At 40.0% G+C, this 72,089-nt stretch overlaps 3 protein-coding genes and 1 pseudogene across 3 annotated transcripts; 2 read left to right on the top strand and 2 right to left on the bottom strand.

The window, feature by feature from the left end:
- The first annotated feature begins 6,037 nt into the window (after positions 1–6,037).
- LOC121437268 (melanoma antigen preferentially expressed in tumors-like) lies at positions 6,038–9,444 on the top strand. Its single transcript, XM_041637129.1, has 3 exons — positions 6,038–6,333; positions 7,555–8,139; positions 8,931–9,444. The coding sequence occupies exons 1-3, from the start codon at positions 6,038–6,040 to the stop codon at positions 9,442–9,444; spliced, it is 1,395 nt and encodes a 464-aa protein (XP_041493063.1).
- Positions 9,445–43,748: 34,304 nt separating this feature from the next.
- LOC121437228 (60S ribosomal protein L6-like) lies at positions 43,749–44,496 on the bottom strand. Its single transcript, XM_041637093.1, has one exon. It carries the CDS (start codon positions 44,481–44,483, stop codon positions 43,749–43,751), a length of 735 nt encoding a protein of 244 aa, XP_041493027.1. The 5' UTR covers positions 44,484–44,496.
- Positions 44,497–57,817: 13,321 nt separating this feature from the next.
- Positions 57,818–60,485, top strand: LOC121437056 (melanoma antigen preferentially expressed in tumors-like). The gene is given in 4 exon segments (XM_041636916.1): positions 57,818–58,107; positions 58,537–58,713; positions 58,715–59,107; positions 59,972–60,485. Coding segments are annotated over 4 exon segments (1,374 nt in total).
- A 4,575-nt stretch (positions 60,486–65,060) lies between these two features.
- Positions 65,061–65,818, bottom strand: LOC121437033 (annotated as a pseudogene).
- Between the last annotated feature and the right edge of the window lie 6,271 nt (positions 65,819–72,089).

The following is a 72,089-nucleotide window of genomic DNA, read 5'->3' as shown; positions in this document are numbered from 1 at the left end:
CATACGTACTTTGCTCTCTGTGTGATGGACAGGGTTTACCTGTGTTCAGAAACTGTGGGGTGGCTAACGTCTATGCCAAAGTGTGTCTCCCAAGAGCATTTTAGAATGAAGGAAGAAATAGCACTGAGATTTGGGTTGGATGATCAGTCTCTACACATTCATATCCTACCCTACAGGGCTGCTGTATGATGGGGAGGGGACTGCAGAATCCTGGGGCTGTGCTGGGCCTAACGTTCAGAGTTCTTCTTCTCACCAGTCATGAATTGTATGTCAGACAGATGCCGCTAGGTCTCAAAGTGATTGCTGATCCCAAGTAGGATATATCAGCATCCTCAACCATCCTTAGGTTATGAGGGGTGCTTCCTGTCATGGATGCTGGAATCTGCCCCCACTGTGTTGTTCACTGCAGTACCTGGCAATTGAACTCAAAATGTCTATGTCTGATCTTCAGTGTCCATCTAGAGAGACTCACTAGCAGCGTGTCCCTAGTCATGATTTTGTGATGTCTCTTTTTTCCTTCTTTTGGAAGATCAGAGTAAGCCTGTCTCAAACAGCAAGCCCGTCTCAAGATGTCACCCATCTACAACACTTCGATACAAAGAGGGCTGAAACGGATGTCTCCTCTCATGCGAGTGGAGTCAACCAAGTCTCCCCAACGTGACTTAAGTTGGGTGAGAACTGTGGGCGTGCCCTTTGGGTAGTGCTGCTTTCAGGGTCTTATCCAGGCTCACTTAGCTTACCTTTATAACGAGGCTTTGCCTTCCTCTTCCCAGTCATGGGGCAGCTGCTGGAACCTTGGCTACTTGCTCCTTTTGGCGGCATAGTCCTGTCTCTGTGCTTTTCACCTTCCCGTGACTTATTTTCTTATTTTTATACCATCCTAATCTCTCTTTGTGTTCCAGAGTCTGTCCCTTCTCTCCCGGACGTTTCCTCATTCGCTCTGTGCCACCATAGGCAGATTCTAATTTGGCATCTTCCTCTTGAATTTAATGTTTTCTTCTGACTAGATTGAAAGTGTGCATCTGTGAAATAATACGTTTTACTCTTTCCCCGCTCATTTTACTGGTATGCAGGGCATACCCACCAGAATGCTTTGGGAGCGGCTAAGTGTAACTGACATTAGACAGAGTAAATGAATACACAAAAGCTAATGAGCAACACACTGTGTTGTGGGTAGAACTATACAATGTCACACTCTGGGAGAAAGTGTACAAAAAAGGGCTGTGGGACATTCTTGGTAGTATCGAGAAGGGAACGACCTTCACTTCATGGGGGAATGATTGTTCTGCACAATACTGTGGATGACAGTCTGCTGGTCAGGAAATAAACAGGTCGTGTGCTTTGAGCCACTACCTACAAAGGAGAGCACCAGGGTACTTAGACTAGGGGATTTCTTCTCATGGGAACGTAATAGGAAGGGTCACTTACTATTAGGCTAAAACCTGCTTAGCTTTCCCCGGATGTCAAAGCACACATATTTTTTTTTTTTAATTTTCTGGTTCAGATCACATTACCAGAAGAGATCGTGGGTTAGTGATAATGCCTACCATAATTACTTGGATCAGTCATGGTGAGGGTGGTGCTCCAATGTGACGCTTGCTACCTTTTGTCCTTTGTTAATAGCAAATATGGTGAAAGAAACAATTGAAGTTTGAAAAAAATACTATTATTCCCAGAACTTGAATCTCTTTTAGGAACTAGCCTGCTACAAATGTACCTAATCATGGCCTTCTGGTTTATTTGGGAATATTGCCTGTTGGAATTTCTCTTTAGGAAAGGGTACTATCTGTATTTGATTAATTTATTTGTACCAGTGTGGTTTTAGGAATAAATGCGATACTGTATGTTATAATCATCTTACAAGATATTTTGTTCCTTGAATTATTCTGGGACCTCCTTTTTGTTAGTCAGTTGCTTTCTCAGTATAATGATGCACTGCTTTGCACACTACAAGTGTCTGACACTAGGAATTTCAGATTCATCTTGTGAATGTTTTTCCATCCTGGCTTTGATTTAGATCCCCTTGTCCAAGGATTTCTGAATCCTCTTCTTAGTGCGTTACATTTAGATAGTCTTTATTAATGGGCTTTTTCTGTTGGTGAGTCCTTTCCAAGTGCAGAAGTAAGATATAGTATGCATGTAGCCATATTTATAGACACACACAAGCACACACACACACACAAGCACACACACACATACATAAATGACAGAATCCTACGATGCTGCTTCTGATTCCAAATCTTGCTAACTTTTTCTCTAATTTTTTTTCCTTCACCTGCCTTTTATATCAAGGATATCTTTACTTATTCTTTCCTGGTCAGTATACATATACATTAGTTTCAGAATTACTAACTGTACTTGATACAAACATTTGTTTACTTGTATGTGTGCTTTTATTTCTGTCTTTACCTTGTTCAATAAAATTAAAGCTTTCTAGGCACAAATATTTTGTTATTTCTCCAGCATGGTTACAATATTTATGTGAATATTTACAAAATCTATGTAAATTGTAATTAGTTTAATTTATTGGCTTTAGGGCATCCTCCTGTCCACATGTTGAGTAATTTCAATTGCTTACCCTGTACTCTTGCTATCCATGATGTATTGACTTCAAGACATGCATAGTTAATTTTCATTCATGCTCTGTGAATACTCAAGTTTCTTATATGTTGTGTTGTATTTTCATAAGGGACACATACATTCTACCATATGCTTAAAATTGATTCTAGATTGGTCATACCTAATGCAATGTAAATTCAAGTAAGTTTTCCTATATTGTATAGGGAATAATGGCACAGGGAAATCCTATACATGTTCAGTACAGGCACATTTTAATGGCTATTTTATAGCAGTGCTGTTCGAATCTGTACACGCAGACCAAATGTTTCATATTCAAAAATAAGATTTTTGAGAGTATAAAAAAACTTTACCAAAGTGTATTGTTATATAAATGTCACTCCTATTCTCATCTCTTCTACCGTGCTTTTATTTCCCATCCTTTTCCTGTAAGTTTCAGGCCTAGTTCATCCTGTAGTGTATTTTGCACAAAGAGAAGTCATGTTTTTTATATTGCTTTCATACATGAAAGATAGCATGATCTATATTTTACTTTGTACTTTGTATGATTTTATAACTTTTAATCAGTTTGTTCTCTGACAATTGTGTGCATGCATGTAGCTCATCCTTGCTACTGTCACACCCCATTATACTTTGTACTTTGTATGATTTTATAACTTTTAATCAGTTTGTTCTCTGAGACTTTGTACATGCATGTAGCTTATCCTTGCTACTGTCACACCCCAACTTATCTGAATGCTTCTAGCATCCTTTAACCCTCCTCCTACAAATCCTTCCCACCATTCATAGCTTTACTGCAAATTATCAATGGGCATTATTGTTCCATTCTATACCAAAGTTTTGATCCTTGGTCCCTAAATTTTGGAGTTAGATATATAGTTTATTAACCAAATGTCTCAAATATGTGGAACCAACACATCATCCCATTTTGTTAATTACTTTCTGATTTAATTACGATTCATCGTCTGAGATTATTTTATTTTTATGTGGTCAGATTGATCATCATTTGTTTTCAACTGCCCTAAAGTTTAAGTTATCCAGTTACAAAGCCTGTTACTTATGATCCTGTTAAAATTTTGTATGCTTTCTTCACGCCATTATATGGCTTCATAGTTATGATTCTATCTTTAACTATTCGGTATGTAGCATGTCTCATGAATTATTTTTTTCCTAAAGGTATCATTTGCTCTCGCACCATACACTACATGTGCATTCCTGTTCCAGTGGTTCTCCATACTACATTCCTGTTCTCCATACTACATTCCTGTCCCAGTGGTTCTCCATACTACATTTAAAATGCACTATTTCCCCTTGGCATTGGATTCTGCTTCCCAGCTTTCTAAGCTATTCCCACGGGCTCTTTGTCTATTTTTGCATCACTACCGTGATGCTGTAATTAGAGTTTTGTAGTATGCTCTCTGGTCTGGTACCGTAACTCCCTCTCGGTTGTCTTTTCATTTTCTTAACTGCCGTGCATAGTCCTTATTATGTGAGCTTCATCATTAACTTTCAAAATGTGTGCAGATATTTTTAAAATTACAATAAGTAGATACATTAGCTTAGGAGAAGTGATATCTTCTGAACGTTAAATTTGCCTGGAAGAAAATCAAATTATAGTACTATTGCTTTGGAATCCTTACAGTGGAACCTGTGGGCCATTCTTAAACCAGACATTAAGCTCACCCAAAACCTACCTTTGAGCAAAATTCTTTGAATATTCACATATGCACCCAGGAACGTGCAGATCTGGTAAACTCTGCAAATTCTGGAACAAATTTCACTAGTATTTATAACAGTTGGAAAGCACCCTTTGCTTCAGGAGTCTGGGAAATCTCTCCTTTTTGTAAGGTCATTTTGACTTTTGCTGGACATAAAAGAATCACAGTTCTTTTGACTGATGGGATGGAATCAGCAGCCCCTCTTGTTCTTTTAAGCTATAAAAGGAATCTATTTTTTTTTAACTTGGGATATATTCTCAGGACTTCTTAGATATATCCTGGAATTACAGTTCTGAGAGGGTTCAAGTAAATGCGATTCTTTGCATTTGACTAGGATGATTTTTGTGTCAGTCAGCAAGTTATTCTAGTTTGTACAGGTTTGTATCTAGCATCATAGACTAGGTAGGTGACAAAGAGAAATGTTATTTACTGGTAATTTTAATGTTTGTTCTTGTTGTTTTACTTAAGTTTGCTTGTTTGACGTCACATTGTTTTATAATATGCCTATTTTAATTGTGCTGTTTGCTGTCCCTCCAACTTTTCTGTCTTTATAACTATTTCTGTTTGTTTGTATGTTCCAATTTCATTGTTTCTTCTATTTTTCCATATTTTTAATTTCCTTCCTTTCATTGTCCATATTTTCCAAAGTACCTGGAAATAATTCCCTGAACCTCATTTAAATTACTCTTTCCCAGAAGCCTTGTGGTTCAAAGGCTGCAGTGTTAAATTATAATAGTCCTTATTTGATGTCATGTATTTCTTTATTTAACACACATACATTTTAATAGAACCAGCTATCATCTTTTTACACCTACATATATCCTATGTTGATCATATCCAGCTATTCTTTTTTCACTTTCAATACTCAAATTGCCAACCTTCCCTGACCCTCAGAATCACTATTCTGTTTCCACCTTAACAGTTTTTTTTAATTTCTATGTGTGAGAGACAGTAAGAGGACTTAAATCAGAGATTTTTTTTTTCTTTTTTTAGTCTGCTTCCTAAAATGCGTGCGTTCCTTGATCTTAAAGACATAGTGTTCTTAATTTGGGCTTGTTTCAGGTATAATCTTTCTGCCTGTTGTTTCAGAATGACTTGAAGCCCCAAATCATTACCTTTTATGTGTATCTTTTGAAATTTTGATCTCTCTTCACCTGCCAGAAAGTCTGGTTCTGGTGATGTCCTGGGGTTTCATTCTTTAACTTACAATTATTATTTTTTTTTTTTTATTTTTCGAGACAGGGTTTCTCCGTAGCTTTTGGTTCCTGTCCTGGAACTAGCTCTTGTAGACCAGGCTGGCCTCGAACTCACAGAGATCCACCTGCCTCTGCCTCCCCAGTGCTGGGATTAAAGGCGTGCGCCACCACCGCCCGGCTAACTTACAATTATTTTTGATGACTTAGTACTTTCCATTTCCAGGAAAATGAAGCCACTACCTTTGTGTATATTTACATTTCTCCTTCTTGTTAATTTTGTATTCTTTGCAGAGGAAATATTAGCAGGTAGGTAGCTACCTAATGTTGACTTCTAACATACTCCTAATTTCTAATGTCATTTTTATCATATGTATATTGTATATTCATATACATGATGATATAACCAGATCACTATCTAACCTGCGCCTATAATAGAGATCTCTAGAAATCATTATCTGATTCACCATATATTTAGTCTATAAATGTTTTTCTGCATTGCTAACAGTGGGTCAGCACGCCAATTGTTTCTCACCTCTATGCAGGTTCATGAAGATGGACCGCAAGGACCCAGCCACACTGTTAGACCTTGCTATGCAGAGTCTGCTCAATACTGAGACTGTAATAATCCAATCACTTGAGGAGATTCCAAGAGAACTCTTTATTCCGTTGTTCACTGCTGCTTTCTTGGGTGGGCATAAGAAGACACTGACAGCAATGGTGAAGGTCTGGCCATTTTTCTGTCTCCACATCGGACCACTAAGAGGACATGAAATACACGGTGAACTATTAAAAGACATTGTGGATGGTCTTCAGGTCCTCCCTGCTGTAAACTCTGCTTCCCGGTAAGACTCTGTATGATAGTGACATGGAGAGACAGCAAGAGGTTATTCCTCAACCTGTGACAGGGGAGGAAAAAGATATAGCAAAGATAGTTAGTGGTAAATTCTGACAATGGAAGGGAGGTGTTTGGTCCAACTGTTGAGATCTTGTTGTTTTTAATTTTTTTCTTTTATTAAAAATATATTTTTCTCATATATTCCGATTATGGTTTCCCCTCCCTCTATTCCTCCTGGTTCCTCTCCTCTTCCTTTCCCATATAAATCCACTCCCTTTTGTTTCTCATTCGAAAACAAATGGGCTTCTAAGGGATAAAAGTAAAATAAAATGCGATAGAGCAAAAACTAACACATTAGAATAGGACAAAACTAATAAAGAGAAGGAAAAGTGCCCGAGAAAAGGCACAGGAACAAATATAGAAGTAGAAAACCACTGAATTGCAGCCAGGAATCCCATAAAGCCACGACACTAGAACCCATAATATATATACACAAAAGACCCATAGGGTAAGAAGAAAGAAAAAATTAAAACATAAGATAATTTTTTCAACAGCTCTGACGCAACATTTGACATAATGAACCTCCAAAGATGCCACTGAGTTGGTTTTCTGTTGGGCATCTGCTGCTGGTTGTACAGTCTTCCATTAAGAGTAGGTTCCCCCACACCCCGGTGAGAGTTCATTAGAAGAAACTAAATTTTCATTTGCAGGTGGTTGTCAGTTGGAGATAGGTTCTGGGTTAGGGATGAGGGCATATATCCACTTCTTTCAGCTCTAGGACCCCATCCGGTGCAGGCCCATACAGGCCTGTTCATGCTGCCTCAGCCTCTGTGACTTCATTTGCGTGTGTATCATCTTGATTTAGAGGGCCTTGTTTCCTTGGCGTCCTTCACCCCCTCCGGATGTTACACTCTTTCCACCTTCTCAGCTGCGGTCATTTAAAAGAATCTAATGTCTTATAGAGGGTTTTAATTTTGTAAGAGATGTGGCTGAGGATGCTGTCGATTGGTTAACATGATGAGCATATTGCATAGAAGACAGAAGCACTGAAATGGGTGAGCATTGATGGAGAATCTGGGACAGAGGTAATGCTGGAAAGTGCTGTGTTTAGTTGCTGTATGGAGTTGAGCACCCGACGAGTTTTATCTTCACTTGTTATCATTAGTTCTGTTAGATTGTATTAAAATATGCCGCCTCTCTTATGTGCTATCTCCTCTTTTCCCCACAGAAGCTCCAAACTGAAGATCCTAGATTTGAGGCATGATGCTGACTGCAGGACCACATGTTTTCAAACCAGGACAACATTTCCTTTCTGTTTTCAGTCTTGTTCTTACTCTCAGATCTCTGCCCCAAAGAGAGAAGGCCAGCACAGCACTGTAAATGTAGTGCCTGAGGTTGAGTTGTCCAGCTACCCCACTGAGTTACTAGTGGACCTTTCCCTGGATGGCACCTTGAGAGCAAAGGAGTTTTTGTCTTTGCTTCTGAGTAAAGTTGAAGAGAGTTCCGGGTCCTTGCACCTCTGCTGTCGAGATTTGCAGATTGATAAACTGTCTGAGTATAAAAATACCCTCAAACTTGTGGATCTGTTGTGCATTGAATGCCTGGCAGTTGATCAGGCTTCTCTTGGTGATATTACAACCCTTTTGTCTCACATGGTCCGCCTGGACAGTCTTAGTCTGTCTAAAATCACCCTTAAATCACTGAATGGGAAAACATTCAAAAGTTTCCTTACCCAACTTGAGCGGATGAAGAACCTTCAGGAGCTCAGCTTGTCTTTCTTCTGCCTCACAAATTGTCTACACAAATTGCTCAGGTGAGAGTCTGAGGGGAGGTACCTGGTTTTCTTCTTCACATTCTGTTGTTAAGACAGGAAAGAACCTAGACTATGGCATTCCTAAGGCTCGATGGAATCTGTTTTTCCCTTCTCCTCAGCAGTAGCACTACCGGAACTTTGAAACTGTCCACTAGAGCACTTCATTTATAGTGAAGAAAAAGTCAGGATTACAAAAATAAGCTGTACCTATTCATTTATTCAGATAACTATACTCATACAATGTAGGACCTCAACTATCTTAATGAAAAGAAAAACTGTTTCTTCAGGTATCTAGAGATGAACTGGAAGCATTGAGGTAGAAGGAGGTAAAGATTTCATGCTGTAGTGTTGACATACATACTCATGAAAAGATCCCCGTAGTTCATATTGTCAGATCATTTCTGCTCGTGTGCTGTGCTCAAGGATCAGGCCCAGAATCTAGAGATTGTCATTTAGGAACCTTCAGTTGGCTGTTATCCCTGACTCCATTCCATCAAATAGTAGAATTAGATCCACGTGGATTGTAATTGCCAACTAGGTTAAATTTTTTCACTCCTTATTTCTCAGACCCAAGCATAATAATATCTTGTCCATGTTCTGAAGATTGAAAATCTGTGTCTAAGCATGGAAAAGTCTTTCCTAGAGCCAAAAATGTATTAAGTTATTTTAAAGCCCACATTGCTAGCTGCTGAAGCACTGTATGTACAAAGAAGTTTGTTCTAGGTTCTTAGATAATTTCCCACCACCAGTTACTCATTCTTCAGCATCAATTTTCTGTTTTCTTCCTACAGAGTCCTACCACCTGGTTTGGATTTCTTGAATCTGCCTTTCTGTGAGCTTTCTTACAGAGACTTCGGATTTCTTTCCCAGTGTCCTCAGGCAACCCAACTCAAGCTGCTGAATCTCAGTAACAATCCAATATCTTGGGAAGATTGTGAGCCTTTCCAGACCCTTATGGAAAATGTCTCTGGTACCTTGCAGTATCTAGAGATAAATCATTGTCTTATAACAGATTCTACCATAACTTCTCTTATCCCTGCTCTAAGCCACTGTTCCCACCTCCGTGTGCTTAGTTTTGCTTCTAACCCTATTACAATGTCTATGCTCGTGAGGATCCTGCAAAACTTAATACCGCTTATGGAGCTGAAATACGTGGTATACCCCATCCCTGTGCATTGCTATGAGCGGTGGTATTTTCGGGGTAGTTTAGATCGACAGAAGCTTGCTGATGTGCATGCACAATTGGAGATGATGCTACAGGCAGCACAGCGGACTGACATGTCCTTGATCACTATTTTAGAGTGAATTTCACAGTTCAACAAATTTTCAATAATGATACTTGCCATTCAAGCACCCAGTGTTCTTTCCTGAGGGCCATAGGCTCCATATGTAAGATTTATATATTGTAGGAAATATAGTCATGAAATAGAGATAGGAACTGCCCTTATGAAGAATAACTCTGACAAGAAAATGGAAGAGTGAAAAGCTCCTGAGGCTGAGTTGTCCATTGTCACCATTATTCTTCTTACCAGTATGACATAGATCAGGAAGTCATGATAAATCATACCTCTGCCCTCAATGAAATTTACTTCTGGCTACTGGACACCAGTCATGACACTCCAACCTTTCCTGGATATTTTTCTGGAGGCCAGGTAGTTATTGAAACCAACACTTTTATCCTCTAAGTTGTATTGCGCCTCTCAATTTAAGACTGTCTTCTGTCTCTTATAGGAAACCATCTGGATTTAACAGTGAGAAAAAGAATGTGTACGCATTACGCATTGAGAGACTCAGTTTCATACTCCTTTTCCAAGGATTGGTTTGAGATAGTATTGTAGTCAGCAAAAATGAACAAACAGACAAGACAAGGTTCCTGAATGAAGCCACTCAGAGGCTCAATGTTTCTGTGGCTTATCTATTTCTCCACAGATTGTTAGTGCATAAAAGAAAGGTGTTTTACCTACTTGGGCCCCGTTTTATTTCCCTTGTTCTTGTTACATGTTCTGTTCAGTCTCTTCTCCGCAGAATTCATGGGTTCACTGTTACCATCTTGGAGGCTTTCTCTCACATCTGTTTGATGTTTGCCTTCTGTAGTTGTGTAAAATGCCTGACATAGTAGACTAGTAAGGAAGGGAAGCTTGCTTTCCTCCTTTAGAATTTTCACCACGCTTGTTTAATTGCATTGCTTTATAACTTCAGCAAGCAGAACATGTTAAAGAGCTTGTGACAGCCGGGCTGTGGTGGCACAGGCCTTTAATCCCAGCACTCGGGAGGCAGAGGCAGGCGGATCTCTGTGAGTTCGAGGCCAGCCTGGTCTACAAGAGCTTGTTCCAGGACAGGCACCAAAAACTACAGAGAAACCCTGTCTCGAAAAAAAAAAAGAGCTTATGACAGAGGGAGATTCTTCCAATTCGTGAGGCCAGGCCAGGAAGTAGAGAGAGCAAGAGCCTGAGTCCCTATACAGCCTGCAGGAGTGGGACTATGTTGCAGGGTGGGGCTGCTTGTTTGTCCCAGTCGCCTAGCTAGCTTAGCCCTGAAATAACCACACAGAAACTGAATTCATTAAAACACTCCTTGGCTCATTAGCTCTAGTTTCTTATTGGCTCACTCTTACAACTTTATTTAACTCATTTCTATTAATCTGTGTATTGCCACGTGGCAGTGGTTTACCAGGTAAAATTCTAACTGGCATCGTCTCACGTGAGGGATCCCTGGCTTCTCCCCTACTCTGCCTTTCTTCCTCCCAGAATTCTGTTTTCTTCTCTGCCTACCTAGGTTCTGCCCTATCACCTAGGCCAAGGCAGTTTCTTTATTCACTAACCAATGAAAGCAACACACAAACAGAAGGAACTCTTACACAAGGAGTACACTGATCTGCCTCCTTGAACTAGCCTGCTCTAAGTTTCTACCACTTTCCTGGAGCCATTCTTGGACTAGCTAGCCAATTCAAAATTTCAACCAGCCATGAGCTTGAGACCCCCTTTTATCATGTCAGCTCAGGAAGACATTTAGGACACATGGCATAACTCTTACTGTTATTCTTTTAGTTACTTTACTTATACCTAGTCATTTTTGTCTTATTGCACCATGTGCATTTCCTTCATTGTTTACATGATTCTGTTTGAATTTCTTGTTGCTGCTTTTTCACTACAGTTGCTCCATTTGTTGTACTTTCTTTTAGCCAAATCCATATATTAATTCCAAATATTTGATAAATCAACAATGTGATGTAGTATAAATAAAAATACCACATTGCATATCCAAAAAATGGTAAGAAACAAAGGGCATAATGTCAATAATTAATAATTGTAATGTTGATATATTGAAATGGCAACTAACACACTGAATTTCTTTGAAAGTAGCTCAGTTGCAATCACATGTTAAAATGGTAATGTTACTGTCACTCAAGAACATAGTAACTAAAGAATTCAAATTAAATAATTATATGTGCTTAGTGTTTTCTTGTTGCAATAAAATAGACTGCATTTTAAAGGTGTAATAAGAAAGAAAAGTGAACATAGTGTGCTTTCATACTGTTTCTATTTTTAAAAGTTAACATACTTGATTTCAGGGCAACTCAGTAAAAGCATTGTTAAAATTAATTGGATTTTAAGTCATTGGGTTGGTACAGTAAGTACAGTCATTGAATTTGACCACTTGATTGCCACGGTGGAAAAAGAGAATGGATTTCTAAGGGTTGTCCTCTGTCTTTCACATGCATTCCATGGAATTGATACCTCTATACTCACACACATCACACATACACACACACACACACACACACACACGATACACACACACTGCACGCAGATACAGGTAATAGTAATAAATCAAATTTAAATAGAATTTGTTTCATTATATCTGTTGAAATAACAAACAAGGACCACCAGTAAAAAAATAACTTAGAAAGTATTTAAAGCCATTTCTATTAATTCTGATTTGCATGATAAAGAATTACATTTGCTTCTCAGGAAGAAAAATTATAATAACATAATTCATATATAGAGTTTCTCTTGAACACATTATTTCATGCTTTGAAGAAAAATGAAAATTTAGTGACTTAGTTAGACCTTTCATGTTACTTATATAGACTGTAAAAATTATTAAAATGTCAATGTAATAAGCAATTGCTTTGTATTTCTTTCTTGTTAATGTTACATTATTTTGGCACATATATAAATGAAATGTTATTAAACCTAAAGTTTACCTTTTTCTTCTATGTCCTTTGGGTTTTCTCCTCATCCTAATGTTGCATTTAGTACATTCTCTGCATATGAAAAGACTTGTCACAAACACTCACCAATGTTTGTTGAAGTAGTGGCAGAGGCGTGGTGTATTAGTGACAGACAACCTCAAGCCTAAAGTGAGAAATAGAAAGGGACAGAAAGAGACAAATATTACAAGCATCTACCAATCTTGAGTCTAACCAGACAGAGCCAGTTAAATTTGAACGTCTGTGATGATTACTCGCACTGAAGGTTTTCTTCTATTTTTAAGGTGCTACTCTTTAGGTCCAAGGCTGTCTTCAGAGCTGTTCTTCCATTTTCTTAAAGAATAGTAGACATCAAAAGTGGAATTTTTTCTATCAAATCATCTTGTATCAGCTGATTTTTGTAGTTGTGAAATTAGAATCCTGATAAAAATTATATGCTTATAAGAAGTGGAGATGATTATTGAAAAAAATAACTGATGAATTTGAAAGAGTAAGAAGGGATATTTGAGAGGGTTAGAGGGAGGAAAGGGCAGGGAGAAATGTAATTATAATTTTTTTGGGGGGGGTCCACCAGAGGGCACTGCTCAAATACAAATTTAAGCCAATAGAAAGTATTTATTAGCTGGCCTATGACTATACTGGGTGTTTGGGATCCCAGTGTAGCCCCCACCCTTTCTCAGGGTGAACTTTTAAGCAGAAAATCCAGTCTTGGGTTGGCATACTTCACTTAACAAGAACAGTTAGCCAAAAGCAGAGCTATAGAGGCCAAAAGACAAGATTAGTACATTTAGAGATGTTCTCAGAACTGTGGACCTTGCTGGAGTAGGTCTTTGTTATAGTGTTGGCAGATGGTGCTGTAACCTGCTGAGTTTCACAGCCTGAATATACTTCCACCATGGAGTCAGCTGTGCTAAGGTCTGGGGGCATGCTACGTTCTGGGGCCCTGTTATGTCCCCCACTGGTCTTCGTGAATGAGTCAAGTCGTGGACTCACCCTACTATAAAGAGGTAGTTAGACCCAAGGACCATTAATTTTGCTGAACTGATACATAACTGGCCTTATAGTTTAAGATGCAGGGCCCACAGTTCATCTAATCAGAGTGAGAATTAAAGGCCCAGCCGGTGCTGATAGCAGAGTAGTTAGCCAGGGGTACCAATAGAGCAGAGACTTGTACCAATTATTTATGTCTTTGTCTCTTTCTTTTGGAGGTTTTCCCCGACCATGGCAAGAATTTCTCCAACTACTCCTGATCAAATAACAAAGAAACAACAAGTTTCTCCCAAAGTCATGCATAGTCTCCTTTGCAAGAGCATTTCTGTAAAGGGATCTAACTGTTGTTTTAATTCAGAAATGGAAATTTAGTATCTGTAGGTCCTAATCAACCTGTCTACTTTGTTTGGAATGTATCGGAAGAGGCACGTTTTGTCAAACAGTTAGTACATGCCCACCAAGTAGTCTCAGGGGCTCACTATTATCATTGTTATCCAGATGAATTAACCCATAAGGCAGAAGAGCAGGCATCAGGATAAGGGGAAGTGCCCAGGTTAAGTCCTCTAACATTAATTTGGGGTGCCCCAGTCCCAGTGAGCTTTGTCTGTCAATGGCTGACAGTCTGGTTAGTTCCTATCAGTGAGTTTTGTCTGTCAATGGCTGACAGTCTGGTTAGTTCCTATCTCTTTGTAGTCCAGAGGCCAAGTATCTAAGCATAATCAGCAATCCTGAATGATTTCTGGCTGGGAATAATTAACCCTCCAGGGTCCCTTCCTGTGGCATAGAGTCTGATTACCTGGGGCTTTCACGTTTCCCAAAGGCCAGAATCTTTTTAAAGGAATTTTTTTTTTTCGAGGAAGCCTCAGTTTTATGAACCCATTTTTTTTTGTAATGGAAACTCACTTGTTTCTGTCAAGTAGGGGAGCCCAGCTGGAGGTCATGCATAGAACTGTAACACAACAAGACACTGGAAGTGGGTATCAACATGTAAAGGTGGAGGTGGATATTATTGTTTATTATTTGGATCTAAAAGTCAGGCCATTATCAGACCCCATTGTTAGAGGGAGGGCAAATCAGGGGGCCAGTTCCCAGAGGAGCTTTTTTAAAACTACTATTTGAATAGTTTTATTCTGGGTGGGAAATGCTTCTGTCTACCTGGACAAGATAGCTGTAAAAATCAACAAGTAATTTCACCCTCCCCCAGCAGGCCAAATCTTGATAAATTCAGTTTTCTCAGAATTCTTGGGGTTGTTCATCTCTCATTCGGACCCCTTCCTGGGTATGAGCTCTCTGTTTTGGATTTACTTGAACACAAACCTGGCATCTGGCTGCAACATCCTACACTATGTTGTCCAGTCAATGTATAACACACCTTGATCGGAGGAGCTCAGAAAGTTTGTGGACCCCAGCTGAGTAGCCTGGTGAAGGTCAGTTTCCAGAGTCCTGAAACAATTTTTTATATCTTGACCTGTATTTATGTCTTAAGTTATTTTTTAGACCTTCAAAGCTTATGAACTTTTATGTTCTTAGACCTTAATACATTTTTTAATGTACTAACAAACTGGCTGTAGCTTTGTGGAAGAATCTGGATAGCTTTTGTTATTAAACTGACATTATAACTGCCCTAGCCATTAATACTATCAGATATCTCAAAAGGATATATAAAGTATATCTGAGTACAGACCAAATAGTTTCTGAATCTATTAAAAATGACAAGGACCAGAGTCCATATACAGTTAGTCATACCCAGGTCTCTATAGCATTGGGGGCAGAAATATCCAGAACAACAGTCTTACTGTCTCAGCCAGGCCCAAAAGGTTAATTTTTTCCTGTGGAAGAGGGTCATGGAAAAGACTCACCTTATTTTGTCCAGGCAAAAGAGGTGCAATCAATTCTCCAAGGTCCTGTTGTTTGTCCACAGTCTGGACCGGGTCCTGGCAACTGGTGTTGCACTAGGGATCATCTCACCCCGTGGTCAGCATCATCGTTATCCAGGTGGAGACATCACGGTGTCTCATAATCTTCTCTGGAGACCTTGGGTTACTGCTAGAATCTTGGAGTCTAATATAATAAGCTTTTTAGTCATTATTTTAAATGACATATTCTGCAGATCTCTGAAGTATGAGGGCTGACTAGGTATGTCTGATTAGACAAACTTTGTTTTTTTACCATTTGCTTTAAGTTTGACTTTGAAAACACATACAGGGAACTAAATAAGGCTTTTTTTTAGCTAATTATATCAGCACTTTAAAGATGACTGACTAACTTGTATTTCCTAACAGTCTATAGTAAGCTAGCAGCTTTCACAAGACTAGAACTCCACACTCAGTAATGATTTTGAATTAAAGTTAATAAAGAAACTGAATTAATCATTCCAAGGGTAAACACAGAACGAGTTTATATCTAGCTGTTAATGCTGTCTCCTGCAAAGGCAAGGAACAGGTCCCAAGGTGAAATGGGAACCCGAGGGAGTCTAAGAGCTAGCATTGCCCTATGGCAAACTGAGACTCAGGTCTATCTTTCTGATGATCTATAGAACTCATTTTAGCAGTTGTGTACTAAGTTGACCTGGGAAAGCTGCCCTGGGCTGTAGAAGGAGCTGTGAGCAATACAGTTTCTGGGCCCTCTCACAAGGCTGTACAGGTAGTAGTCCTAGTGGGCTTTGGGAGATCTGGGACAAGCCTCCAAATGTTATGCCCAAATCCGTGAAGTCCTTGCAAAAATCAACAAGAAAACCGAGTCCCGTATGTAAAAAAGCAAAGAGCCTTTATTTTAATCAAATTTGCAAACTCGGTTTCTCCGCATGGCCAACGTATTGGAATAACCGGAGAGCCCCGGGCTCAGTTAGAATTGGATTTTTATAGTAGTAAAGGTGGGGGTGAGGGGTTTCTGAGGTTTTAAAACTTCTGATTGGCTGACATTTGTCTCGGGGTGTCCTGTTGAGTGTGTGCTGGCAGGTGGTCCTATCTACTGTGGTTGGAATGCCAGGTATTTCCTTTGAGTGTGTTCTTGGGTGGAAGTCAGGTAATCTCAGTTTGTGGTTTCTCCTGCAACCAGGCATTGCCTCAGGGTAAACTACTGAGACTCAGGCCTCCATTTAAATTTATTTATGGCCCAGTTCTACTCTGACAGGTGATAATGGTTGGAAGTAAAGAAATTCCTTTGGGTGACCTGCCCATACTTAGATTATCTTGGCTGGTCATGGCTGGCCCCCACAGGAACTACTGAGGTCTCCATGGATAGGCGAGTTAGAAGGTGGAGTGGGATTTGAAGATTACAAGTCTGACTAAAGCTGGGTGTTAAGTAGCTGCCTGTTGGCTAGCTAATGACACTTAGGCAGGTCTTAGAGGTCCCGGGGGTTTTGCATCAGTTTCAAAGGCCTAGAGAATGGGCTGTCCAGCATGGGAGCTGGTCACTCACATCTTGGTCCCCTCTGGGTATCAGAGATACTCTGAGATCACAGAGGATGAGTTTGAGAGAGGAGTACAAGTTGTAGCTTACAGGGTCTGATCAATTGGGTGGGGGTGTTGGAGCAGCCTCTCTGCAGGAGCCTTGCCTGCTGGCTGGCTAGTGAAGCTGAAGCAGGTGGGAGAGGGGCTCGGTATTTTCTCCCAGTACCTAAGAGCTAGAGACTGGGCTGTCCACCTGGGGAGCTGGCCACTTACCTCTTGGTCTACTCTGTGTAGTCACAGTCTGTGCCTCAGAGATCCTCTGGGGTCATGGGGGATGGTGGGTTGGGTCAGAGTGACAGTTGTAGTTTACGGCGTCCAATCAATGGGTGGGGAGTGTTGGAGCAGCCTACCTGCAGGAGGCTTACCTGCTGGTTGTCTGCTGAAGCTGAGGGAGGTGGGGGAGGGGCCCGGGGTTTTACACTGGTACCTGATGCCCAGAAACTGGCCTGTCCAGTTGGGTGATTGATCACCCACCTCTTGGTCCACTTGGTGCAGTACCAACCTGTGCCACAGGGATCCTCTGAGTTCATGGGGCATGGGTGGATTTGGAAGTGAAGTGGGATTTGTAGTTTAAAGGGCCTCATCGACTAGGGGACATTGGAATAACCAACCTGAAGGAGGCTTGACTGCTGGCTGGCTAGTGAAAAGGAGGCAGGTGGGGGAGGGGCCCAGGGTTTTGCCCAGGTACCTAGGGCCTAGAGACTAGGCTGTCCACCCTGGTGGCTGGTCACTAACCTCTTGATTCCTCTGTGCATTCCCAGCCTGTGTCTCAGAGTTCTTCTTGGTATATTGTTTCTTTTAAAAAAGCAAGAACGGAGAATTAATGTCATTCATATTTCTCATATTGCTTATATTATGACATATTAAGGTACAACATTTAAAAAAAACTGATTAAAATGTCAATGATGTAACCAGCAAATGATTTATATTGCTTCCGTCTTTATCAGGTACCAGGCTTGACAAAATTACCACTTCCCAGGTAGGGTAGGGCCTTTGGGATCAGGAAAATAAATAAATAGTACGATGATGCAAATAAAATAATAAAACAGAAACCATCGAAGAGTACTGGGAAGGAGTTCCAGTGAATACTGAAATCGCCCACATTTAATTTTCCATACAGTTTATACCCCAGTACAAAAGGGAGAAGAAGGCAAAAGATTGCTTTAACGTTATACAAAGGACAACCCAAACAGTTATTTACTTCAACACTTTCAGACATCAAGCCATTAGCATTCTGATATTTGGGCAGTGAACCCACCCTAGACCAAGTATCCTAAAGGCAGCCATTCCCAACATCAAACCTTCCATTTCAAAAGAAGGAGCAGATATGTGCTTGCATATCCTGATCATCTGTCAGGGTGGAGTGGATCTACCTGGACGGGCCATCTTAATGTCAAAATAAGTAACCACATCCTGGGTCAGGATGTGTAGCCCTGGCTGTTGTCAACAATTTTGAGCAAGCCCAACCTCTCTGACCTTCAGACAAGGTAGAATTTGGCTCACATTTTTGGGCCTCCATACATTTTAATTTACAGTATTTTGACATTTTATATTAAATAAAATATTATTACAATTTAATTTCATGAATTTCATTTAACTTTTTCTTTTAGCTTTCCTGTTTCCAGTGTGACTCTGTGTATTCTCTGGGCATACGTCTGTGGGTTTCTCTCAATTGTTTGCTTTTATCTGACTTAAAAAATAATTTATGTTCAGGTGTTGTAGGAGGACACTTGTTCATTTCTCATCTGCCCAGACTCCCAAGATAACCACACAGAAACTGTATTGTTACGGGAGGTCCTCCCACTCCTCCAGCCTATCACTGCTGAGATACCGGCCCATTGGGGCGTGGTCTCTCTCCCTTTAAAAAATCGGCCACTTCCCTCTCCTCTCTCTCTTCACTTCCTGCTCCGCCGGCTACTAGACTCCCTTCCTGGTTGCGCAGAGGGCTGACAGTGATCTGTAAGTTTTTTCCCCTTTAAATAAATACCACCCTATTAATCATAATTCCAAACTGGTGTGGCATTGTTTATGACTTACACCTTCATTTGGCACCCAACGTTTGGTTTTAGAACCTCTCCTTTCCCCGCTCAGCTGCCGGCCGCGAGTTCGGCTTGGCGTGAGCCCTCCCTTCCTCAGCCGCAGCCGGTGGCCTTGGCCTCCCCATGTGGATTTAAACTCCACAGGCCCGCATAGTCTCTGCGGCGTGGTTTGCTCTTTTCTGAGTCATTTTTAAATCTCCCTTGCAAGCACAGCTCTTAAGTGGCAGGAACCAGAGCACGAGGTTGCTGAAAGCTGCAACCCCTTAGGGTGACTCTGTCACGTGTAGGCATAAGCAGCTTCCAGGTTGCTTTTCTCTACCCCTGGATTCTGGGTTTCTGATTCCTTCTCTGGAATTGATTTAATTACATTTACTTTGTTGAGCAACTTACATTTTCCAGTTTTTAACAAATACTAGGCGGACTCTGAAACAGGACTCTGTTTTCATCGCGACTTGGCAACAGCGCCACCTGCTGAATAATAGGTAATATGGCAGTTTTCGTTTCCAACGCGAATTTTACTGTTCTGGTTACCAATACAATGGGTTATATCATGCAAGGTTTATATGATTATGGGGATAACTTAATTTACTGGTTACTAGGTTTCAGTATTCTTTTGAATATTCTATCATTTAGGAAGATCATGGCACTCCTAAGAACCATACAATCTTTACTAGAAACTCATGCAGGTCAGGAGATTCAGGATTCAAAAGAGACATTAATAAAGACAATAATAAAAAGACTTGAAATGATTGAAGAAATGATTGGAACTGGTGAACAGAGTAATAAGGCACAAGGACAGGATACAATGCCAACACCAGCTATTAGAACTGGCTTACCCAAGGTTTTAGCGGCATACCCTATACTTAATTCTGACAAAGCGTCAACATCTAAAGGCTCAAAGGGAGTCAGAGAAGCTAGATGGACGCCAATAGCAATGAATGATCTAAAAGAAATTAAGCAAGCTATTTTTAATTTTGGCTTGCACTCTGCATATGTAAAGGAAATGATAAGGACTTGGGCTTCTAATGCTAGAGCTACCCCCCATGATTTCCATCAGTTAGCGTCTGCAGTTTTAAATAATGGACCTTCCTTGATGTTTGGAATTTATTTCAGAGAAGAATCCAAACATATGGAACAGCAAGGAAGAGCAAAAGGTGTCAAGGTTTCCCAAGATCAAATTCTTGGTGCAGGAGAATATGCTGATCCACAGGTCCAAGCTCTTTATGATGATGAAGTACTGTGTCTATGTCACCAAGCAGCTTTAAATGCTTGGAATAGGATACAAGATCCAGCAAAAAGGGTTGAATCATATACTAGAATTAGGCAGGGACCGAGAGAACCCTTTATTGACTTTTTGCAAAGATTAATTAAGGCTCTGGACATAGGGGTAACAGACACAGAAGCTAGACGAATACTTCTTGAATCTCTAGCTTTTGAGAATGCAAACATAGAATGCAAAAAGATAATTGGGCCTTTAAAGTCTAGATCAGCACCTATGGATGAATGGATTCAGCATACGATGAATGTTGAGATGTTTAGCTATAACGATGAACCTTGGGTAGGAGAAGAGATTTCCACAGCAATGAGGAGACATCAAACTGCCAGGTGTTTTAATTGTGGTAAATTAGGATATCTGAAAAGGGATTGCAGGCACAGAATTTCTAGGAATATTATCTCCTCTGGGAATGACAAAAATACGAGACCTAGGCTTTCAGGTATATGTAGGAGATGCGGTAAAGGCCAACATTGGTCCAACGAATGCAGGTCAACAACAGACAAACAAGGCAACCCGATACCATTGGGAAACTCCTTGAGGGGCCTCTCTCAGGCCCCCAAGCCAACAGTGGCCCAGTCATTCCCAGTCACAGTGGAGAACGCGCCTCACCAAGAAAATTAAAAGCTCCAATTTCTGTTGTAAAAAGTAATACTGGTCTAAATGATGAAATACGTGTGGAGGATGAATCAAAAAACCCAGTAGGACAGAGTAAACGTATATTTTGGCAGACTTCTATTAATGATCAAAGACCAATGCTAAGAGTCTGTATAAATGGCACTTTTATTGAAGGCTTATTAGACACAGGTGCGGATGTAAGTATCATTACCCCAGAATCTTGGCATCCGAATTGGCCTCTTCAAGAGGTAGATGTTCAGTTCCTGGGAAATGGAACCCTATCTTGTGTAAAACAAAGCACAAGATGGGTTGAATGCATAGGGCCCGAAGGGCAAATAGGAAGACTAAGGCCATATATAGCCAATATTGCCATAAATTTATGGGGCCGTGACCTGCTACAGCAATGGAATACCCAGATTAACATTCCTGTAGTTCCAGGAACTCATAATTCTGGGAAGGATATGATGAGGTATTATGGAAAAAGGTCACCAGCCATTCAGGCTGTACAAGAACATACAGCAAATACCAAACCTTTAGAGGTACCAACAGCCCTACCTTTAAAATGGCTAACTGAGAAGCCAATATGGGTCAAACAGTGGCCTCTAGCTGAAGATAAACTACAGGCATTGGAACAGCTGGTGCAAGAGCAACTAGATGTTCACCATAATGAAGAATCAACCAGCCCTTGGAATTCTCCTGTGTTTGTTGTAAAAAAGAAATCTGGTAAATGGAGAATGGTGACAGATCTAAGAGCTGTCAACAAAGTAATTCAACCTATGGGCCCACTACAATCTGGAATTCCTTTGCCTTCTCTGTTACCAAAAGGATGGCCTCTTATAGTTATTGATTTGAAAGATTGTTTTTTCACTATACCATTACAAGAAAAGGATAGAGAAAAATTTGCCTTCACAGTGCCTACTTATAATAATTCTCAGCCTAATAGGAGATATCAATGGACTGTCCTCCCACAGGATATGCTCAATAGTCCTACATTGTGCCAATATTTTGTAAGTAAGCCATTGGAAATAATTCGTAAACAATTCCCCAACTCCATAATTTATCATTACATGGATGACATCTTGTTATCTGATCCAAATAAAGATACTTTAGAAAGGATGTTTGAAGAAGTAAAGAAAGTCTTCCTAGGTGGGGATTACAAATTGCCCCTGAAAAGATTCAAAGAGGAAATTCTATTAATTACCTAGGTTACAGAATAGGGTTAGGGAAAATTAAAACGCAAAAGGCACAAATTAGAAGAGACCGGTTAAAGACTCTTAATGACTTCCAAAGATTGTTAGGAGACATTTCCAGTCTACGACCAGCTGTTGGGATAACACCTGATCTAATAGTTCATTTAAACAAAACCTTAGATGGTGATAAAGATTTGAATAGTCCAAGAAAACTGACAGCTGAAGCAGAAAAGGAACTGACAATGATTGAGGAAAAATTACAGGAGGCACATGTGGATAGGGTAAACCCAAATCTTAGCTGCATCCTAGTATATTGCCTTCCAGAATTTCTCCTACAGGGATTCTAATGCAGAGGGAAGATATTATTTTAGAGTGGATATTTATACCTAATAAACCAAGTAAAAAATTAAAGATTTATGTGGAAAAAGTCTCTGAATTAATTATCAAAGGTAAGCTGAGATTTCGTCAACTAGCAGGTATAGACCCAGCAGAAATTATAGTGCCTTTTACTACTGAAGAAATAAAAAAGTTATGGGAAGACAATGAACCGTGGCAAAGAGCTTGTGCTAATTTTTTGGGAGAAATTAATAGCAACTATCCCAAAAGTGGTAGACTTAACCTCATAAAAAGAACTTCTTGGATTTTTCCTAGAATTGTACATGATGCTCCAATAACTGGAGCCCGTACGTTCTATACTGATGCAAATAAATCAGGGAAAGCAGGTTACAAGTCAGATGAATTGAGTAAGGTGGAACAAAACCCTTATAATTCTGTCCAGAAGGCAGAATTATATGCCATTCTTATGGTGCTAAGGGATTTTAAAGAACCTCTTAATATAGTTACAGATTCACAATATGCAGAAAGAGTTATCTTGCATATTGAAACCACTGAATTTATACCAGATGACACAGAGTTGACTTCATTGTTTATCCAGGTACAAGACATAATCAGGAACAGGCTTTGTCCGATGTACATAACACACATCCGGTCCCATACAGGTCTGCCTGGTCCTCTAGCCCAAGGCAACACTGAGATTGATCAATTATTGATTGGAAGTGTGTTGCAGGCCTCAGAATTTCATAAGAAGCATCATGTCAATAGTAAAGGCCTAAAGAAAGAATTTTCCATTACTTGGCAACAAGCTAAGGACATTATAAAGAGATATCCTACTTGTTCTTTCTATAATCAAACACTGTTGCCTGCAGGGAGTAACCCAAAGGGTACTAAGAGAAATGAAATCTGGCAGATGGATGTGTTCCACTTTATGGAATTTGGTAAATTAAAATATGTACACCACACCATAGACACGTATTCAGGTTTTCAATGGGCTACTGCCCTGAGCTCAGAAAAGGCTGATTCAGTAATCACACATTTATTGGAAGTTATGGCCATCATGGGTATACCTGCGCAAATAAAGACAGAAAATGGTCCAGCATATGTATCTAAGAAAATGAAACTCTTTTTTGATTATTATAATATAAAACACATTACAGGTATACCAAATAATCCTACAGGTCAGGCAGTTATAGAAAGATCAAATCGTACTATAAAGGATATGCTGAACAAACAGAAATGGACTGAAAATACCCCCAGAAATAGATTACATAATGCTTTATTAACCTTGAATTTTCTTAACGCTAATGAGAAAGGAACGAGAGCAGCAGAAAGACATTGGATAATGGAAAAGTCTGCTGAACTAAATCAACCGATTTATTTCAAAGATGTGCTGACCTCTCAGTGGAAGCCAGGAGATATGCTACGTTGGGGAAGGGGTTTTGCTCTTGTTTCCACAGGAGAAGAAAAATTGTGGATACCATCAAAATTAATAAAGTTTCGATTTGAAGAGGAGAAACCTCTTGGAAAGGAGAAATGACAACTCATCCACAATGATGATATTCATACAGGTGGTAAGAAAAACATATAGAATGGGGGCAGGGTTCTGTTCTTATCTCCACAGGAAAACACTCATCTTTGAGAAATTTAAGGGACCCTGGATGTTTGGATACTGACAGATGGAAAAATACCTGCCCAATAGGAAATATCAAGAAAACTGAATGGGTTGTGTAAGTAAAATTAAACCATATTTCTAAATTTATAAAGTTGGTTTTGAAGTTGGACTCTGGCTCAGTCCCTCTCCAATTCCAAGCCTGTTAGTAAGAGAAAAACCCAGAGTTTCTGGAGTTTCTGTCTCATGTCAAGAGCCATGATGTGGGACAGCAAGAAATATGAGTTTAGAAAACATCTTTGCTTTTCTTCATATCTATCATACTTTTCATTGAATATATCTATCATGTCTTTCATTGAATATATATATATATATATATATATATGTCTATATGATTAATGTTTAAGTTTTTCATAATGAACAATGAGTTTTTCCTGAAGTGACATTTGAAGTTTCCAGGAAGAAGATGGGGCCCCATAACAACAACTCCACCTGGTTGATATGACGTCATGATACTGATAGCGCTACTACAAGACATGCTTTGGATACCAGCTGCACAAGACAGTTCCAACTTGGTTAGCTGAAATGGTGCACATCTTATACAACATTTTGGCCAGACCTGCACAAAATACTCAGAGACTATTGGAAATTTTAAAAGACATTGATCTTGAAATTTAACCATCATTTTACTTTCACAGGATCCCCCAGAAAGAACGTCACCCTCATGACAGCTGGAAGTAATTCTAGAGGACGACGTCCCCTCTCCCAGTAAAGTTTGCCCTTGGGTTTAGGGACATCATTTAGGGGTTGATTATAATTAGTATACGATTGAGGGTTGGGGGAGGAATTTTATAAGCTCAGGGATCATTTTGGAAAAAAAAGAGGGATGATGGGATAATAGATTTGTAATTGTGAGTTACTGTTTTTAGACAAATATATTGGTATAGATTCTTGTATATTGATACAAAGTTAAATTATATTGACTATTGTATGCATGCATATTTCTACCTCTGTTTAAAACATTTTTATGTATTGACATATATTGTATTGATATATATATTGTATATATTTACCATATTGCAGTGTACATTTCTACCTCTGATTAAGATACTTATATAATGTTTGTGTATTGATATATATTTACCTACTGCAATGTATATTTGTACATTGTTTATATTTGGAGGTCATTGTCCTCATTTGTTTCACAGTTGTTTATTGTCTTAGTCTTTAAGTTAGATAGATATTGAGAATTATATAGACTAATAGTCATCTAAGTTTGTCATTTGTAATTAGACTAATCAGGTTCTTTAGATATATAGAGATTATACTCAGTATAGATAGACAATCTTCAACTTCTTCAAAGAGCTGTAGAAAATGGCCTTTAATCTAACTCAGAGTTTTGTGGTAGTGAGACACAATTGCTCCTGGCAACACCACTCTATTCCCGAGAGAATGTTGAGCACCAAAGACACTCCAACTGGAGCCTTTCTTTTGTCAGAACTGGCCTTGGGGCAAAGAAATGCCCATACCTCAACCACTGACAAAGATACAGAGTATACATCAATGGATAAAACAGGACTGTCATATCCTGCCAAGACAGAGTAAGATAGTTTTGAAAAGTTGCTTGCCTTTGAAAATGGTATGTCAGTTATGTTAGGCCTTAGCCAAAGTTGGTTGCTTCAATGCTGCTAACGTGACTTTGGGTGATTGCCTAGGTAGCCAATTGTCTCTGTGATTTGTTGCATGTTTTGGAAGTTGTTTTACTGAATCTCCTAATTACCCAGGTAACATTATTTCCCTTCTCAGATCTTCGATGGGGTTGAAGACTATATAAATGTAGTTACTTTCTCTCATGACTTGGCCAAGTTATTTATTATACAAGACCTAAGCTAGTTAGAATAGGAGATTTGTACTAATTGTATATAATTTCATAGTAGGTTTAGAACTCTCTTATTTAAACAAAAGTGGGAGGTGTTATGGGAGGTCCTCCCACTCCTCCAGCCTATCGCTGCTGAGATACCAGCCCATTGGGGCGTGGTCTCTCTCCCTTTTAAAAAGCGGCCACTTCCCTCTCCTCTCTCTCTTCACTTCCTGCTCCACTGGCGACTAGACTCCCTTCCTGGTTGTACAGAGGGCTGACGGTGATCTGTAAGTTTTTTCCCCTTTAAATGAATACCACCCTATTAATCATAATTCCAAACTGGTGTGGCATTGTTTATGACTTACGCCTTCACTGTATTAATTAAATCACTGCTTGGCCAATTATTTAAGCATATTGCCAGCTAGTTCTTACATCTAGAATTAACCTATCTCCATTATTTTATATTTTACTTTGAGCTCGTGGCCTATTGGCAAGCTTTTAACATATCTGTCTCTGGCACCAGCTCATGGCTTCTCTTTGACTCTGCCTCCTTTTTCCCAGTATTCAGTTTAGGTTTCCCTGCCTCACTGTCAGGTTGTTGAGAGCAATGTCTAGCCTTGGCAATAGCCTTGATTGTTTGAGGATTCCCATGGAACCCTTTTGGCCTATGACTCAATTAAAAGTAACCCAGTGCCAGTCCTGGAACTTTCATTTGGTGACAAGAGATGGGACATTGTCTCCCCCATTGTTTGGTGATCTCATTTGCATCGCCTTCATAGTATGTATATATTTTAGGAAGCTGCTACTGTATTAGGTTTCAAATGGCCCCTAATTTTAGCTGTCTCTCCCCATTTTACCTCTTTCTTTCATTTCCCTCTCCCCTCCCCATTTTATTCTTCCATTCTACCCCTATCCATCCATTACTGTTTTCCTTTTCTAATGAAATCTATCTGTCCCCGACCGACTTAATTCCTTAGTCTGTACCTACCTGGAGCATGAATAATAAAATCCCAGAGACAGATATTGGAGTTCAAGCTGAAGATCAGAAAGGCAAAGTGGCTGATCACTAGCTCTTACCTTTACCTCTTACCAAAATGGGTAATCCTGCCTCCAGGAAACCTCAGACTGAGACTAAGAGTGAGACCTGTTGCCTCCTGTCTTATAGTCCTCTCTAGTGCTAGGATTAAAGGCATTCATCACCACCACCTGGCCTGTATGACTGACTAGTGTGGCTGCTTTGCATTCTGATCTTCAGGCAAGCTTTATTTATTAAAGCACAATTATTATATCTCTTAACCTACCCTCTATGGTTATGTGGATTGAAGCTTAGTTATCATTCACTCAACAGATAATATCCTCATACAAGTGAATGCATGCCATATTTGTCTTTCTGGGTCTTAGATACACCATTCGGGATGATTTTTTTCTAGTTCTATCCATTTACCTAGATGATAACATCACCAAGTCTAATAAACCAGAAGCAAACTTTATTCCAGAAACCAGATCCCAGTAAAATCAGAGGCAAACTTAAAAATAAAAATAAAATAAAAAATAAAAACCACTGCAGGGCACAGAAGCTTCTCAGGTAGCTGAGACCTCAGCCGGAAATGGCGTTTGTTAGGCTGTGGCAAAAGGTCGGTTTCTGAACCCACTTTTTATAGCAGGGTTACCAAGCACTAGCTCTGAAAAAAGGAATTTCTATGATCTTGTCCATGGGTCAGTCAACGTAGACCCTAAGGTGGAGAGTGAGTTCTAACGTCAATGGGTAACTAGACAGCTATCGTGAAATATGTTTCAGAGGAGATTACAGCGAAAGTCACTAATTGCAAGAAAACAGGTGTCTTTAACAATTAGTCAGAAAGTTACTGCTAGTAATACCAGTAGGATAATACACTAGAATTAGTTGATTCTTGGGCTGGGAACTTAGAAGATAGCAGAAAGCTTTTCACACTATCTCAAGGTAAACTCAGATACAGAGTGCCATATATTATAACCTCCATTATCAGAACTCATTAGTTAAAACTGGTTTTTGCACCGTGTTTACTGTTTCTCCTGGTACCTCCAGGCAGTGTATACTGGAGCCCCATGCCTCCCCTTTGGATTTCCCTTAACAGAGACAATTCCTAAACCAGAGGTCACGCATCTCTGTCTCCTAGAGGTTAACTCAGTTTATATCTGTCGTTCATCAAGGATGACCAGGACACTACTCTCAGTTTGCAGAGAGAAGCTCTGGCCTTGTAAATAAAACAAGCAGTTATAAAATGAAATGACCTAGGCTGATGGAGGCTTCTTAAGCATCTGAGAAAATAGCTCGCTGTGAATGACTGATCCTTGATCTGCTGAGAAAGTTGCTGACAGTCTGTTCTCATCCTCCTCAACTTATAAGTTTATATTTCTTTATTTCTACATTCTCATTCCTGGAATCTACATTTTTATTTTCTTATTCCTGGGCTCTTCACGAGGTCCTAATTACGTGTTGACTCGGTTGTCAGGAGTCTCCATACTTCACTTCTAACTACCCCCTGATACCATGTGCATGTCAATTCTCCTGCAGAGACCTTCTCAGGCCACCTGAAGTTTTTAGATTATTTTCCCTTTTATTAACTCTCTCTTTTATGTCTTACCCACCTCCCACTCTCCCCGCCCCATTTATCACTAATTAAGGAAACGCCCTACAGACTTGCCTGCAGCCCAATCTTGTAGAAGCAGTTCCTCAACTGAGGTTCCCTCCTTTCAGATGACTTTAGCTTGTGTCAAGTTGACATAAAACTTGACATTACCACAGATGCAGAGAATAAGTGAAGACTGTGTACCAAGCCCAAAACAAGTCATTTGTCTCCCTCATTCCCTGCCTAAAACTCTTCCAGTTGGGTGAGAAGGGATGGAGAGAGGGCCACCTTCGCCAAGAGGAGGCTGTGAGGAACAGTGAAACAGCCTGGCAGGTACCATGACTGGGATCATCAAGAAACAGATCCTGGACACAGGAAATGCTAAGACAGCACCTCTGTCAGCCTGGCCCGAGCTGGGCTCTCCATGAAGCACAAAGACAACACCACTGTCCTGCACCTGGCTGAGCATGGTGGGAAGTGAGCAGGTAGATAATAGAGTGAAGGAAGAGGAAGAAGTGAGTGGATGGAGGAGTGGAAGATGAGGGGTCTGTACGCTATGCAGTGAAGCAGAACAGGAGACGTGAAGGTGGTTTCTGTTCTTGGTGAGCCACTCTGAGGGCGACAGAATGGGAGAGCTGGCCTCACCCCTCCCCTTCACCTGCTGTGAAGTGATGTAGGCTAGGGAAAGATTGGCCTCACCCCTCGACACTGCAACAGGTGGGAGAGCTGGTGGGCTGACCAGCTCAGCTACCACCCAGGTCCAGATCCAGGGCTATGAGTTGGCCGACCTCAATATCCACCCCATCTATGAAGTGCTGGAGCACATGAAGGGGCAAGACTTGCAGATCCAAAGATATAGGATTTTCATGACACAGAGCACCAACAGGATACCCAAGAAGAGTCCCAGGGAGGATCCAGTATTGGTAGTGTAGAAGAAAACAGAGGCCTCAAATCTGACAAATGACTCATTGCATGAACATTTGCAAGTAAAGATGTATGGACTAAAGGGTATACTGTGTGACTCACAGGGCCACACTACAGATTCCACAATGATATTTCTTTTTAAAATTTTTATTTTGTTATGGAAATTGCAAAGGCAGAAGGCAGATGGGACAGGGAGATGACTGGGATTTGGGTGCATAATGTGAAATCCACAAAGAATCAATAAAACTTTTAAAAATGAAAGAAAGCTGAGCAAGCCAGTAAGAAGCACCCTTTCATCCCCATGGCCCCTACATTGACTCCTGTCTTCAGGTTTTTGCCCTCTGAGAATTACTGTCCTGACTTCTTTCAGTGATGGACTGTGTTGTGGAACAGGAAGCTGAAATGAACCATTTACTCTCTAGGATGCTTTGGTTCATAGTGGTTTTGTCATAACAACAGAAACCCTAACTAAATGAGGTGCCCCTGGGTCTCCATTCATTGTCCTTCATTATAAGGGTGGGAGCAGACTTAGTCTACAGGTATAATCATGCATATTTAAAAGGAATATTCCTGGTATCAATTAAGCAAAATATCAGTGATATTGTCCCTGCTGGAGCCTATGACCTCTCTCGACCTGGATATCTGAACTTAAAGTACCAGGCATGGATCACTAACCTTGTGTAGCAAGCCTTAAGTTCAACCAGAGGGCGATGGGTCACCTCACAAAATCAAGCTGCTGTGGTACAAGGGGGCATGTCTCGCCTGGAAGCTTGCAACTCTGGTTCACAGGGTTCACATATGGGAAAAGATAATGTTGCTGCTTCTTCTCTCTCAGCAGCATTTTGAAAGCAATTAGTACGTAATTAGTAGCCTGAAGTTGGCAGATGGCTCAGTAGATAAAAGCACTTACAGTCTGACAGGTTAGATGACATGAGATCAACCTCTGTAACCATCATGGTAAGAGAGAGAACTTCCTCCAATTTCCCTTCCATCTCTGCATATGCAGTAGGACACACACACCTACCATATATGCATAAATAACTAATGCACTAGCAGTCCGGTGCTGCTATACGTCTCCTAAAAGAGAGTCTCGAGGATAAGGAAGTTCTAGAATAAAGACATGTGTCTATGTTACTGTGACATGCAAAAACAGGTTTCTACCATATTGAGGCAACCAGGAGAAATAAACTACACAGTCCTGGTATTACTCAAATCCAACAGACAGTTGTAAGAGACAGAATACCACAGAAGTACAAGATGGCCCTTCAAGGTCCTGTGCATAACACAGAAATGAAAAAGCAGTAGACAAGTGGGTTAGGATAATTTCACTGAATTTCTAAAGAAGAACTATGGCCTACCATGGCAGTATTAAAAAAGGGAAAACCATGATCTCCAGAAACAGAGGGAGCCTTATTTATTTTCTGGATGTTTACCAATGAACCTCTACTAGATGCTCAAAACAGACAAGGAAGCGAGGGGAACTGACTAACACAAGCCTGCCAAAAGAAACAACATCACTAGTGAAGAAAATTCAGTGTGTCCTCATCTCCTTTTCTCAATATTCCCCTTTTATAATCAAATATATTTGTGAATTCTATCACTCCACAGTCACAAATTTCCATACATTACATGGGAAAGTTATTAAAAATATTATGAACATAGAAATATGAAAAAGCCATGGGTACATATCTTTTAGCAGTAGCATTATGTATTGCTTACCCTACTGAAAGGTAGAGGCAGGCAATTCTCTCACACATAATCACGAATTCATGACAATATTTGGATGCCTCGTGGAAGTGAGGTAGGAAAGCTGATAGCATCCACCACTCTCCAGAATCGCCCCCCGACACACACACACCATGGAACCCTTAAAATGGAGATAATTAAGAAATTAGAGATAGGTCCTGCCCACCATCATCATATATATGCATATCAAACACCATATTATGAAGGTTGGAAAATGTATTTGACAATTCACTTTCCAGAAAACCATGAAGACCCAAGATAGATCTCTGGCACCAAAAAAACATAAACAAAAACAAAAACAAAAAAAAAAAAAACAACGCCCACTGGCACGGCTGTCCAACTGTAATTCAGGGCTGGGGAGACAAAAATAGGGAACTTCCATTGTTAACTGGGTTAAAGTGAGGGATCGTGTTTTGATGAATTGATGAGGAGAGAATCGAGGAAGACTCTTGGCATGAAACTCTAGCACACACACACAAACACACACACACAAATATATTTGAACATGATACACAGCATACACACATACATACAAACCAAAATGAATCTTATAGTATGACAAACACTTAAAACTTTTTAAAAATGAAAGTAAGGTTTTATTACAGAACTAATAAACAATATTATAATAAGAAAATACTGAAAATAACATAATTTGAAAATGAAGTAAGATTTAGCAATTCTTTGAATGTACATACAATACCCAGGAAAGAACAGAAATTTTGAATTAGAATATTCTGCAATTAGAATATTAAAATAATAGTTGCAAAACTTTTCAAATGCAATAATGAGAATCTCCAGGTCCATAGTAATGATCTCATAAACTTAAACAAAATTTATCGATGAGGTAAATCTCATCTGCATAACATTTTCAAGGATGTAAATATGACAAGCTTCCTATTTTATTTTATGACACTAAATTCTGTGACAACCTAAGCAAAACTGTCAGAAGAAAAAAATGTATCAGTAATCTTCTTGCATATAGTTGTAAAAACTCATAGTAAAACATTAGTAAATCGAATCTATCAACACAAAGTGCTTGTTATGCAGAAACTCAGCTTCTCAAAATGAGATCAGTTTGGTTTCACCATATTAACAAACTTAAGAAGAAAAATAAAATGACTGTGTCACTATCCAGAAAAAAAGCAACTGGTAAAAATAAGAACTAGTACTATATACATCAAAGAAGTGTGGACATTAATATATGAGAGTGTAATATATGTGTGTTTTCTAACAAATGTATTTTGGCGGTACAGAATGGTATTGTGCATATCTGCATATCTGTGTACCCTGTGCATATAGTGCCCACAAAAGCCAGAAGACTGCATCTATTCTTGATGGAAACCTAAAGAGTGTGGTGGATTCAGGGAAACTAAAGGTGTCAAACGCTAGGAGGCGTTTTGTGTATCCTTCCGACCGGGGACTTAGGCCGAGCAGAACAGCCATTGCTTTTAACCACTGAAACATCTGTCCAGAAAAGGCCTGATTTTTAAGTGAAAATCTTGTGTTCTTCTGTTCATTCTATTTGACTTTTTTTCTCCAAGCTTGAGACCGGGCTTAGTGGAATTCTCTGGTCATTCAGTGTTTAAGTCACACTCATATAGTCCATCTAAAAGTTTTAATTCAAAAAGATGTAGGCAATTGCATAGACACCTAAATTGGACGTGCCGCCGGGGCCTCGTGAGCCGCAGCACGCGGAAGGAGTTGGAGAGCAGTCAGCTGACCCCAGCCAGCCAATTGGAGTCCTCCATTGGGCGCACTAACTCTGAAGAGGACCGGCTGGGGTCCTCAAGCGGCTTTTGAAGTTCTTGTGCTCTCGTCTCAGTTGCAGAGTCTGAGGTGCTGAAGAAGTCGGGAAATTCTCCCCGTTTCCCTAGTCAGGTAAGTGACGACGGAAGTTTCTTTTCATAAACTGAACCTATCTGGGGATTAATCATCGATTTCATCGGATTTCTTAACAGTTCGGCCCTGTTCGCGCGAGGCAGCCCAGTTCTCGCGAGGAAGCGTTTCTTCACCTGTTCGCTCAAGGCATAGGTCCCGGCTTGTTTTCTCGAGGCCACAGTCTGGCCCTGTTCACTTGAGCTGTGAGTTCCTGAGGTCACATCAATTATGTGATCAATTGCTCTATATTCTCTATTTAAAATGCTTCACATTCTTTCACCTATTAGTCTATATTTCTGAGCTGGGTGTGGTGCCATATTGGAGGCTGAAGTAAGCCGACTCCAAGTTCTGCCTCAGCCTGGATACATGGTGAGGTCTTCTCTCAGGGGAAAAAACAAAAAATAACAACAAAATAAAAACAAACAGCAATAACAAAATCATCATTATTTGCATCAACCTGGGTACCTGATGTATCCTTGTATAAAAAATACACAGCCAACAATAACAGGAAAATATTGCCTTTCTTTCTGTTTGCTTCACCCTGAGTAGATATAAGGGCTTGTCTTAAAAAGTAAAACAAAACAAGCAAACAACAAACAACCCCCACAAAGAAAAGAACTCATCATTTTTTTCTTTGCATATTTCTCTTGTTAGTTTTCATATACCAGACTTTTAAAATGGTAGATGCTGATTTCCCTTCCAGTTTATTTAATATGCATTTTAAAATACTTTTGCATCTGAAATAGAGATACCTGTTGGTGATGAGTGTGATTCATTTCCAAGGCATTTAGAAATTTTTTCAGTTCCCTGCTGTGTCTGGTTGGAAACTATTTACATGTCTCTGCATACTGAATGTGAGAGTTATAAGTGTTTGCCTCCATGCCTGACTTTTATCTATAAAACATTTAAAATAATTTTACAAGTCTAAAATGTATTTTCCCAGGTATCTCTGCTGAGAGACATTTTATAAAGCTAGTTTTTCCCATAAGGAAAGCAAACTCCATACAGATGTTCTTTGATGCCCATCACCTTTTCTGAAATAGATTGGTGCTGCCAGGAGCAGACATGTCTCACTGTTATTAAAAGTCTTAAGTTATTAAATGTATTAAATGTCATATTCTGTAGGTTTTTGTTGTGTTTGAAGACCATCTATCTGCCTCAATGTAGCTGTTGATGACCTTGAAAACATACCTAACATGCCTATAAGTTTGACTATTATATATGATTATTAATCTGTATTTCTTAATTATACATTGCATTTTTAAATGGGCTGCATAAACGCAATACTCCAAATAAGAGTAGAAATATACATACAGTATAACTAAGTTAAATTTTCATTAATTGGGTATATACCCAAAGGATGCTCAATCATATCATAAGGACATGTGCTCAGGTATGTTCTTGGCAGCATTATTTGTAATGGTCAGAACTACGAAACAGCCTAAATGCTCCTCAACCAAAGAATGGATAAGGAAAATGTGGTATAGCTGAGCATGGTGGTACACACCTTCAATCCCAGCACTGGAGAGGCAGAAGCAGGCAGATCTCTGTGAGTTCAAAGCCAGCCTGGTCTACAAAGTGACTTCCAGGACAGGCTCCAAAGCTACAAAGAGAAACTCTCTCTTAAAAAACAAAGCCGAGAGAGAGAGAGAGAGAGAGAGAGAGAGAGAGAGAGAGAATATGAATGCATGAATTGTGGTGCATTTGCACAATATACCCAGTGGTAAAAATAATGACATCTCGAAACTTGCAGGCAAATAGGTGGATATTTACTCATAAGTGACTTTTAAACATAAAGCAAAGAAAACCCAGTCTACAGGCCATAACTCCAGAGAACCTAAGTAACAAAGAGGACCCTAAGAGAGATATACATGAATCTACATATGAAGGAGAAAATTATAAGCTCTCCTGAATAAATTAGGACTGTGGAAGTCACCAGAGAGGGTAGAAGAGGAAAGGAGAGGAAGAAAGGGGAGCAGAAAAAAAAAACCTTTATAGCTCAGTAAAAGCAATACAAAAAAGAAAAGAGGAAAAAATGTATCAAAAAATCAAAATTCTTATCAATGTAAAATATTTCAGAGTAATAGTTGTTTTTGCTTTTTGGATTAGAGTAAATTCAATAATCTACCTTTTTATCCTATCATTTCTATATCCCCATTTTCTTTCTTTCTTTTTTCTTTTCTTTTCCCTTCCTTCCTTCCTTCCTTCTTTCTTACTTTTTTTGTTTTTTCTACACAGAGTTTCTCTGTAGCTTTTTGTTCCTGTCCTGGAACTAGCTCTTGTAGACCAGGCTGTCCTTGAACTCACAGAGATCGGCCTGCCTTTGCTTCCTGAGTGCTGGGATTAAAGGTGTGCACCACCACTGCCTGTCCCCCTTTCCTTTTTAGAACAAGATCCCTGAATATAAACTTTTTGTTTTTTTTTCCTGACCATTACCAATAACAACTTGCAACCAATCTACCTAAATAATAATAAGTAAATATAATCCATCATTTTGGGATGTGGACGTTGTTCTCTAGACTACTTCCTGTTGATGTGGGCACTGTTTTCTTTTGGGGATCCTGGGAAAATTTACAATTATGGTCAAGTCCTGACTGGAGTATGATCTGAGACAGCAGCCTTGAAGCAATTCTGGATGCAGAATTTTGAGGAGACTGTCACAGAGGCATTTTGAAATGCTGGATCACCCAGGCCATCTGTTTTTTTTTTCTTTTGGTGTTTGATCTCCTTCTTCTGAAGATATGCTTTTAAAGGTAACATACATCTCTGCATTAATACAAGTATAGACTGTTAATTGTATGTAAGTCAACCAAAGATGATTTATTTTTGTTTTATGTTTGAGCAGGTAAAATATAATTTGCATATCTTGTAGTTCTTCTAGGTTATTTTCTTTATGTTTGTAGTTAGATTTTTCATGGGGTCTTCCTTGATCAAACCTGATTTTCTTTAACCTGGAATGAATGCATAGTCTGTAATTTTCTGTTGAAATATAAGCATAGCCTTTCTCCAAAGTAATATATCTTTTGACTTAAATTTTGAAATCAAGATATTTTTTAAAAATAGAGATTGGTGTCTTAGCGACAGTGTCCTTTGCTTTACAGAAGCTTCTCAGTCTCAGGAGGTCCCATTTATTCAATGAGGTCCTTAATGTCTGTGCTGCTGGGGTTGTACGTAAGAAGTGGTTTCCTGTGCCCATGTGTTGTAGAGTACTTCCCACTTTCTCTTCTATCAGGTTCAGTGTGTTCGGACTGATATTGAGGTCTTTAATCCATTTGGACTTGAGTTTTGTGCATGGTGATAGATATGGATCTATTTTCATTCTTCTACAGATTGACATCCAGTTTTGCCAGCACAATTTGTTGAAGATGCTCTCTTTTTTTCCACTGCATACTTTTAGCTCCTTTATCGAAAATGAGGTGTTCATAGGTTTGTGGGTTAATGTCAGAGTCTTCTATTCGATTCCATTGGTCGACTTCTCTGTTTTTATGCCAATACCAAGCTGTTTTCAATACTGTAGCTCTGTAATAGAGTTTGAAGTCAGGGATGGTAATGCCTCCAGACGCTCCTTTGTTGTATAAGATTGTTTTGGCTATCCTGGGGTTTTTGTTTTTCCATATAAAGTTGATTATTGTCTTCTCCAGATCTGTGAAGAATTTTGATGGGATTTTGATGGGGATTGCATTAAATCTATAGATTGCTTTTGGTAGAATTGCCATTTTTACTGTGTTGATCCTCCCAATCCAAGAGCAAGGGAGGTCCTTCCATTTTCTGGTGTCTTCTTCAATTTCTTTCTTCAAAGACTTATAGTTCTTGTCAAATAGATCTTTCACTTCCTTGGTCAGAGTTACCCCAAGATATTTTATGCTATTTGTGGCTATCGTGAATGGTGAAGCTTCTCTGATTTCCCTCTCTGCTTCCTTATCCTTAGGGAAATGGGAGGAGGTGGCGGGGAAGAGACAGAAATCTTTAATAATTAAATAAATTTAAAAAAAAGAGTGAAAAAAATAGAGATTGGTTGCATCTAGCAGTTTTTTTAAAAATAATCCAGAACCTCTTAGAACCAAAAAATTCAAAGATAGTCCAATAATATACAGGATCCACACTCTGTGTACTTCCCATCTTTACATGGCTTAATTTAATGTTTTTATTACTATTTCTTTTTTTATTAATTATTTATTCAAGATTTCTGCCTCCTCCATGCCACGCCTCCCATTTTCCTCCCACTCCCCTGGTCAAGTCCCTCTCCCTCATCAGCTCGAAGAGCAATCAGGGTTCCCTGACCTGTGGGAAGTCCAAGGACCACCCACCTCTATCCAGGTCTAGTAAGGTGAGCATCCAAACTGCCTAGGCTCCCACAAAGCCAGTACGTGCAGTAGGATCAAAAACCCACTGCCATTGTTCTTGAGTTCTCAGTAGTCCTCACTGTCTGCTATGTTCAGCTAGTCCAGATTTATCCCATGCTTTTTCAGACCCAGGCCAGCTGGCCTTGGTGAGTTCCCGATAGAACATTCCCATTATCTCAGTGTGTGGGTGCACCCCTCGCGGTCCTGAGTTCCTTGCTCGTGCTCTCTCTCCATCTGCTCCAAAAAGAGGAACATGGGATGTTCTTACTAGTTCTTTTTTTAAGTACTTTAAGTATCATTTTTCCTTTCTCTCTCATGACTAAGTATATTTTTTAAACGCACTGTAGCCTGTCTAGAATATTTTCCATCTGAATCTGTCTTACTTCATTTTCTGTAACCTTTTCTGTCTCCATGAGCAGCATCCCCAAACTTGCCATACGACATGCTGGCAGAGATTACAATTCTAGTTTAAACCCACAGGCAACGACTTGGAGAAGCCTCTCTGTACTGCAGCCCATTTCAGAGAATGCAGGAACCCACCATGCTGCTTAACTCATGGCTGTTGGTGGCTGTCTCCATCACTCAAGCAGCTGTTAGAAGATGTCTCTGTACTGTGCCTGGCATGAGACTGTGAGACTAGGAAGCTGCATTTTTCTCTGTTTCTTTGCATTTAGAATCCTTTTAAAAGCATTCTCAGGCTTTGTGTGGATGTGCGTGGACATTGGGCACCATTTGTAGTTGGGAGTTTTTCTGTCCTGCAACAGCTCACGAATAAACATTAAGAGGTTTAATATTAATTACAAATGCTCAAACAATTGCTCGGACTTATTACTATCTCATATTTTAAGTTAAACCATATTTCATATGTATGTTCTGCAATGTGGCAATACCATTATTTGCACAGCACATTCATCTTCTGCTCCCTCTGAAATGATCTGGCACAAGCGAGAAGAGAACACAAGACTTGAACAAACACACTTAGGAATTTATTAAAGGGGAAAGTGCACACAAGTCTGCGAAAAATGGTGTAAAGAGAGAAAGAAGGAGAGAGACTGCCTCTCCAAGAGGGGGAGAGGGGTGGGGAGGATGCATCTCTGAGCTCAGGGGGACAGAGAGAGCAAAGGTGGCCTGTCGAGCTTTTAATGGCTGCCTAGCACATGCGCACAGGGTGAAGACGTGGCTACATCACAAGCTGATGACAGGCGACCCGGAAATGCAGCTGAATAATTACATTCCACCTTTTGTTTATTATAAAAATTTGAGGGGGGGGGGTTGAGGATCTTTATGGGTGTGAATGGAGTGTCGTAAGGTCTCTCTCATGACTGCTTCACACTGACTTTGTGGGCGTCAAGGAGTTCGGATGTTTGACCATGTCCTGGGGTGGCTGATTACTGCTGTATCTTCCGGACTCTGAGGAATTGGTTGGCTGGCAGCTTGGACCTCACAAAATGCTGGAAAGGCAAAAATTATGCTTGGAAAAAATTTTTAGATCCTAGAGATTAACAGAGGAGAGTCCCAAGATGGAAGATAGAGGTTTTTTCCCCCCAGGGGTTCCCAAGACCAGGAATGACAAGAAAAGAATTAAATGATACTTATTCTGGGCGAGTCTGGTCCATTTGGGTGGGTCCAATTGGCTCCCTGGAGCTTAATATCCAGGAAACACTGCTGCAGTAAGTGATAAAACCTGTTATGTTAAAGTTTGTTTTGTGAGTTTTTGGAGTTTGGGGCTACTAACTCATTATTGTTTCTTACCGCCTGGGCTTTGACAGTCCTTGTACCTCTGGCTCTTTGTTTAATGATGGTTCCTGTAATAACAGCTGAGTGGTTAACTGGAAATTTAAGCATGACATTGAAAGCATATAGGAGAAAGAAGAAAAGGGAGAGTATATGGAGTTTTTGGCACAAGAGAGTTGAGTAAGGATGAGACTTTTATTTTTTGGAATTAGAGAAAGAGTGGCTGATCCTGGTGTCCTCTGGAACTTAAGGGAACAGGGCCCTGTTTGAGTTACTGTATATGAGGGGATATCTTGAGCTGGAAGAGTAAAAAGTTTAAAATGTGACAGGTGAATCCAATGAGGAAGTCCCTTGAGCTTGGCAGCTGTGGGAGTTACAAGAATTACTTTAAAGGGGCCCTGCCATTTAGGAAAAAGGGATGAGGGGCGTTGGTCTGGGGGAGAAAATAATACCTGATCCCCTATTTTAATAGGCGGTGGGCATGAATTAGCAAATGGTTGAGGTAATGAGTGGTTGGTGACATCCCATAATAGGGAGCATAGATGGGATAACAGTGGAGTAAGCAGGTGATCAGGAAGGGGAGAGGATTTAGGTTAGAGGCCAGGGATTAAAATTGGCTGCCCATACATGAGTTCAAAGGGTGAGATAAAAAGGGGACCTTTGGGGAGAGCCCTAAGCGTTAGTAGGGCCAGAGGCAAAAGTTTTATCCAGTCAAGGTGAAGGCAAAGATGTTTTGAGATTGAGGGCTGAGAGGGATAGAGAAAAAAGCATCCTTGAGGTCTAGAACAGAGAAGTGGGAGGTTCCTGGAGGAATATCGGATAAAAGTATGAGAGGATTAGGCACTACAGCATAAAAAGGGACCACTGCGGAGTTAATGAGGCAGAGGTCTTGAACCAGACTATAGATTCCACTAGGTTTTTTAACAGCAAGTATAGGATTGTTAAAGGGAAAAGGGGTGGGGCGAAGTAGCTTTTTTCTTACAAGGTCAGAAATGATAGGCTTAAGTCCCTTAAAGCTCTAGAGAGGGGGGTGCTGAGCTTGGGTAATGTACTTAGTAGAATCTTGTAATTGGATAACAATGGGGGAATGGTGTTTAGCAACAGACGGGTTTTGGGTGTCCCAGACTTGGGGGTCTACCTGGGAGGCTGGTAGAGGAAAAGACGCGTTAGGGTTGGGAAGTTGGGAGGCTAGGAGAAGGAGGAGTGAAGCTACTGAAGAGTCTCTGGTAAGGTAAATTGGAGGAGCAAAGGAAATGGAAGTTCCTACCTTTGCTAAAAATTCCCTCCCACGAGAGGTACCAGGCAGGCTGACATGACTAACAATGAATAGGTGAGATAAATACCCCTAAACACACAATTAAGTGGTGGGGTCTGCTGAGGTAGATAAGGCTATCCCCCCTACTCTGACAATAGGGAAACTAGAAGGAGAAGTAGACCCCCAGAATTCCCTCAGTATCGAGTATGTGGCTCTGGTGTCCAAGAGAAAGGATATGGGCCGTCCTGATGCCGTTATGTTTATCTGTGGCTCCACAACAAATGACGGTTGTGGTCGGGTCAGAGGAACCCAAGCAGCCTCACTCATCTATGGCTAGACCTATAAGGTCAACTTGGGAATTCTCTGGGTCAAATGTCTCCATGCCACTACATGTATGAAGACAATTTACTGCCCAGTGACCTTTCCTGTGACACCTTGGACAAGGTCTCATGGGACTGAGATGAGGATTAGGGCATGCTCGGGCCCAGTGACCAGTTTTACCACATTTGAAACATGGACCTGGCAGTTCTTGAGCCCCGGGGGGCAAGGGAGAATCACGAATCAGGCGGTCTGTCACCTCGACTGGTCGGGAGGCTGTGGTTAGCACATGACAATGATTGCAGGCTTTGTCATTTCTCACATGGTACACCTTAAAAGCCACCTCTAGGACTTCTGCCTATGGGGTCTAGGAGCCTTTCTCCAAATGTCTAAGTTTAGCCCTAATGTCAGAGTAGCACTGATTAAAAAAAAATGGGTCATGAATAACTGTCTGCCTTCCATAGTTTCTGGCTCTAAGTTAGTATACTTTAACAATGCTTTTGTGAGGTGTTCCAAAAATGAGGAAGGATTTTCCTTTTTATCCTGAATGATCTCTCAGAGCTTAGTATAGTTTACCAGCTTGAAGGCAGCCTTACGGAGACCTGCCAGGAAGCAAATAAAAAACCTGTCCCTAGCTAAAATCCCACCCAGAGTATTATAATCCCAGTGTGGCTCTTGCTCTGGGACTGCCTCTACTCCAGGAGGGTGGGAGGCAAGAGTTTGGTGAATCTCGTCTGCATGTAGTCTGGCCTCTTCCCAAACTCGCCTGCGCTCTTCAAGAAGTAGGTTATTAGATAGGATCATATAGATGTCACGAAAGTTGAGATTATAAGATTGGGTAAGATATTGGAATTGTTTTATGAAAGTGGTAGAATTCGACAGGAGCCCGGTATTTTTTCTATATGGGAAAGTTCTGAGAGTTAAAAAGGAACATGAACCCTAAATAATCCATCTACAACAGCCACCTCTCACAACGGGAAAACTGTAGCGGGCTTGGCTTGGTTAGGGTTAGGTTCCATAGCAGCACGTGAGTGTGTGAGAAGAGGTGTAAAGGTGGGTGCCAGAGCAAGGTGACTGCTGTGGCTGAGCACCGGAAAGGAAGAAGAATTCAGTGGGGCTGTTGGAGCAGGTGGAGGTGGAGGAGAGAGAGAGTGAGAGAGCTGAAAAACAAGCAGCAGGAGGTGGCGAGGCAGCAGGAGGTAAAGGAACTGGCATAGAAGCTGGGGCTGCAGGAGCTGAAGAGACAGGCATAAAAGCTGGGGCTGAAGGGACTAGAGAGGTAGGGATAGAAGCTGGGGGATTGGGGGTAGCTTCCTCCTGAGGTCGAAAAGGTGGAGGTTCATTAGCTGGGTCCAGAGTGAAAGTGGGGGGGGGGGAGTTCTTCAGGTTCAGGTGGCATAACCAGGAACATGTGCCTAGTTTTGATTCCGACCCCAGGAAAGAGGCCTGGGGCGGAAGAATCTCTCAAGTCACTGCACCAATGAAATGATCTGGCGTGAGCAAGAAGAGAACACAAGACTCAAACAAACTCACTTAGGAGTCTGTTAGAGTGTACACAGGCCTGGGAAAAAATGGTGTACAGAGAGAGAGAGAGAGAGAGAGAGAGAGAGAGAAGCTGCCTCTCTGAGAGGGGGACAGTGAGGGGGGGAGAAAGGGAGAGAGAGGCTGCATCTCCGAGTGTGGGGGACAGAGAGAGCAAAGGTGGTGCGTCCAGCATTTAATGGCTACCTAGCACATGTGCACAGTGGGAAGACATGTCTACTCACACACTGGTGACGGGCGACCCATGCCATGCACATGCGCAAAAGGGGTTTGCATGGCTACATCACATGCTAATGATGGGAAACCTGGAAATGCAGCCTATTGGTAGCTGAATAATGACATCCTCTCTGTCTGACCAGTGACTCCAGACTCTGCCTTTCATCCTCCCAGCATTCTCAGTTTGGCTCTCTCACCTAACCTTATACTGTTTAGCTGTTGGTTAGTCAGCTTCTTTATTAACCAATAAGAGTAATACAAATTCACAGTGTATAGATGGATTTTTCTACAGTGCATCTCATTAAAAAAAACAAGTTATTATACAAAATGAACATTATGACGTTTTCAGTATGTATATCATGGTCCTTTGCTCCTGTTCCTTCTCAGTGCTCTCTCATGTTCATTGAGCATCTTAAGATAATTCTCTGTCCTTCACTCATATATAGATGATTTTCTACTTTCATTGCATATATATATATATAAATAAATCTAGGTAGTTTTTGTGAGAGAAAGTATGTAATATTTATCATCCTTAGACGGGATGATTTTGACTAACCTGATGGTTTTCAGTGCTATGTATTTTTCTACAAATGACATAATTTTGTTTCACTTTCTCACTTAGTAATAACTTCATTTCATATGTACACACTATTTCTTGTATCCATTCATCTGTTGATGTAATTCTAAGCCGATTCCATTCCCAGGATATTGTGAAAAGTAACATAAGAAAACACGAATGTGCAGGAATCTCTGTGGGGTTTTGATTTGGATTGCTTTGGGTTGTATGTGTGGATAGTAAGATAGTTCTAGTTTCCACTTTTTTCAGGATCTTCCATAAATACCTTCACATTTTCAGCAGTGTTTTATAAGGGTTCCTTGCCCTCATATCCTCACTTGTATTTGTTGTCATTTAGCTTATCAATATACTTTTAATTATTATTTTCCTTAAGTCTATTCAAGTTAAACATTTATGAATATATGTATTAGCCAGTTGTATTTCTTCTTTTGAGACCTATCCAACTGATTAGTCATTTATGAGTGTGTTGGCTTCTGTATTTGGCATTTAAAGTTTTAAGTTCTTTAAAGATTCTGAATATTAACTCTCTATTTTAAAAAAAGGGCTAGAAAATATTACCATTCTGTTCGCTTGGTTGTCACTATATTGTTTCTATTGCTCTGCAGAAGCTTGCTTATTTGTTTGTTTGTTTGTTTATTTTGGGTTTTCGAGACAGGGCTTCTCTGTGACTTTGGAACCCCATCCTGGAACTAGCTCTTTTTTTTTTTAAACACATAAAGCTGTTTAATTAGGTTGTCAGCAATTTAGAAAACCAGTTTGTGTACATCCCGTTCCCCAGACAGAACTGAGAGCGCAGGTAGCCCTGCAGCTGAGGAACAGCTTTGATCTTTGGCAGAATCTGCGAGTCCACAGCTTTGTGATCAGCCTTGCACTGCTCTGTAATCTCCTATTTCTCCTTCTCTGTGTTAAAGATCTCGCCCTCCTGATGCCTGGGCTTGCGCAGCTGCTTTTTCTTGAAGTAAGCATCAGTCAGGTGTTTGGGGATTTTAACTGTGCTGATATCAACTTTTGTAGAGGTGGCAATGACAAATTTCTGATGTGTTCTTCTCAAAGGAACCCTGTTGAGGGCAAGAGGTCCTGTCACAAGCAGTAAACCACTGCCCAGTTGCTTCAGGAAAACCACTCTATTGCCCCTGTGGCCCCTGGTAAGGATGATGAGGACAGTCCCAGGAGTGATGCTGGCACGCAGGTGTCTCACGTGCTGACTGAAGGGCTTTTTGCCATGGCTCAGCAGCTTCCGAGGCACATCTTCAGTAGGATAATACCTGGGCATTTTTCGAAGCTTAACCACCCGGGTACCACCATTCTTGTCACCACCAACTGGTTTTGTGACAGTGGCAAGGACCTTTTCCTTTTTCTTCTTCTTTTCAACCTTGGTTTTTGCAGCTGTGTATTTCCTTTTGTACACGGCCTTCCTGGAATACATAGCAGATCGGGAGTACCTGCCAATTCCTCTAACAAGGACTGGATTTCGGCTGCAATGGGGCTTCCCCTTCTTGAGCTTTTTAGCCTTAGGGTCACCCTTTTTGGCTGCACCAGCGGCAGGGGCATCACCGCCAGCCTTCTTGGCTGCAGGTTTCTTCTCTTTTGTATCAGGTTTCTCGCCTTTTTCACCCGCCATCTTGCAAGATGGGAAAGAGCTGGAACTAGCTCTTGTAGACCAGGCTGGCCTCGAACTCACAGAGATCCACTTGCCTCTGCCTCCCGAGTGCTGGGATTAAAGGCGTGCGCCACCACCTCACAGCCAGAAGCTTTTTAATTTCATGAAATTTAATTTGTCAGTTTTTGCTATTGTTTCCTGAACTGATTCCAGAATATATTTTAAAGAGGATTATTGTGCCTATACAGTGCCTATACAGTGTTTTTTTCTCACATTATAGAAGTTTCAGGATGTCACATCTTACATTAGGAGCATTGATTGATTTTGAATTGATGTTTGTAAAGAGAGACAGGAATACAGATTAGTCTCTCTACATTTAGATAATTAGTGTTGTTAAACTAGCAAAAATTAACTAAAGTGTTGTAACATGGTTTCCTTTTCTCCAGTGGATGTTTTGGGCACTTTTTTTCTTCAGTAATCAGGTGATTCTAGATAGGTGATCATATTTCAGGGTTTTCTATTTCATTCCACTGACTTACACACATCTCGTTTTGTTGCAATAGCATTCTGTTTTTGTTTCTATTGCTCCATGACATAATTTGAAAGCAGCTAATATTTACTTGCTTGTTCCTGTATGTAAGAGGTCTTTCCGTCTTCTACTGTCTTCTTCGATTTCTTCCTTCACTGTTATTAAATGAGCTGTTTCAGTCTTTCACTTCCTCGTTAAGTCTTGTTCCTTAGTATTTAATGTTTGAAGCAGTTGTGCATTGAATTGTTTTCCTGATTTATTTGTCAATGTCATGATTATTGGAATATGGAAAAGCGTCAGTTTTTGCACTTATCTTGTAATACTCAATTTTTTTTTTGTTTTTTGCTGCTTTTACCAAACCCTAATGTTTTCTGTTAGAGCATTTGAGGTCTTTTAATTATAGGATTATAGCAAAGATTCTTAGAAATCATTAGACATCCCCCTTTACTCTTTGTGTATCATTTGCATTTTCTCTTGCTTTACTATAGTGAACTGAATCTTCATTCAGCACATTGATTAAGATTGGAGAGGGTGGATCATACTTTCTCGTTGCTGACAAATGCTTTGCAGTTTTCCAAATTTGATATGATTTTGACTGTAGGTTTATTGTGTAGAGGCATTTTATAGTGATATATGTTGCTTTTAGTATAGATTCTTCAGTGCTTTTTTGATAAAGGCCTGTTTTGCACTTGTAAGATCATTATGTGACCTCTGACTACAAACCTATTAATAAGTGAAACATCCTTGCAACCTAATATAAGCCAACTTGATCATGGTGTTAAAATCTATTACTAAATTCAGTTTATAAAGACTTTATTAGAAAAAAGTAATATATTACTAATGTTCACCACCAAAACAATTTTTTAAGATTTTAGTCTGAACTAGGCTAGATATCAAGGTATTTTGTCCACGAACCAGAAGTTTACCATTGCCCGTATGTTTTAATTAGGTAGTTTCGGGAGCATTTTTGAGGCCTGATAAAATATTTCCTTCATCCATGTGTTTCTAGGATTTTCTTTGTTGGGAGATACTTTAATCTTATTGATTTTTATGGATCTCTAAAGTTATTTTATCTTTTTTATCTAGGAAATTTTCCATTTCTTTTAGATATTCTTTGAATATGAGTTTTCAAATATTCATTAACCGTTTTCAAATTTCATTGGTGTTACTTTGTACTGTCCCCCTTTTCATCTCTATTTTACTAATTTTTGTATTCATTCTCATTTAGTTCAGCTAAGGATTTTGTCACTCTCACCTTTTGAAAGAAACTCATTTTTCATTGATTATCTGTACTGTTATTCGTCTTACTTACTGTTTCATTGCTATGAACAGGTATGACCAAAGCAATTTTACAATGCATTTAATTGGGCGGCTGTTTATAATTTCAAAGGGTGAGTCCATGGCCATCATGATGGGGAGTGTGGCAGGCACGGTGGTAGCATATTAGTTACAGCTTCCGCCTGATCTGAAAGTAGCAGACAGAGATAGATTGGGCCTGGCATGAGTGGTGACACACCTCCTAATAGTCCCACTAACTGCGAACCTGCATTCAAACATATGCGTTTATGAGACCATTTCCTTTTTTGAGTCAGGGTATATCTGTAGCCCTGGCTGTACTGGATCTTGCTCTGTTGTAAACCTGATAATCACAGATATACCTGTATCAGCTTGGGATAAAAGTTTACTGTTCGCAGAGGCAGAAGCTACAAAAACCAGTGGGTTTCAGATGGCAACTAGCAGCTGTTTAGTCTATATAGTGAGTTCAGAGAGTATCTGTGCTCCGGAAGTTCCAAGTCCCAAGAGGAGTCAAGGTCGATAAAAAGTCCAGAAGGTCCCAGAAGAAGGGATGGAGCTACCAAAGGGCAGGGATCCAAGAATCTCTCCTGGATTTCTACACCAAAATGTTATATTTAAGAATAATAAAGGAACAGAAACCATGCAAGAGACCTAAGTCTGCTCTCAACAGTTGAGACTGTTTATTAGCACAGCAGCAAGGGCCAATGACTTCCCATGGGAATGGAACTTGTGTGAAGGGGAAGGAGCTGATTAGGGCTCTTCATAGGACTGGGCAGAGGGTTTAAGTATAAGAAAGTTGAGAGAGCTGCAGAGGACACATAAGAACTCCTCCTTTTGAAACTTCTCGTTCAGACAAAGCAGACCGTAGGTAGAGTTTTCCTGTTCCACAGACAATCTCAAATACACTAAGGCTTATATTAATTATAAATGCTCGCCTGATAACTCAGGCTTAGAACTAACTACCTCTTACAAGTTAAATTGACCCATTTCTATTAATCTATGTTCTGGAATGTACCTTTTGCATCTGGTCCATTTTGTGTCTTCAACTCACTCTGCATCTTGCTGGCAATTCCTCTAACTCTGCCCCTCTTCAGCTCAACATCCTCTTTTAGTATGGTTTTTCACCTAACCTCCTCCTGCCCAGCTATAGTTTATTGAGCTCTTGTTAGCCAATGAGAGTAATACAGATTCATAGCGTATAAAAAGATTGTTCCACAACAGCAGGACATCTTGGGAACTGTCTCAAAAACAGTGCTCCCTGAGATATGAATTTAGCTGACTGATAAAAGTTGCACAATGGCATTAAGACAGTCTCAGCAGGACTTTTGGTTTTCAGCTGCCAGGGTATTCTATCAGAATCGATTACCATGTCAAAGCTCATGTAAATGTAAGTAGTGGATGGGACCAGGTTTTAACCCAGGTAAACATAATAACTTGGTACCTTAAGTCCCATGCTTCTGTTCTATTCCCAAGGGAGCTACAAGTGTAAGGGGTGCTCCGTTGTTAAAGAAAACTGATGATGTAATCAACAACACTAGGAAGAGTGGGAGGTATGAAGATTCATCAAATAATCACTTTAACATAAATCATAGAGATACAGAATTTCCCTGCTGAGTTTCAGCCTTGGTTTGCTCCAGTATTTATTCACTATGGACCCTTTCCTCCTCTCTTTTGGAATAGTAATATAATTTTTGTGTCATTAAATGTTAGAGAAGTATGTGATTTGATTTTTTATTTTGATTTTAAAGGGCTTACAGTTAAGAGATCACTCTGAGTCTCACAAGAAACTTTAAGCTCTGGAATTGTAAACAGTCTGGAGACTGAAAGACAGTGGGGACATTTGAAGTTGGACTGAGTGCATTTTGCATTAAGATAGGACTAAAGACTTATGCAGACCAGGGAGTAGGATGGAGTAGTTTGAACGAGAATGGCTCCCATAGGCTCAAGTATTTGAATGTTTGATTCCTAGTTGGTGAACTATTTAGGAAGGATTAGGAATTGTGGCCTTGTTTGAGAAAGCCTGTTACTGGGGAGTGGGTTTTGACATTTCAAAAGGCAGTTCCAGGCCCAGTCTCACTTTCTCTCTTCCTCCTGCATGCAGATCAGGAAGTAAGCTCTCAGCTACTGCCCCATCGCCATACCTGCCTGCCAGTCAGTCACCTTACTCCTCACCTTGATTTTCATGGACTAAGCCTCTGAAACTGTAAGCAAACCCCTAATTAAATGTTACTTTTTCATATTTTCCTTGGTCATGGTGTCTCTTCACAGCAATAGAAAAACAACTAAGACAATGGGCTCAAAGCTACATATGATTATTGATTGCCTTTCTCTGTTAGCAGCTGGCATAGCACATTGAAAACTGTAAGCCCTAGTCCTTATGGATGAGACTTGAGGGCTGTTTCCAGACCAGTTCCTCCAAGTCCTATGCCTGAAATGTGTGGTGCCTTTCACAGTAATGTCATATCTTCAAGTTCTGTTAGGCAGCTGAGAACAATGGCAATAGCTTCTATTCCTTGGGGTGTTTCTTAGATTTACCAAACCAGATTTCAGTAATTCCTGATTGCTTCCTTTACCTATAGACCATTGTGGTATAATGTTTAATTCTATTTGGATTATTTCATTTCTGTCATTTCCCTTGATAGTGATTTATAATTTTACTGCTTTAGGATCGGATAAGATAGACAACGTTGTTTTTACTTTTAAATAGTTTTTACTTGCCCAGTGACTTACACTAGTATCTATATCACAGAATATCTCATGGACGGCTGAGAAGATATGTATCCTGTAGCTATTGAATGTAATAGTCTATACATTCTTGCTCCAGTTTGCTCTCTTGTTTCTGTGATAAACACCATAAATGAAAACAACTTGGGGAGGAATGTTTTATTTAACTTTTCCTCCTATATGTCCATTATCCAGGGAAGTCAGGTTAGGAATTCAAGACAGAAATCTGGAAGCAAAAACCACGAAGTACTTATGTTTACTGACTCCTCCCACCCCGGGTTTGTTCAGTTTCAAACCATACTTTTTTCTCAAGTATACGTTTAGACTATGTGTTCAGCATTGTAAGTACTTCTGCATTTATTGATATGGCATTGAGGAGATATGTTCCTTTGCTGTACTTTTTCATTTTTCTTACAATTTTGTGTTGTGACTTCTGTATCACGTTGGATGGGTATGTGACACCTTCAGGTTTATCTTTTCATAGTGTATGGCCACCTGTGGAAGGCTCAAAATCAAGTCCCAAAAAGAAAGAAGAAAAGAAACCACTGTAATAGCTCAACTATATATAGAAGGATGCACAGAAAGTGTTAAAGTCAACTACTGTCCCCAACAGCTATGCAGCAGATACTCACAGTAGTAATGTACAGTAGATTATTAAGTTAAAACTCAGTTTGGGCAAAAGTAGAACTAATCATACCCAATGTCTGTGAAAAAGAGCACATATAGTTGGGAGGTGTTTAGAGGTGGGAGTTGATCCAGGAGGATATGTGGGCAGTACTGGGGTCAGATATTAATAGCATACATTTTACGCATTGTGAACTTTCCAAATAATAAAATGTTCTCTTTTAAAAGTAGAAATAATAATAAGTGAATGAAGAGAACAGGAGAAGGAAATAGAGCCCTGAGGTGTTTGTTGGGATTTTTGTCTTTGCGCACTCACTTCTCACCCAACAGTAGATCATCTGTGAGAGGGAAGAGGCTGCTACAACCTAAGGCCTTCGTGGACCTGAAACTCAGGATTCTAAGTTTCACCAGCACTGAACCAGAAGGTAAGTGACTTCACATGTAGGACTGTTCCCCAACCACACGCATGGGATCATCAGTGTCCTCTCAAGGTGGCAGAGATTTCTCATTAACATGCAAGTGGTGTGAGCTCAGAGTGGTGGGGCCTTCAGTTCCCGAGGAGCTGCTGCCTGTCTTTTTCAGTGCGTCCTTGCCTGTCATTCACCCAACCCTTCACTGCCTTCTACAGGTGTCTCCCCATAAATCTGGTGTGGCAGCCTCTCTCTAGTTCTTATTTACCAGAGTAGCTTTGTCTTAAATAGTCGGCCGCTCTCGAGATTGCACCTGGCTGGATATCCCTCAGATACTAAAGAGGAAAACGTATTTTTCTCTCACATTGACTAGTGCCAATAGCAGAATCACAGTCCCCAAATTTCCCAGAATGAATTAATGCTAGTGAGAAGTTTGGGCTGACCTTTGAGGTAGGGGAGTCCATCATTTTATCAGAGACACATTATATTTAGAAGTGACTTTTCCTCATTCCTCACACCTTCATCCAGAACTGGCGCTAGAACTTTTGAGACGTGGCTATTCTATATACAGAGACTCATTCTTACTTTGAGTTCCTGGCCTTAGTTTACCATGTTTCTAGCCAGCTTTTCTTAACTTAAATTATTCTGTCTACATTTTGCCTCAAGGGTATTTTATCATTCTCTATTCTCTATACCTTTATTTACTTCTTAACACCACAGCTTGTTATATAGCTTGTTGGCTGGCCCCTGTGTCCCTTCTACTCCCTTTTTTCCCTTCTTTCTCTTCTCTCCTCCTATTTATTCTCTCTGCATGCCAGGACTGCCTATTCTTCTCTGGCTAGCTATTGACTGTTCAGATCTTTATTAGCCCAAATGGGAGTTTTAAGCATTCAAATTAACATACCTTTACAGAGTTAAACAAATGCAACACATCTTTGTATAATTAAACAAATATTCCACAGCATAAACCTATCTTTAACTAATATTCCACAACAGATGGTGCTATAGAACTCTAAATGTATTTATATTGTTGGTATGAGAAATATTACTGTCATTCACATAACCCAGAATAAAACTGTCTATTTGAAAAAGTACTACTCATTCCTACCCTTTTCTCCTTTCCCATTTCTTTCATATCCTTCACTGAAGGAATAGTATATTCTTCACTTTTTGCTCTAATAGCACTTACATTTATTTTGCGCAAAGAATAGGTAATATGTTTTTTATATCACATTCTTACATGAGAGAGAGAGAGAGAGAGAGAGAGAGAAAGCGAGCATAGAGTGCACATTTCCGTTCTTTTATTTAACAGCATTTCTTTCTTTACTGAAAATACATTTTAATACAATATATTCTGATTATCATTTCCTCTCCCCCAAACTCCCCACTCCTCCCCATTCCCCCAAATCTTTACCTTTTCTATCTCTTGCTCTCATTAAAAAACAAACAAGATTAACAAAAAATATAAACTAAGATAGAATAAAAGAAAACCAGAATAGGTCAGTACAAACAGATAAACAGAAAAAAAGAAAGGCAGAAAAAAATACAAGAAAAACACACATTCACACACAGAGAAAACCCGTCAGAACAAAATCTGAAGGGTAGTCATAATATCTTTGGACTGCCAGTGACGAAATAATGACATGTTGATTTCCTATTAACTATGGATACTTGGCCTTGGCTTAGGCTTGTTCTCAACTAGCTCTCAAAACTTAACCCATTAATATTAATATTCATTTTGCCACATGACTCGTTACCTCTCCTCCATACTATAAGTCTACTCTGCTCATTAGTAAATTATGACTTTCTTCCAAGAGTTCCTATCATTGCCTGGAAGTCCTGTCTTGCTATTGGCCATTCAGTTTTTTTTAAAAAAAACAAGCAGAAGTTGCCTTGGTAAAGACAAATTTTCACAATGTTCAAAAAGAATATCCCACAACACTAAAACCATAATTTAAAAGCAAAAGACATATAAGATTATAAAAATTACCCATATGATACATTATTTGGCAGAAACCCTCCAAATACATCATTGAGTTCATTTTGTGTTAACTAGTTCCTGCTAGGCATAGATCTTGCTCTTTAATCTGGTTTCATATCCAGTGAGACTCATCATGGAGAAAACTACTTTTTCTTTATGAGTATTATTAATCAGAGATAGATAACTTTTAATTAGGTATGGAGGCTTGCATCCACTTATGCAGGCCGTGCACATGTTGCCACAGTCTCTGTGAGTTTATAAGGGCATCATTACTGTTGTGTCGAGAAGGCCTTGTTTCTTTGGAGTATTCCATCCTCAGTGGCACTTATAATCTTTCTGCCTTATCTTCTGGAGTGTTCTCACCTATTTTATTCAGCTATTTGTCTCTTTTTTATTTTTTAAAATATCTATTTATTCTACATACAATATTCTATCTGTGTGTATGCCTGCAGGAGAGAAGAGGGCACCAGACCTCATTACAGATGGTTGTGAGCCATCATGTGTTTGCCAGGAATTGAACTCAGGACATTTGGAAGAGCAGGCAATGCTCTTAACCACTGAGCCATTTCTTCTGCCTTATTTGTCTCTTCTTATAGAAATGACAAGATACTGTAATTACAGAAATTCTCTAGAAAGTTTTCATTTTCTTGGTATCAGGAGTCCCTTCTCAAGTGGCTTCCTTCTCTCTTCTTAGCTATTCCTGTGTATTCTTTCATATATGAACTTTACCATCAGGCCGTCTAACTCAGTAAAATGTAGATATTTTTGAAATTGAATTACATTTAAACATCAACTTAGGGAGAACATCTTAAATGTTTTTTTTTAATTTTGAGTTTGTCAGGGAAAAGTCAAATTTAAATAACATTGTTCTAAACCCTTAAAATGGCATCTGGAATCCTTATTCAATCATATCAGGCACATCCACAATTGAATTTTGAACCAAAGTCCCAGAATATTTACAGATATTCTTAGGAACAGGCACCACTCTGTTGTAATGAGAGTGGCGGACTGTGTCCCCACCACCCGGCTAGTTTATACCGGAAATGACCACACCAAATTGTATTAATTAAATTACTGCCTGGTCCATTATTTCTATCCCCTTATTGGTTAACTATCACATATTGATCTAAACCATTTCTTATAATCTGTATTGCCACTTGACTGTGGCTTACTAGCATGAGTCTAATCAGCATCCATCTCAGAGAGGAGAGCCGTGATGTCTGCCGCACTGTCTTCCTCCCAGAATTCTGTTCTGTCTACCATGCCCATTTAAGGGCTGCCCTATCAAAAGCCAAGGCAATTTTCTTTATTTAACCAATGAAAGTAAGACATAGACAGAAGACCCTCCTACATCATTTCCCCTTTTTCTGTTTAAACAAAAAAGAAAGGCTTTAACTTTAACATAGTAAAATTACATATAACAAAACAGTTATAAAGCAAAAATTAATTATAATATTTATATCTAGTTTATCTTTAATCATAACAAAGGAAAACTATAACTATAACTAAGCATTCTTCAACTTCATCAAAGACTCCAGAAGGATATAATATTACCAAAGTAAATGAGAAGTAAGCAACTTCCAAAACTCTAGAAATGACAGAGACATCTCACTGCCTGGACAGTCACCCAAAGTTCTTTTGTACTGTTGGGGCATCCATCTTTGGCCTTCAGGCCCATAGTATCCAGCAGACTTTTCCATGAAGCAAGAAATTTCAAAGACAGTTCAGTCACTTTCTTTTGTATCCTGCAGAATGTCTCACAGACCCTCTCATGAACCAGGAACCCCAAAAGATCATCTCACCTTTAGGCAAGTTCAGTAGTCCTCTCTCTGTGGGATCTTTGTGTCCAGTTTATGCAAAAGTCCAGGCAAGAGCAGTTTCTTGCCCAAATGGCTAGCAAATTCTATAAGGAGCCTCTTCAATGCCCATCCTCCTCTTGAAGTAGCTGGTGCTGCCAGGAGCAGATGTGTCTTATTGTCATGAAAAGCCCTAAGTTATTAAAACATTTAAAATGCCATATTCTGTAGTCTTTGAAAGATATGAAGAATGCCTATTTAACTAAAATATACCTCTCTATATCTAGAAAATCTAATTAACATGACTACAAGCGTGACTATTATTGATGATTATCCATTAACAACCTATGTTTACTAATTATACGTTACATTTTTAAATGAACTACACAATCACAATACCTTAATCAAGAGCAGAAATACATATACATATAATAAGATTGACCTTAAATTAGTATCAATAAACCAAGATTCATATCAATGAAAATTATTCATATCTATATCATATCCCACTTTAAATGTAAAAGAACATTTATAAACAACATTTGGGAATATGGGTGCAGTTATTTCTCTCTAAACTGCTTCATGCTGTATGGGGGCGCTGTTAATCAGGTCTTTCATGATATAACCTGTGTGTGAGGTTCATCTCAGTCGGCAGTTCCGTGAAGTTATTCACAATGACCTTTCAGGAAGAGCATGGTCTGTCATACCATATTGGGATAGAAGCAATCCACAGGGTCTCATCCTCTGTGAAAACAAAAGAAGAACCTCTTTTCCAAAGCATCATGTTGTTAGACCCAAATTTTGAAGTCATAATACCCTTATGGTATCCATTCTGGTTTAGCTTGGCAGCCCATATGATGAAATGTCTCTCTGTACTTAGCTCCTTTACAGTCAAAAAATTCAAAGAAAATACAATAATGCAAAAAAATCCAGATTGTCTGTGAATTTTCCATTTTTATGTGGCTTACTTTTACTCTTATCACTTTATTCTGTCTCTTTAAAGACTTTACCCTTTTTCTAAAGCATTAACTTTACTTCATGACATTTTAATACTATTTTTCTTTTCTCTCCCAAGCCTACGTATGTCTATCTAACACTATGACCCATTTAGAGGTCTTTTATGTCTGAATCTGTCCTATTGTAAATCTGTAATTCTTTACTATCCAGGAGCACTTCTTAAAATGCTAAGCACTTCTTAAAAACTTAAGTTGCACCATGTAGGGGTAATACGGTACCACCTGTTTCCTGCCCAGTCTAAACCTTAACTGTACTGTTATGATAATTAAAACTGTTTTCTACCTGAGATCAACACAGTTCAGCATGGCAGGAGACACTCCTGCCTCAGAGCCATTTGGTGCCCCTGAGCAGCGCACAGTTCCAGGTACACAGCAGTCCACATTGCCATCAAGCAAGCTGTAGCACTTTACTCACAAAACCCCATCCAAATTCTCTGTCTCCCACGAGAAACAGAGGTTGCAGTAGGAGCATAGCCCAGAAAGCCAGTGTTTTAAAACTGTGCGGCTTTTTTCCCCCGCCTTTATGTAGGAGCCACACTCGACTCTTTAACTCTGAGAATGAGCTTTTTATTTGAGTTAGAGCCTAATCTGCCATGCAGACCACTGCGCAGCCTGAAAACATCTCTGTGTATGGTGGCAGGAATCCACCATGCTCCCCTGGTTATGCACACCTAGTAAACCTGATCCCGCCGCCTGCCCAGGCAGGGAGCGCTGAGCCACAGGCATGGTCTCAACCAGTTTCCTCTCAACCCTGAGTGGGCACAGAAACATCCGGGCCCAGAAATGCTCCATAGCTGGAGATTGCATGGGCAGTAGGGCCCAGGAAGCTGCATTTTAAAATGGTGTGGCTCTTTTTTTGTAAGGCTACTGAGTCAGGAATTCTTTCTGTGGCATGCCACCCACAAACAGCAAAAAGCTGTGTTAAACTCTCTCTCTCTCTCCTTTTTAAGCATTCTCAGGTTTTACGTGGAGTTAGTAGACCACATTGGGCAGCCACTCTGTTGTAAAGAGGTGCGACAGGCCCTGTCCCCACCACCAGGCTAGTTTATACCTGAAATAATCACACAGAGATCTGTATTAATTAAATTACTGCCTGGCCCATTAGTTCTAGCCTGTTATTGGCTAACTATTACATATTCCTTTTACCCATCTCCATTAATGTGTTTTGCCACTTAACTGTGGCTTACCGGCATGAGTCTAACCAGTGTTCTTCTCAAAGAGGAGAGCCATGGTGTCTGCCAGACTGTCTTTTTCCTCCCAGAATTCTGTTGTCTACCACGCCCACCTAAGGGCTGCCCTATCAAAAGCCAAGGCAGTTTTCTTTATTTAATCAATGAAAATAAGAAATAGAAGACCCTCCTACACCAGGAGACCTGGTAATAGAGTGCAAAAAGCAAATTCTTGAATACATTTCACTAACATTAAATAGAAAATTCTTGAATCCATTTGACTAACATTTGTAACAGTGTGTGAAATCAGCTACTTTGTTACATGAGACTGCCCAGTGCTTTCCTTTCTAGACTGACTTTTTCTTCACACATAAGAAAGTTCTTCACCAAAAGGAATCACTTGCCCTCTCTTGCACTTTGAGCTACAACAAAAGACCACCTTTTTAAGACCCTTAGCCATGTCCCTGAGATTGAAATCTTAGAAGCCTCAAGAAAGTGTAACACTTTTTAAATCTTAGTCATCAAGTTATTTTATCAAAAGACAATGCCATGAAAAGTGTACAAGATGCTGTAGCAAAGTACCATATTAGGTAGGTGATAAGCAACAGTTAATTTGTTTCTGATGGTTTTAAAGTTTTTGCTTCAAATTTTACCTTATTTTGTGTATTCATATGATACTATGTTGTTTTTTTTTAAATTTATCATGCTGTTTTTGTTTTATCAGTGCTCTGTAGGCATTTTAGAGGACTTTTTGCTGTTCTGGCAGTAGAAGAAAAATTTAGGAGCTTTCTGACTCTTTTATGGGTTCCAGGATTCTTAATTCCCCTCATTTTGTTTTTTTCCATCATTAACAAATTTTCTTGAATATTTCTCCTATCCACATCAATTTATTCTTTCTCAGAGCCTGTGTGGTTTAAAGATTGTAATTATAAACCCTCCATATTGTTTATTTGATATGCACTTGATATGCATTTTTGTAACACATACTCATAATTCATATTAATGAGACTCATTGTGATATGTCCATACCAACCTCTAGGTTACATGAATTATATCTAACTGTGTTTTGTCACCCCAACCCCTGCCACCTATCCTAGACCCTAGAAGTCATTATTCCATGATCAGATTGACTAATTTTTACTTACAAGTGAGACAACATACAACTTTCAGTTGAACAGTTTTGAAGTCTTTGCCCCAAACTGTACTGCATTATTTTGATTTTATGTTTTCTTTTTCATCTTTAGGATTAATTCATGAGTAATATTTCTGAATATTCTTAAGGTCAACTATAAGTTCTTAACCATCTTCTTTCATGTGTATCTTGTAGAATTTTGGTGTCTTCATCTGCCACAAATATAGTGATGGGAGTGAGACAAATCAAGGGCTAGAATGTCATTCTTTTTCTCTTTAATCACAATTAATTTGATGTTTTAATATTTACTATTGTACCACTTTGTAGATTTATCTTTTTCTTCATCATAGCTTATATACTACTAAGGGAAAATACTGGAATTCATGTAGATAAGTGACCAAAATTGTTTTCTGCTTATTTACTACCCATTTTGATGACATTTTATAGGACAGAGAGTATATATACATGGGGGAGAGTGTAGTAACACACACATAAACACATATAGTTATAAATTCACACGTCTATTTCTCATCTGTTTCTATACTAGAAGTAGCTGGCGGTGGCTGATTGATTTCTTCTTTAAATCATTTCTTCTTTACTAGCACGGGTTGCTAAGAAGACACTGTGTGTTTTCCCAGAACTTCTAAATGTTTCTCCTCCTGATGCAGGTTCACAAAAATGGATGCAAAGAACCCTGAAACTCTGTTGGATCTTGCTATACAGTGTTTGCTGAGACATGAGTCTGTAGCAATCCAAGCTCTGGAGGATATTCCAAAAGATCTTTTTATTCCATTGTTCATTGCTGCCTTCAAGGGTGGGCATAAGAATATATTGAGTGAGATGGTGAAAGTTTGGCCCTTTTACTGTCTCCATCTTGGGACATTAACTGTATGGGAGCCTCAACATGAACTCCTGAAATCCATGATTGAGAATCTTCCAGTATGTCCTGCAAAGAACTCTTCTTCTCGGTAAGACTGTATAATAGAGATATGGTAAGACACAGAAGATAATTCTACAGCTTGATATTCTCTTAGAAGGAGTAACTAGTGAATGCTGCAGAGTTATTTGTGAGACTCAGCTAAAACTTGGTAACACATTAAAGACTGATGTCCTCAATATTCCTTAAGAAATCTGATATTGAGGATTCTATTGATGGGTTTATGTAACAGGTGTTACTTAAGAGAAAGACAGGAGCTTTATGACTGGAGGGGATTTAAGGTGTACAAAGAATGGGGGAAGAGGAAGATGAATTTTCATGGCAAAGACTTGTTGGTAGTTAGTACAAGGAGTACCAGCTATGGGTAAAAGGAATTGTTCCTCTATGTCATCATTGATCTTACTGGGTTTCATTACCGTTTGCTATTTCTCAGATGTTCTATCTCCTCTTACCCCTACAGGAAACCTAAACTGAGGATCCTAGATTTAAGACAAGACACTGACTGTAGGATCACATGCCCTGAAGTCAGAATCAACCCACCTTTCTGTTTTCACTCTTGTACTTATTCTGACCACTCGGTCATGAAAATAGAAGGACAGTTTCGTTTTATAGATTTAGAGTCCACGATTCAGATACCCAGTACTAGTGGATCTTTCCCTAGGTGGTTCCTTAATGGAAAAGGAATTTTCGGTTTTGCTTATGAGGAAAATTGTGGAGAGTTTAGGGGCTTTGCACGTATGCTGTCGAGATTTGCAAGTTGTTAAATTGGGTGACTGCAAACGCACCCTGAGATTTCTTGATCTCAACTGTGTTAATCGACTGTTAGTTGATAAGGGTTCACTGAGTGATATCACCAACATCCTGTCTCAGATGAGCCACCTACAGAGCCTTAGACTGCTTAAAGTTACTTTTAGATCTCTGAGTGGGAAAGTCTTTAAAAATTTCCTTAGTCATTTGCAACGTATGGAAAACCTTAAGGAACTCAAATTTTCTTCATTCCGTCTCAAAAATCATCTGGACAGTGTGCTCAGGTAAGAGTTTCAGGCAGGTTTCTGGGTTTCCCGGATAAGTCTTGGGACAACATAGAAAATATTCATGGGTATTCCTAAACTCCTCAAAACGTTTTATGTTTTCCACTTTGTCATTTTTGGTAATTTGAAACTGGAGGAGGAATTACAAAAATTAAGCAGCCAGCAATTTAAAGATGAGTGCAGAAATATGAAGGTGAAAAACCACTAGCCCTCTAGATATGAGAAGGAAGAGGAATTGAGATGGTGGAAGACTTTTTTCTATTGCACTGATGCCAATGGTTTACAATGTCAGATCACTTTACTAATTTGTAGTCACCAAGGTATAGGCCATAAAAGTAGAGGATGGTATTTAGGGACTGACCAAAGGTAATTTTCAGTTGATTGCTCTTTCTGATCCCATTCCACTAAAAACGTGAACTGAAATCTACAGTGGATAATATTTTAAGTATCAAGTGTGTTAGTTTTTCTCTTAATATTTCTTCAAATCATCAATTATAATATACTTTATACATTCTTAATATTAAAAGAAATAGTATCTCAGTGCTGTAAACAAAACTTTCAGCCAGGTGTGGTGGAACACGATTTTAATCTCAGCACTCAGGAAGCAAAGACAGGCAGATTCTCTGAGTTCAATGCCAGTATAATCTCTATAGTGAGTTCCACGACAGCCAGGACTACATAGTAAGTTACTGCCTAAAAAATTTTCTCAGAGTCTCAAAACTATTAAGCAAACAAAGTACAGATTAATGCATTAATACCCACTCATAGCACATGCGAAAATTGGTTTATTCTTGATATAAAGGTACAGTTTTTCTCATTCAATCCTCATTCTTCAGAAGTTTTATTGTTGTTTTCTCCCTACAGAGTTCTGCCACATAGCCTGGATTTTTTGTATCTGTCATTCTGTGATATATCGTACAAAGACTTCAGATTTCTAGCCCAGTGCCCTCAGGCTTCCCAACTAAAGATTTTGAATCTTAGTAACAACGCAATGTATTGGGATGACTTTGTGCCCTTTCAAACTCTTCTGTTAAATCTCTCTGGTACTCTTAAGCATCTAGAGATAAGTCATTGCCTTATAAATGATTCTGCCATCTCTGTTATTATCCCTGCCCTAGTTCGTTGTACTCATCTCCGTGTCCTGGGCTTTGCTGCTAACCCCATCACAATGCCTATGCTTGTGCATATCATGCATAGTTTAACACCCTTGATGAGGCTAAAATACGTGATATATCCTATCCCTATGCATTGCTATGAACGATGGCATTTTCAGGGCCGATTAGACCAACGTAAATTTACTTTTGTACAACTACAACTGAAGGCGATGCTACAGATTGCAGGGAGGCATGATATGAAATGGATCACTTACTCAAAGTAAATTTCATAGTCTAACACAGTTTCTATCTGATATGTCTATTTAAGTACTAAATGTTATTTCCTAAACTCATATACGCAATATATAGGGTTCTGACATTGAGGGAAATTACACTTAGGAAAATAGATACATAAACTAATTAGTATGCAGAATAATTTAGAAAAAAATGGAGGACTTCGAGAATTCCTGTGTATCTCTTGTGTACTATTAATATATTTCATTTTACTGATCACAGTGATGTGCATGTAATACAGGATGATCAACTCCTAGTTTGCTATATTTCTGCTCATACTGTTGGTTCAGTTGTTGGTACGCCACACAGATCAGAACAATGACAGCCTTTCCTGCCTATATTTGAGGATATGGTGGTGTTTTTTTTATGAGACAATGTTTCCATCCCCTAAGTTACTATAGGCGGTTTTGGTTGCTTTGGGGAAACCGCCAAGATTTAGTAGTAGACAAGGAAAGCAGGCAAGCAGAGGCTCTGATGTTTCAGTATAACCTCAAGAACATAATTATAATTGGACAATTCCTTGATGTAGGCCAACTGTAAAGTTTCCACTACTTCCCATGAAGTCTTCAGTTGGGTATCTAGCCTTTGTCACACGAATTTTTAGGTGGGACTTAGGATCCTTGCCATAATATTCCCCCTACTGTAGTTCTCCTATTCCACTCCCAGTTCTGTCAATCCTGTACATTTCCTTAGCTGTATAAGTCATTCCCTATATACAGCTTGCTTCTCTTTTCCATTAGCTGTGCCCCATTTGGTATGATGCATACTAGCCCTGTTTGAGTACTGAGTCTAACTGACTTTAAACTCCAAAATATAACACCATTATAAATTCAGTTTGCACATCCTAGAATTACTTAGAAATGGTGTATGTAAAGTCAGTAATTAAGAATTTACGCAGGGCTAAGGAAATGCCTCAGTCACCCATGTGCTTACCACACAAGCACTCCTGTGTTCAGCTCCCAACCTAGCATTTGTGTAAAAAGCTGAGCATTAAAGAGCACACTTGTAACTCCAGTGTAGTAAAGGTGGAGGAAGGAAGATCATTAGGGCTACATAGCCAGACATTCTAGCAATTTCGTGCATTAAACGTTCAGTGAGAGATCTGCCCTCAGAAAATATGTGTAGAAGAAAGAAAACAGATACTGACTTTACTCATTCATGTTTGAGGATCAGCACATGTGTGCGCACACACAGTCAAGTGCATGCACCTTCTCCAACACATGAACACAGACACATAACAATATCTTACTCATATTGTTAATTTCTTTAAATGCATACTGCATCACAAGTCATGGTAAAAATACAAAATTAGCTTTTGTTGACATGCCAAAACAACTGCATTTCAGACATTGAGTAACAAAAAGAATAGATTGTAAGTAATAATTTATATATAATGTCCTATTGAAATAAATTAGTAAATGCAATGGCTTAATTCTATACATTGTTTTCTTTTTAAAGTGAGGGCCTGCTCGGTTTCAGTCTTACCACAGAAAAGAGTAATTGAATTTTGTGTTTAGTAGTGATACTGGTAAATGTATAAAGCTATATATATAGTTTTTGGTTTTTCAAGACAGAGTTTCTCTGTGTAGCATTGAAGCCTGTCCTGGAATTCACTCTGTAGGCCAGGCTGACCTCAAACTCCCAGAGATCCACCTGCCTCCACCTCCCAAGTTCTAGGATTAAAGGCTTGCACCACCACTGCCTGGGTTCAAATTATATTTTACAAGCAAAATGTAATAAGAAAATGGCAAGGCAGTTAATATTTGTTTTTATTAATTTTATTTTGGTGGTAACACTATATTTCTAAATTAATATGAAAAAGAATGTTAAAATATTCTGTAATTCATGTGTCATAATTATTTTGTGATGTAACATTTCAAATTTGTACACATTTTTCATAATGTTTGCATCATTATATAATGCACAAAATTTCAAAACCAACTAAAATACCATTGTAATGAGCAATTTCCTTTTGTTGTTTACAAGTTAAAAAATGGAAAGTATTGGACAATTTGTATTAAATAAAATATTAAAATTAACTTTACCTGTTTCTTTGAACTTTCTTTTTTGTGTTTTCCATATGGCTGTCACTATATATTCTGAGATCTTATGCTCTCAGAAGTACGGATCTGACTAATGTGTAAACAGTATCAGAATACTAGGGAAGTTGAAACTGGACCAATATTGGCATAGTTTCTCTCTGTCTTTCCTTGGTTGCCGTGTTTCTGTCAGAGACACTGCAGCCTGAGGTGAAAACTAGACCCTACAATGAACAGAGAACTTGGAGTTTATTCCTGTCGTACTGACTTTGTGAATGGTATTCCTGGAGAATCCTGTGCAAACAGGTGCTCTGGATACTTTGTTTTCTGTACATTTGAAAGGTAACCTAAGTGTGTGTGCTCTATTGCTTCTTTATGGCTGTGATAAAAACTTCAAAAGCAACTGAGGGAGGAAATGATGTCCCAATCTCAGGCCACCATTACGGGAAGTCAGAGTAGGCATTTGAACAGGAGCAGAGGCAGGAAAGATGGAGGAAAGCTGCTTAGTGTCTTTCTGTGGCTTGTTGAACAACATGTCTTATACAACCCAGGACCAGTTGCCCAGGAAGCAGTTCCCAGAATGGGCTGGGCTCTATTTCATCAACCATTCATTAATCAAGAAAAAATATCCCACAGACTTGCTTACAGGTCAATCTGGTGGAGACAGTCCTTCATCTATGGTCCACTTTCTCTCCATGACGCTAGTTTCTGTAAATTGACAAACTAGCCACTACAGTAGACCTCTGCCTTCTTGAAACACATACATAGCTTCTAAACTATAACCTTTCCTTGTTTATTCCCAGTACCTTTCGTTACCATTACAACATAAAGGTATATGACCTTCAAAATACCAAATCCTTTAATTTTTTCAGTATATTAACAGTTCAAGGTCTCTTTAAAATTTCAAAGTTTCTTAACTGGTTTCTTATAAAATTAAAAATAATTTCATAAAAATTCCATAATGAAACATAATATTTGGGGGATGATTTAAATATATGTATTTATATATTCTAAGCATTTTAACATTTTGTCACATTTGATATGCAAACACGTATGCGTGTGTGCTTTCAGGGACACATTGTAGGAGTTTGTTCTGTCTTTCTGCCAGGTGGGTGCAAGGGATTGAACTCATGCTGTCAGGTGTGGCAGGAGATGCCTTTACCTGCTGTTCTATCTCCCTGGCTCCTTTAACAGGTGTTTAAGAAGTTCAAATACCTTCTTTTGTAAGACAGTATAAATTTATGTAGTTCCAAATGATGTGTGATAGATTAACATACTTAGTTTGTATTTTAATTTGTTATAAATCATGTTTTGTAAACCTAACAGCAAAGTGTTTTCTCCCCTCAGTCTTAACTTCCAGAATTACCATTTGTAAGTGCAGAAACTTAAATATTCCACAGGAGGCCTTAAGTGAACATTTCTATATGAACACTTTAGATAGAGCCAGCCGAGATAAAGGCTTTGAATAATGGGTTTTTCAAGAGCCATAATAATTACAGAAGGGACTGGAGAGATGGGTCAGTGGTTAAGAGACCTGGGGTTTGATTTCCAGCACCCACACTGTGGGCACAACAACCACCTGGACCTCCAGTTCCAGAGGATCTGACACTGACTTCAGGCCCCTTTGGGCACTGCACACACATGGTACACAAACATCCATGCGGGGAAAAAACCAATACCCATAAAATAAAAATAGAAAGATTGAAAGTACAGACAACAACCCCTGGAAATCCGAAACTCACATTTTGAATTAGATTTATTGGCAATAATTTATAATAATATGGGATTTGAAATAATAAAATAGTAAAAAAAATTGTACCTCAGTTGCTTACACCTCGCAGCTACTCCTTCCAGTCCCAATCACATCTCTCCAACCAAGGAAAACCCCATACCAAACTGAGAGGCCCACAAATGTCAACGTCTGGTGCGTTGGGGTCTCTGGGTAAGGGTCTCGCACAAATCAGGACACGGGGTGCAGAGTATGAACAACTGCATAACTAGTTCGTATGGTTTTTATACAGACTAAAATGCATTACCTCAACTCTGGACCCCCCTTTGCTGGCATACATGATCATGAGAAACTCTTACCTCACTTTGCAAGAGACAATGTCTCAAGAAATAACAGTAATTAAAAAGAAATGAAGTACCTAGAAACAAGGCAAAAAGTATACAGAAGCAAAGCACTTGTACATATCAGGTAGAGTGTGAAGAACTGAGCTCAAAGGCCACTTCCTTATCCAGGGTACAGATTCTGACGGAACGTTTGCGAAATGGACAAAGAAAGTATGCTTTCATGTATTCTTGGTGAGCCAAGCAACCATTTCCCAACTTCATCCCATCTGTCCCAGGAGGAGCCTGCACTCTAAGCCAGTTGTGTCTCCACAAACAAAGCTCAGAATCATAGAACAGTGTCCTGCTGCAATGGCCCCTTCCCCATTGCAAAGCTGCCCCTTAGCTTCAAATAATTCTGGTGTAAAAATCTCTGATTATTAGCTAAGATTTTTAATTTGACACTTTCAGCAATACTTATTTATTTATTTTTTTTCTTTGCCTGTCACAATAAAATTTATTATGAAAACAGGCTGTTGTGGGGACAGAGGAAAAGACAAATACATCTGGGTTAGGTGGCTCAGGTGAAGTAGTGTGGCTTCTTCACATTGATGCCATATTCCCTGAGGGCAGGGGTCAATTCCTCCATGGTTAGGGTGTACTTGCAGTCCTTGCTTTTGCTCCGGGAGCTGCCAGAGGCTGTGTCCTTCATTTTGCAGTGCTGTAGGGCATTACTAGCAATATCTGAGATGAATTTCTGGGCAGCTAGTGAGATGAAGAGGATTATGCGTGGGTCTGAAGCTTCAAAGCCAGCACGGTTCTGGTAATAACCAGTCACTGCATCTGGGATCGCAGGGGTGTAATCCTCCAGCTGCATCAACAAGTCCAGCAGTGGAGTGCTGGACCCTATGGGCTTCACTTCTCCATTGGCCGCGCTGGGCAGGCCATAAACCTTGTTGGATATTGCCCCTTCAGGGGGAGCCAGACTGCCCGCTGCCACCTAGGCCGGCCTGCTACTTTCTGCCGGCTCAAGGCTCATACCGATATGGGTGCTGTGCCCTTAGTAGAGGCTCCAGTCCTGGGTCCCCCTGCAGTCCCCGGGGGCTGGCCTTGTTCTTTGTGGCTGTGCTGGTGGGGAGCATGGTGGGAGCCAACACAGGATGAGCTGGTCCTGCGACCAAGGCAGCACAGGCCTAGGCCGCCTCTGGGTCCACGCCGGAACCGCTGCAGCTCATGGGGCTGGTGGGAGAGGCAGCGAACCAGTATATTTATTAGAGTATGTCACAGTGCCCTGTGATTTCTCTTTTAGCATGTGCAAGTTCCTGGGACTTGGTATCATGTCTTTCACCCAGCTCTTTGTTTCAATACCCATTGTTGACACACTGGCATCATTCCTCCATCCTTCACTAGTTTCTGGTTAAATAGATTGTTTTCCAAATAGTCTCCAAAATTAAATTGCTCAGAGGAGCTGCCTCAGTGGTTAAGAGCACTTGCTGCTCCTCACAGATGATCTGGATTTGGTTACCAGCACCAATGGAGGTTGGTTCACAAACCTGTAACTCCAGAGCTAGGTAATCTGACACCCGGTTCCCAGAGCTGTGTTCAAATGTACACAACACACATCTATATATAAACAAAGTTTTAAAAGTTAGATTGCCAAGCAAAAATTGGAAATATTTTCATATAATCATGTAAAAGGTGAATATTCATGGAGAATTTTTTCATTTTATTCCTATTTTTATACTAGGATATAGAATTCCCTAGGATAAAGCTTCATTAGTTGACTTTCAGAAACCTTGATATTTTCCCTCTGTTTGGCCAAGCTTATATAGTCTCACCCTTTAACTCAGCTCCTACAGGAGAATCCAGCAAACAACATCATATAAAAATGGTATAACTTTGCCCAACTGAAGTCTGAAGTGGCCCTGTTTTCCAAAAGAACAGAAGGTTCCGTTCACCCTGAGCTAAGCATACAAGGAAGACCCACAGTTTGACCTTGGTAGGATAGGTCATCTTGAAGTGCAGAAGCTGCAGTGATTTCTCCAGCTTTTCTCTCCATGAACACAGCTCTCAGCTCAGCTCACGGGAACTTACACACTACGTTATAGAAGGAGGTTTTGACTGATTCTACAATTGCCAACTGTGCGTCATCAGATCTTGGATTTGAATGTGCTATGGTTTTTGTCTTTGATACCTCCATATTTCTTGTTTGCTCCCTTTGTTGTTATTTTGACATTTTAATTAGTATTAGTACATGGATATAATGTGTTTGGAGCCAATATATCTCCAATTCCCTCCCCTCTATTCCTTTCGTGGCAGTGTGTGCCTGGATCACCAGAACTGACACACAGAGACTGGTGGACCCTGGACTCGCTTACCAGGCCGTCCAGCAAAATGGAGAGCTGCAGATTCGGGAAGAGACCCTTTATCCAAAAATAAGGTGAAAAAGTGATCCGAGAAGACATCCCAGTGTCACCCTCTAGCCTCCACACAAGATACACACACACACACACACACACACACACACACACACACACACGGACACACGGACATCTAAAAAGAAAGTAGTCCTCTGACACTTACTTGCCTTTGGTTCCCAGAGAGGGACATGCAGGTAGAGACCTTATCCTCTGGAGTTGCCTAGCCTCCAGTTCAGCAGACATATTTTAAAAATAGCTTCGACAGTGCTTGGTGGCTCACACATCTGATCCCAGCACATAGGAGGGAGAATCAGGCAGATCTACGTGAGTTCAAGACTCCCATGGTTTATGTAGAGCACTCCAGGAGAGCCAGTGAGACCTCCCCCCAAATTTTTTAATTATCACTGCACTAGTCAAAAGCCAAATTGAGGGGCTTTTCCCATATATGTGCCTACCCCATTATCCTTGTCTCTGTGGGTCATCAAAATTGCTGTTGGGGTTAATGGTGTGTTTTGACTCTGTTATGATTCTTGTTTCCTTTTTTACCTGCCCCTTTCTCTTCTGCCATCTGCATATCTAGATATCATGGATCTGCTCTCACAATGCTCCCACTCTCTCCATCGCTGTCTCTCTGTTCCTTTCTATCCTTCTCCCTCTCTCTGTCACTGTCTCTCTCCCATCCTTTTGAAGACAAAACACCAAGAATAGATATGTCCATTCTCTGTTAAGGTTCTGGACTTCCCAGACACTCTCAACAGAATACACTAGGACTTCTCTCCCACAGTGCAATGGTGTCCTCTCGCCAAGACCACAACCTCATTTTTCTCTAACCTTGTTCCAGTTTACTGACAGTCTGTTAGTTACTTTAACGTGCATTCTTTTCTCAACTCATTCTCTTGCTCAACCAAAGATTGTTGCTCAACTCAAAGCTCACCAAGCTAATGCTCTATCTACACATGTTAAACTGTGCTCTGTGTGACTCACATTACAGCTTCCACCATGAGAATTTTCTCCTGTTTCCTCTTTTCCCTGGGGGAGGGTGAAAGGGCAGAGGGCAGAGAAGAAGGGATGCGAAATTGAATGGGATGGACATGTGCGTTGTGAAAGACACAAAGAATAACTAAAAGGATTATTAAAAAGCTGGACTCTAACTGTATAAAAACACTGAATTGTGTCAACACCGGGGTGAAACATTAGCAAGCAAATGCTAAATACCGGGTTATTATCTATTTTCTGTGAGATTCACTTACTGATGGAGATGAAAGGTAGTGATTTCATTGCGCAGCTTGAACAACATATTTTAATATGTGAAAACACAAGCACTCATGCGTTACCAAGGGACCGTGAGAGTATGAAATGGAAAAGAGTAGCTTCAGTGAAAGTTCTCTGCTGGAGTTTACTACTTTAAAATAGTGTGGGCATGTGGGAAGGTGGAATGTTTGTGGGCTAAAGCAGTGTGTCAGAGGGGTGTCCCCAGTCTGTGAGTGAGACACCTCGGAACCATGAGCAAGGAACTGGTCCACTGAGAGAATGATTTCCCTCTACAGTGTCACTTGCTCCAGCTTTGAAATTTCTGCAGTCAAGACAAAAGGAATTCCCTGATTTAACGAAGCCGAGAATGTAATTCTAAGCAGATTAACACAAGTACTTTGGATATACAGACCTTTGGAAAACAGTGTTTTCAATTTCATGGAGGGAGAACATGGATAAAAGTGAAGCTTTGCTCCTATGAGTGTACACATCCACGCGTGGGTGAGGAGGGGATTGTGTCTCCTCTAGCACTGTACATTCCCAGGTGCAGAGTGTGCACGGGCTTCTCGGTTGAAGCTAGACATCCTGGGAATGGGTGAAAATAATACGGTCACAACTAGTGATTAAATCATTCATATTGCTCAGACAGTTCCTAACTTTGTCTCACTCTCCAGACCACCAAGTAAGCTGTTCAGACTCTCAGAGGGAAAATCCTGACTCTGGCCACTAGGGGCACCATGGATGTTTTCTTTTGAGTTGTTCTCAGTTAAATATCTTAAATGTTCACTGCAACAGGGGTTCTGTGTGACAAATCTCCACACACATTAAGACAGTCCTGTTTGCTGTTGACCCCAAATCTGCATCCCATTATAGGCTCATTGTTTCCTCCCTTGGTGCAGACTGAACTCTGCAAACTGTAGTGTGGTGGCATTTCGGTTGTATTTTAATAAATACAGACTCTCTGAAGATCTGAGAGTAAGACAGACCCACTAGTCAGCCTTATAGACCAGGTTATGGTAACATGCGGCTGTAATCCCAATAGCCACAGTTGCACACACTTTTAATCTGAGTGGTGCACGCCTTTAATCCCAGCCCTCGTTAGGCATATGACCCTGGGGGAGACAATTATCAGTCACACATTCTCATTCTGAGATTGCTGGAAGCAGCATCGCCATTGCAGACTGAGGTTCAGGTAAGAGCCAGTGGCTGGCTGTTTTGCTGTTTGAATCTTCAAGTTGAACCCCAGTTTCTGACCCTGAGTTTTTATTAATCGCGCTTCACTGTCGAGATTTCTCCCCAGGAGTCGAGTGTGGGTTCTCCAACATCCCATTCTTTCACGGGGTTCTCCATTCTCCTCCAGTCACTGGAGTCCCTGGCTGTCCTGTGTGCTCTGCACACTGCTGTCAGCTCCTGAGCCTGCATCTCCATCTGCTTCCACGCACTCCTGCCCTCCCTGGCACACGCTGGTGATTCCCAGGGGCTCCAGAACTACCTGGCGTTTTATAATATGGACACTCAGAGGACATGTCTCTAGCATGTGCTCAGGACTAAAGCTTGGACATTCTCCAATGATCTGTTTGGTGAATCTTTGTTGTCAAGGCAACCCTATTGGGAGTTGGTAAGACTTGATAAGCAAGGCTTTGTGGGAGGCCCTATGCCTTTGGAGCCAAGCCTCAGAAGAGATGGATATAGTGAACCCAGTCCTGTGTCTTTTCGTCTATGCTCCCTAGCCACGAGATGGCTGCTTTTTCTCTACCATGCACTCAAACCAAAGGATGCTGCCTCACCACAGATCAAAAGCAACAGAGTCAAACTGTCCAGGAATGAGGTTTCAGTCCTACTAGGAAAACTGTGCTTTTGCTTTATAAACTAATGATCTATTTGTTTCTGTAAGAAAACCTGATGCGCACAGTCTTCCCTTACACCTATCAGGATTTTCAGAATATAAATTCTGTATTTAGGTTCATTAACTGATCATTTTAAAGACCGTCACACTGTGCCCTCCATGACCTGAAACCTGCGGTAGAAATCAGACTGTCCTGGAAATTCACGGACATCTGCATTCTTATGTATCGTGGATGTTGCAATAAAATTGTGTAGCACAATGCATGGCCAAACTGGGTTTTTAAGGAATTGTGTTCATTTTGTGGTATGGAGAATCTAAACCCTGTCTTTGTAAATTCTACCTAAGCAAAGTCTCTGCTAAGGAGTTACACTGCCATCCCTGCATGTTTCTCTTGTTGGCTGTATCCATGCCAGACAAGAATTCTACCAGGGAGTCTGTATGTCCCCGGCTCCAAGAATTTTCTTTAGGTCTACGTGGATGGACACTTATTTTATCATAGTGCCACCTTGTGGCGTCATCATGAAGTGCAGCTAGAACACTACTGAAATTCTGGAAGGAGGAAGCCTAGGTTCAAAACTTTAAGGGGGGGAGGGGCGGCTCTGGTGGCCTCTAGGGAAAATTAAGATAATTCCTGCATCAAATAGAAAGCTCTGTACTACCGGAAATGAAAGATTTTCCATCATTTCTATCTTATGAGACCTTTGCATAGAGATCTGTACAAATAAAAGTGATCATGAGGCATTTTTTACTTGCTGATGTAAAAATCACAGCTCTTGTACTAAGGGGAATAAGACATAGTTTATTCTGGAGCCATTATGAGTGATCACAAAACAGGAACACAGAATGAGGTTACCCAAACTTCCATGTTCCAATGAAGAATCAGTTTCGTGGGTTTTTAAAAATAATATGTTTACACACACACACACACACACACACACACACACACACACAGAGAGAGAGAGAGAGAGAGAGAGAGAGAGAGAGAGAGAGTTGCAAAGTAAGGCAAGGTTAAGATAAATTGATAGGCACATCAGAAAAGCCAGAAAAAGAAGAGTACATTGAGTTTGGGGAAGATTTTTCATGGACATAAAACATTGTCTGGTGACATTTTACTCTTGGATTAGTGGAAGCAGCTGTTCCGCTAATGTGATAACTTTTAAGTGCCTTTTATTTATGATCACAAGATGTTAGTTCTAGGGTCACAGCTTCTATGAGGATTTTCTTCTTAGAGGTGGAAGTTCAGAAACAGAGTTGAGCACAGAGGAGATATTCCTGAAGGTACCACTGACCCAAGATAAAGCAAACAGCCTGTAAGTTCAATGTCTCCAGAGGGCAGAAATTCCCATTGTCCTTCTGTCTCAGTGGTCAAGGAGGCTCCTTCCAGGGTCCATGAGTTCATGGTAAGGCATAGCTTCTGAGCAGGGATTTCTTCCTCACACTCGATGACAAGGTGCGTTAGCTCTTTTCCGGACCATGTTTGCATGAGATTTGTTTACATGGTACCATCTTAAATTTTGTTGAAAGTTCAGGTTTGTGTTTTATGTCGACTGGGATACCTTAAACTGTATCTCACCAACCCCCAAGTGATGGGAATTTTCCACCTTCATAGTTTCTATTGCCTACAATTGTACATCTTTCAAACACTTGTCTATAATGAAATCTTGAAGGTATCCTTTCAGAATCATAAAGTCTGTATTTTAATTATCCTTTACATTACAAAGGTCACCGACAAATTTTATTCCTGACAACACAGTTTGGAAGTGCCTGTCTCCTGCACACTGGAAATCATGTGAGGTTACACTACTTTGACCACCTACAAATCGCCATCCATTAGTTTTTAGTAGAATCTACTTTCTGCCGTTAGTTTTATTGTAATGTGCTTGCAAACCTGCATAGAAGTCCGTGCTATGGATATGACAGTCAGTTTTATAATATCATGTTACTTAGGATGCTTTCACAGTCACAGTGACCTACAGGATGGAGCTCACA

The sequence above is a fragment of the Microtus oregoni genome, unplaced genomic scaffold, assembly GCF_018167655.1.
Source record: "Microtus oregoni isolate MIOR12 unplaced genomic scaffold, Mior012 000050F_ref0000143, whole genome shotgun sequence".
NCBI classification, from domain to species: domain Eukaryota; kingdom Metazoa; phylum Chordata; class Mammalia; order Rodentia; family Cricetidae; genus Microtus; species Microtus oregoni.
Note: the sequence above shows the minus strand (reverse complement) of the source record. Positions and strands in the feature narration are given on the sequence as shown.

Excerpts from the sequence above, each read along its gene's own strand:
- LOC121437268 (XM_041637129.1), top strand. The coding sequence starts at position 6,038 with ATGAAGATGGACCGCAAGGACCCAGCCACACTGTTAGACCTTGCTATG. Across the intron at positions 6,334-7,554 it reads GCTGTAAACTCTGCTTCCCG|AAGCTCCAAACTGAAGATCC; the intron begins GTAAGACTCTGT and ends TTTTCCCCACAG. Across the intron at positions 8,140-8,930 it reads TGTCTACACAAATTGCTCAG|AGTCCTACCACCTGGTTTGG; the intron begins GTGAGAGTCTGA and ends TTCTTCCTACAG.
- LOC121437228 (XM_041637093.1), bottom strand. The coding sequence starts at position 44,483 with ATGGCGGGTGAAAAAGGCGAGAAACCTGATACAAAAGAGAAGAAACCT.